Source organism: Ischnura elegans, chromosome 6, assembly GCF_921293095.1.
Source record: "Ischnura elegans chromosome 6, ioIscEleg1.1, whole genome shotgun sequence".
NCBI classification, from domain to species: Eukaryota; Metazoa; Arthropoda; class Insecta; order Odonata; family Coenagrionidae; genus Ischnura; species Ischnura elegans.
The window spans coordinates 32,345,064-32,417,152 of record NC_060251.1 but is presented as its reverse complement, the minus strand read 5'-3'; the positions used below and the strand labels follow the sequence as shown (position 1 = coordinate 32,417,152).

The window sequence follows — 72,089 nt, the reverse complement described above, 5'->3', positions numbered from 1 at the left end:
GCTTTGTGCTACGCTTTTTGTCACTCAATCATAGAGGCAAAAGGCTTTGGCTTGAAAGGAAAATGACGGCAAAGGTAGAAGCTGTGGTCCAGTTAATGATCTAAAGCGTGCTCGTTCGTGCTATCCAGGGGATTAATTTCGCCCACGCTAGCCTTCCCCTTTGTCACAATGAAAACCTTGATTACTGAGTGTCACTTTCTTTCCCTCGAGTAATCATTGCTAATTCGCATCCACTGGATAATTTTATCTAGGATTGCAATTTTTTATGATTATTACGGAGAAAGTACCGCGAGGACACGGCTTTAAAAATATTCTTGAACTCATTTCTTATAGTGATAATGCCATGTTATAGTAATAATGCCGAATACGATCTTTAGCACGCTTAATACCTTTATGTTTTATGTGGGAATGAAATTTATATTTATTTTAATACCATACTGTGGGAAGAAGCATTTAGATGCTATGACACGAATTATTCAGAGTAAATATTGTTTCAAGCACAAAAATTGCCATTTGAAAAAATTCTAACGCTACGTTTCAAATTTGATTAGCTGGGAAATGTAAAATATCGTCTATTCTATTTGCTCTTGAAATTTACAAGATGATACGATGAGTATTTAGCCTGCAATACGTTATGAAAAAACCGGTCGAGCGTTCGGAATGGGTTCTCTTAAGTGAAATAAATTACATGTAATATCTATTAGTCCTATTAAGCCGATATTAACTCATATGCATAGAGTATGAAATTTGTCTGTCACACAAAAGGCTCCTACACGGTTCGTGAATAACGTCTGATTGACGGTGAAAACCTCTGTTGTTTTAGAAGTTGGGGGAATTTTATACTAACACGCATTGTTTCATAGTTAAAATATTGTATTTTAGCGTTTGAATAGAGCTTGATTTTACGATGTATCTTGTCACTTGGACTAGTTGTATTCATCAGATAGAAAATGTATTTGAGTCATTATAAAATTCCAAATGAAGTTGGATGTTGAGATCAAAGAAGAACGTAAAAATTTGAATTCCGAAAATGTTGGTGGGAAAGGGAAATTTAGACCAAAAATATTTGTATAAAACTATATATATATTTAACTCCAGAAAGAAAGTGATTTGAATGAAGGCAGTGGTATAAGCATATTTTTTATTGTCTTTCGTAAAATCTTTGGCTCATCCTAAATATTCATCTCAGTATTCACAGCACTCTTCACTCTTCAATGCAAGAACTTGTTACCGTACTTAAATATATCCTTTTGTGTAAACGTGAGTTATTTTTATCACTGAGAGGAATTACCTATAAAAATATTACATGCCTTGGTACAACGCCGTGATTTGGAGGAAATGAAGGATCTACTTCCTATGGCACAGGAAAGGACAAATAAAATTGGAGGTCAATACACTTTTCTCACCAAATCTCAGGTAACACATTCACCTTTTTCTTAGTTTTATCGGTCAAAAGTGATATTAAAATTATTTTCATTAATTATGTACAGTGATGAGTTCAATAATGTGCAGAGCACACCCATTATGAACAAATTTAGTATTTAATGAGGCCAACTTTTGTGCTTCTGTTTATGTTAGCATTAAATTTAGGTACTTTACGTAATAATTGAGCATTTGTATTAATCCACTCAACTTGAGATACTATTGCAGGTAAATACCAGTCATTACAACGAGTTCGTTGTGAATTGAAGAAGTTTAAGTTTTTTGTTCACTTCTATCCATTATATCATCCGAATTTGAACACACATAAGTAGTCGAGCCTCGTATAAATAGATCCTCCATTTCTGTCTGCATCTCACAATCTCCTCATACTTAAAAATTTCCAGTGTACCCTTGCGCCAGGGATGATAATTTGGTAGAAATTTAGAAAATATTCCCAAAGTTATAAAAAGTACCTATATTCCTCAAGTGTTTTACGAAACTATAAGTACGGTTCACCTTATTGAATGTCTACCATGTGCATTAAATCCAATTCGTAGCTACAAGTACAGTCATTGGAAATTATATTTCATAAAAATTTCCGACCATGGTGAGCGTGGAAGGATAGCACGAGGACCGGTATCCAGTGTACATTCATACCCCACTCGCAATTCAGCACGTGTGTCGTGGTTTTAATAAACGAACTTAAAAAAATCTCTCGACGGATCAGCCTCGCGGGAGATAATGAACTCTTGAGGCTCGTTATAAATTTCGAGAGGAATGTGGTTCTTTTATATAACGAGTGATACTCCTGAATACGAAATGTATCTCTTTCCTTGTATTAATGCACGCACGCGTGGGTATTGCTTATTGCCCCTCTTTGTGATGAAATGTACGAACGATAGCGCCATTGCGGAAGAGATCTGCCTGCTCTCGTCGAGTCGAGAGAAGTTATTCCCGTGTTTGAAGATCGTTAGAGTGAAGGCAAAGGGGAAGACTCGAGGGGGAATAGCGAGGAATTGAAGCAATGAGTGTGTACCTTACCCCTGTGAGCGCACTCAGAGGAAAGACGGAACGCGTGCATCTCGGAGGAAATATGATAATTTTTTGATGAGGAATTTTTCGTCGGAACAATGTGGAGATTGTCTCGAAAGGGTTAGCTCTTTCCTTAGATCGGCATGAGCTAATACAGGGTTGAAGCAGAGATTTTTTACATATTGTGTTGTTATTTTAATGTTAGCATACATCAATTTATATCTCTACCAAAGTTATAGTGATCCGATTTCAGCCGATATCCTACCCCGATTCTCCTCGTGCTTTGTTTCATCTGTTTCAATGAGACTAACTTTGCTGCTGTTTTTAGGCGTAAAATTTTAACGGGCTCCCTCACCAATTTTCTGTTTATTTTGATAGTGGAAGTGTTTAAAAATAATGACACCCGTATTTTTCGTATTTCGATCTGTCGTCTACCTATCGAACTATTTATAAAGGAAAATTGATGGCCTTAGCCCTTTCGTAGTAAAGTTGTTGACGTCACGATATCCTGCCGATTGGACTACAGGTACTCCTCTAAATTTTGCACCTCATCAGGATTGCTGAATTAGGAATATTTGTTTAACTGACGTAAACAGTTCTCGGGTTTCCATCCCGCTTAGATCCTCCATCTCCATCTTCCATCGACCCATCTCGATGCTTTTTTCTAGGACTAACATTTTAATGGGCTCGCTCACCAATTTTCTTTCAATTTTGATAGTGACAGTGTTTGAAAAATACGGATGATCGTATTTTCCGTGTTTAGATCAGTCGATAACCTATTGAGCTATTTGCAGCGAAAAATCGACGACCTCAACCCTTCCGTATAAAAGTTGATGACGCCAAAATTCCTGCCCAGTGGGTCACAGTTAATCCTCGGAATATTGCATCGCACTTGAAGGTCATTGTCGTTTTACACTGTTATAATCGATTCCTTCCCTAAATATGTGGTTTTTCTCTGAATGAGCTAATAAACCGTAAGCCTAATGACGTCACAAACTCTTGAAAAGAGGGTTACTTGAGTGGTATATTAATATAAAACTATGACACGATGGCTGAATATGGGAGTTTTCTTTTTTATTTGCTTATCCTTCTTTTCCATTTATGGGATTCTTTTGATGAACTGCGGTCTCGGGTCAGAGAGAACGAAGCCATTATTTGCGTTGTCGAACGGAGCTGTATGAAATGAATTTATGAAATCTTTAAATTCAATGCTATATGTTCATACATACGTTATTTCATTATGAATTCCTATTGTGGCTTGGCCTCCATCAGTGAGACAACATGAAATTTTCATGCGGGAGACAAGTCGGCGGAGGCAGTCATCTGGTTCTGAAAAAGCAACTATGACCTCAGAACAGGAACCAGACAATGAGTAATTTTAGCACATATGGGGTTTTCAGGAGCACATGAAGCATTTCCTCATCTTTACCAGGTAATATTGCCATTCTCAGTAATAACTTCCGAATAATTTCAGAAAAGATTATTGAATTCCAACTTTCTACTTTCCGAGTGCAATAACCATTATTCTTCCTTCATTTTTCTCGAAATTTTACCTCTGGTTATTTTCTGACTCTTGCACTCATGTCTTTCTATTGTTACATTATACTAAAAAATATAATCTTGCCACGATCCTCATCCTAACGTTGTGTTTTTATCCTCCTACTCGATTTATATTTGAGTCTATTCCTTGGAAATGGGGAAAACTAAATTCTAAGAAAGAGATTGTATAAGAGTCACGGCACTCACTCACTGCATGAAAACAACGACTGAATTCATCAATTTTAATTCTCTGTTTCTTACAACACTTCTCCTTTTTATACCATATCTATTTAAAATTTCATGTAAGCTATCGTCGCTGATTGCCTCTAAAACATTTCCAACGTGCATAAAGTGCAAACAGGTAAGAGCCATCACATTCGTTATATTTTTCTATAATTCAGATTAATTCCGAAAATTCATAAAATAGAAGCTTCATTTTAGCCTTGTAAGATATGAGCCTCATTTATTAAAAGGCTATGGCTCAAAGGCTCATGTGAGTTTCAGGTTATCTTTTGTTGTATATTGTCATATTAAATACCTCGTATGCTTTTACTGGGTTGTGATCACCAGAGGTTCCAGTTTGCTTTCTTAGCAAACTTCAGAGATCCCTTAGTAAATTCCTTGTGTCATCAGCGAGGTTAGAAATGCTTGAGCTGAGTGAATATAAGAACGAACCTCGAGACGATAGCAACTGTAGAAAATCCCCCTCGTGAAAGGAGGAGCTGTAGCGAAACAAAAGCTTAACTGATCCCCCTGTCACCGGATATCCATTTTCCTGGGGGATCTAGGTTATCGAAACAATGCATCGAAACATCTCAAGTCTAACAATGCGGAAAATAAATCGTGGCTAGAAGGTTTGTTGGGTAAAAAAGAAGGCGGAGAGTATTATTGAGACGACGTCATCATCCGTCGTATCCGGTGAGACGCAAGGGAATTCCGGCGCGTTGAAAAAAGCATTGACAGCAGCATAGCGTTTAAACGTCAAGTTAAGCCCTCTTCTTCCGCGGACAAAAAGGAATCCCTCGTTTTTTTTGCCTCAGCTCCTTTGGAAAAAGAAATAAGGTCGAAAACCTTATTTCCAGTTTCTCAGGCGAAGCTTGGTTCCCAGTCCTTTATCCTCTCTCTCAACTCACAAACCACCTCCCTCCGAACTCTTCGCTTATCGGTTTCAAATATCGATTACTTCTCCGGGGAGTCCTTTCGTCTTTACTTCCCTTTTTCTCTGTTTGGATAACGATTTCCTCTTTTGTTCCCAGTATATCGACTATCTATAGGGCAAACGAGAAACCCTATCATCTCCCACGGCGCTGACAAATAGCTCAGATTTTTCCTGTAGCCCTCAATTAAACTTTGGCATCGGCGAAAGAAGATGTGTGAGAAATCTCGTGAAATGTGAGACGGACTCCCAGTAAGATGAAAGAGAGCAGTAGGTTTTTCTCAGTAAATATATTTAATTACAAAGTAATATGCCACCATTGGGGCACAGAGGTAGAGGTGGTATATAGGGCTTCAGCATCTTCAAGAATAAGTTACACAGCTTAGAGATAAAGGAAAATGTAGCTATGTACCTCAAAACCACATTTATTTCCAAAACTGCAGTTTGATTTGAATAAATTTATACCATAGAAATAACTTCCGTGCATTCAAAGTGACACAAGAATAGTCGATAGTGCTTATGGCTGTTTTACTTTGTGAATATTATGATGAGAGCTCGTAATATGAAAGCAACGTTTTCTCAAGAAACATAATGAATAAAAGTACAATTCTCACGCCAGTCAAATTAAACAGCTTATCGTCTTGTTATCAAGAGCGTTTTATAAAAAGTGGGAAGAGCTTTTATGGGCCGATATTAGTTGACAACATATAGATGCGTAAATCATCACGCGACCAGATACGTAAATTATCCGCAAAATTTATTTGGGATGAAAATAGACCACGCAATTAGGGTATTCCAAGTCCATTTTTGAGAAAAAAGATTTAATTGGAATTTGCTTCATTTTTCAATGCTGTTCATATTTTCTTATGGTAAAATAATTTTCCTCTTGTGTTATTTTATAAAAACTTTTCATTTTTTGTGCGCTAGAGAGATATTCATACATTTGGAAACAAATATTTTTTTGGAAATTTAAAAAAATGGAAAATTGGAAATTTTATACAAATTACTCTATTAGCAGTCCATTTCAGAAAAGTAAGTTTCTGTTAATATGGGTTCTTCCATCATTAAATGAACCATTTTCCAATGTATCCAAACTGTAAATCGTGGCTCTAATTGAAGAGTCATAAGTCACTTCTGGGTCAGAAAAGACTTCTTCTTGGCCTGAATCCGACTGATTTCGATCTTGAAGTTTTGTTGGCGTGACATAGCAGCACGCAAAAGTAAAAGGGTACATCAATGGAAATGAAAACGGCCGTGAAGTTGCATTTCCTACTAATTTATGAGAGAAATATAAATAGTTCTGATATTTTTCAGTCATTTATACATTTTCCGTTGCATTCCGCTAATAGAGGTCATTAATTCATATACAGGGAAACTCATACGTGTTAATCTATCGTGTGACCAGAGCTTTACATTATCGTCAGTGTTATAATGAAGAGGAAGCGCCTTTTTATCGGCAAAGTACTATGATTCATGGCTTCTAGACAAAGTGCTATGATGCATTGCTTCTAGACAAAGTGCTATGATGCGAGCTTTGACATCTTCGGGAAGTGATAAATGAAAACTGCAATTTATGTCTAGCTTTGTTTAACGTCTAGCTTTTAAATCACGTTTCCCTTCACCCGTAAATTCGAGGCATATGGACATGGTCTCACGAAATAAAATCACTGTCTTCAGTTGGGTCTTATTACGTATTACGTTTGTCTTCATGGTCTTGCCAGAGATTTGGTATAACTTGGTCGTTGTAGTCTTCGTCTTCCGAAATGAAGGTTCCGGGTTCCATTCACGCATAGGTGAATTCTTCCTATCCAGAGTATGGCTGGACCTTTACGATTATTGTTAGTCAAGTACAAAATGAAACCAAAACGTATGAGTAGAAGTTAATGTGTCTATTAATACATAATTACTCAGGTAACACCTACCACAAAAATGGTTTTGTGGTTTGAAAGTAGCTATTTTCGTTTAACATTAAGAGCTTTGACATCTTCAGGTCAGTTCAGAAAAGGCAAATACTTAAAAAAATATTTTTTCAGTTGGAGGAAAACTTCAAGTCAAATTTAATCACTCAGCGCTCTCTAAATAAAACTATAAAAAATAAAGTGTTAAAATAATCTCGCTCTGAACTGGTTTACTATGAAATTTGTTAAAATGAATTCCGGAAAATTAAATTAAGAGCTCACAGGAATCGGGAAGTGATAAATGAAAACTGCAATTTCTGTCGAGATTTATTTGGCATCTAGCTTGTAAATCCTGTTTCCTTTCACCCGTAAATTCGAGGCATATGGAGATGATCTCGCGAAATAAAAGCACTGTCTTCAGTCGGGTCTCATCATTACGTATTAATTCAAAGGATGCTATGTAGGGCAGAGAATTTTCCTGCAATGCTGATATAAATACTTTTCCTCCGCTTTCATTCCCCAGGCTACATCCCATCCTACTGGCTAGCTACGCCATCCTCACGACACAAGATGTCAAAAAAAGAAAGAGGCTCTTGCAATGTTATTTTTGACCCCATTTGTGTTTGGGTAAGGCCGAGGCTCGCCGGGCAGTGCTCTCTTTTGTGAAAAATAACTCCCAGGACTACATTGCCGCTTCATTATTGTGGACTTCATTTCTTCGGTACACCTCAAGGTATGCTTTCCTTCCTCTACCTTTATTCTCTGTCTCTAACATCGTAGTCTTCCGAAAAGACCCCGTTCCGTTCCATCCTTGCATGCTCCTATTCCCCGACTCATAATCCTATGTTTGGTAAGTAGATATTATGGAGACTGGGTAGCGTGTTGTTAAGCTAATTAATGGAAATGTGCTTTCTTCCTTGCGGTGGTTATTACGTATTTATTATAAAGAATCCTTTTGAGACCATATTATACACGAAGAGTTACTTAATCAGCTAAGCGTTGAAGGTTTTATAAGGTCATATTTCAGCGAAATGAGTTCATGTCTTCAAATTAAGCTGGGTGTTATCGTTTTGATATAATTATGGGAGCTCATTTGCAAAAGGAATTTAGTACTCAATAAAGTACCAACAATTTAGTGCAGTTACTAGTGCAGCCGGGATAAAGGTCTAGGCTAGGGGAAAAATTACTGCTCCTAATAATTTCATTCATTCTAAATTAAATATGAGACGGTTTATTTTCTAAAGAACCTTAGCCAGAAAATTTTTCGGGATGGTTCACTTGAAGGAAGTAAAGCATTTCCAGGGATTTTGTTCAAAGGGATTATATGTATTGTATCTATCATACCTTTCGGGAGATGTGCAGCCTATGACCCTATCCAGCTCACCACTTCCCTGTACATTAAGTTCTGCGTATGGGATGATATGTATCGATTTTATTATAAGTCACACGCGCCTCTGAGGCTATTTTTGAAACTTGAAGCATGTGATGGAAGCTAAAGAATGGCGTTGTTTGATAGTAACCATTGTACATAAAAAAATTCGTACATTCATACGTAACAATTGGCGGAATGAATCATTCTAACTGAGAAATTAAACTCCCAGCTTAACGGATTCGTCTCATGACCATTTAAAATATTATGTTTTATTACACATATTGACATGGAATTATGAAATCATTACAGGTACCAATATGACGTAAAGTGGGTTATGCCCAAATAAAAAAGTCGTGGCAGAAGATAAATAACAGCATGATTTTAAGAAACTTTTAAGTATTGATGCTTTTTTTAATGTATTCGAAGAATGACTATTAGAGCCTTCACTTTTGTTTAGTTAATGTATGCTAATTGAACATATTGGAGGTAGACCATTATCACTAATTTTAATAAGTCAATTTAATTGCCAATAACCCGTAATTGCATTTTATCAGTATCAGGGTTAGAAAATCAATTTAAATTAATGCTATGTCCAAAAAAAGGACAATGCTTCGGACAACTTCTGCTTAGTTCACTTGAGAATTGGTTTAAACGGACGTTCTTTACTGCGACACGAGGCAGTTTTACTAGTGTTACACAAGATAAAGGAAGGAAACCCTTTCTTCATCTGACCCTTGTCTTTTCACTTGTACGTTGTAGCCTAATGTCAATGTTTTCGATTAAAGCTACTGCTCTCGTAAAGCAAACCAGAATTTAAGTTGGAACAAGTACTGCCCTCCAGTGTCATTATACCGAACCATCCCCCATAACTCACTTCCATCAACCCCATTTACTCTGGAAACATCCGAAAAATTCCTCCTCTTCCTTGTTGTGATGTCGTAAGGAGTCTCCGTAATGTATTCCGCCCTCATCACCCAACTTTCCATGCTTCCTAATCGTGTTGCACGGAGGACCTGGATTAGACTGTACAATTTGCTACCCATCCATTTTCACTCTCATTTACTGAATATAAATGTTCGCGTTTCACACTCAATTAATATTTGGAATGGGCGTATGTGTCTTTCTTGTTTCTTCCATGAAAATTACTTGCACCTCCAGTTGTCACCGCATCTTTTTTACTAACTAACTGCGGACGGGAAACAATGGTTAATTATCGAAACTATGAGTATAATATGAATTTCAATATACCCTAATATTTTAATATAACATTATTGTTTTTGAATGTATTTACGAGATTCAATTTTTAAATTTAATGGTTGCAATATGCCTCTATGTAATATAAATGGAAGCTTTTGGCAAGCCTTGTGGCTTAGAAGGACCAAGTTGTATATTATGCAAATGAAGGAAACAATTCTTATCAAAAAATTAAGCGTTTTAAATGGAATTGTATAGTGGGAAATGCAATTTTTTGCTACGTAATACATGTAGCTCGTTGGTCTTTTTCGCCATTTTTTCCTCATATTTAAAGAGCCTTATTGAAATGGAACTCACTCTCCTTTGATATTCATCACCTTATATACACTACCCTCCAAGCCACCTCATAAGGCGTGTGGCGAAGGATCTTAGGACAACAGGCTTTTTCAAAAAAGAAATAAAGAAAAGATGCTTCTGATTCCCACCTAACATTCATTGAAGTCTTTATTACTCAGGGGATAAGGGAATTGCTTTCCCTTTTTGTTTGGTAAAATATATCTCTAATTTTATTGCTTCTGTCGTACCTAGAAACATATTGAAGCTCCAAGGTGATGTTTTCTGATTAGCTCTGAAAGGTATCTGTTCTTTTTATATCAAGAAATTAATACCTAGCACCTATCCCCTAGTCTCTTGCGAATTTTAGTCAATGTTTGCTCAATTTAAATCCACAGAAAACAGTATCGACAGTGATGAATTCAGCGGAAATTTATTACCATGGATATTTTCAGGATAGTATCAAGAATCAAAAAATGCAAAAAATTGTAATGACGAATTGGATGTTAACCTTTTTTCAATAAAAATTATCCCAGGTAAATAAATTGATGCGGTAAAGCAGATAATCATCAGAGACTACTTTAAAATGTAAAAAAATACTCATTAAATGGCAATACAATTATATATGCATACTTTAATGCCTATTACCACATACCATTCTATTTTGCTGCCCGCCTTCTCCTAATCACCAGTGCCCTTTCCCACATCATACCAAACAATTCTTCATCTGTAAAACTTTTACTCCACGAAAATAACTCGACTATGAGTCAACCTTCCACATTTCATCTTTGAAGCTCCTATTCACCCTAATTATTCCCCTCAACCTCCATTTCTATCTTCCATATCTATTCACCCTTTTATTCATTCTCGTACTTCCTCCTTTTGCGCTATCATCCCTGCCTCCACAGTTCCTTGTGACTAGGGAATAGCATTGAGGTTAGAAACATTGGTCGGTTTTAATTAAGTTAGCATTTTTTTAAACGTGAAAGTATCCAACTATGTCGCGCAGGCTTTTGAATGTAATCAGTATATGTCAGTTTCAGACGCCATATTATGGGATAATAGGCCAATAGGATATATACTTGAATGAGGACGGTCGGATTTCAATTCTTCTTTTATTGGATATCGCGAATGCCACTTTTTCTATGCTGATATCGTATTAAGGGGCTTGATTTAAATGTTAGTTATTTTGGTTAATTTCCACTTCACAGCGGACACTTATGACCTTTTCTGTCTTCTTTTACTCAAATTGGCGTAACCTTTTCATGCTACGATGAAAAATCTACAAATTAAAAAGTAATCCCGTTTCCGAGTGTGAAAACCGTGGTAGTTGATGGAGCAAAATGTGAACAAACTTAATCTATCTTATTAAACATGTATAAATCCAGTCAATCATATATACTACTTGATTTTCCTGAGTCATCCTTCTCCTGAATCTTCCATGATATTTGCATTTCTGCGTCTCATGGGATTTCTAAAATAAACAGTTGCCTCAGTAACTCAGTTTCTTCCGCTTGATGAGTTTCAGGAGCCGAAGGAGCGAATTCCATGCTTACCGTTTCTGAATTCCCACATGCTCATCTGTTGAGGTGCTTGCCGAAATCGTGTACATTCGGATAAACATTTAGCTTACAAATACATTTTATTTGTCATGAAAGCGTGAAGTGCGTACATATTTCGGAGGGATTCTCTGTAATGTATTCTGGGATATTTTGGGGAGGCGAAGGAATTGTCTAATTGTGGAAGAAGAATTATGTCTGAACGAAGGCTGAAGGTGAACAGGTAACAAGGATTGAAATCAAAATGCGAGATATAATTAACAATATAATTCCGAGTCGTGCAACCTTCTTTAAGATCAGCATAATTTTTGAACGCGTTTCTATGATTTAGTTTTCTATTTAACACTATTTTGTCCTTTTCTGACTGTTACTGTATATTACTCTCACACTTTCAGTTTCCATCTGTAAATAGCTGTATTTACGTTATGATAAATATAGAATACCTATGTTGAACTACTTGGAAAGACTGTTCTTAACCGGTCACTACGATAATTGCAGTTCAGGCTTCCCTCTTTTCACCAATATTCGTACGAATATTCTGTGGATAAGGGTGTATTATTTAGGTCTTATTTATACGATGAAATTTTTTTAAGGGTTCCATTTAAACATTTATAATTTTATATTACGTTTGTTTAACTGCACTATGAGAGATGCGCCACATGACTTTCCATGATCCTTTGAAAACTGTTTGAGAGATGCATAAAATAACGATAGCTATGCATTAAAATTTAAACTGCATGCTTTTGACTTAGAGTATCCCGATAAATGTCAACTCTGTTGTCCATGACTGTTGTGTTTATTGGTTCAAAATCCGTCTCTCTAAGACTTATTATCGCTGGTGACATATTATCGCTTCGTTATGGTATGATTCTCATTGATAAAGCACATATCTCTCTATGGTGCTAAACGCTTACGCATGACTGCAGTATATCTTCGCCTTTTTAGATTAGAGCTTAACGTTGACTTACTGTTCAGAATTCAAGCCTGCATGTTGTCACGCCTTCCCTCGGCCTATGATCCGATGGGACCGCCTACCATAGCTAATACCCGGCAGCTCTCGGCAGGCTCCGATCTCTTGAGTCGTGGGCTGACCTCATAGGAATTTCAATTTTATGGGCGCCAGGCAACCAGAGTTGCCTTCCTATGGACAGCACTGAAGGGAGGCTTCACACAATTGTCACACTTAACATGGCAATTAATTTATTGCAGAATTTAACAAACATAAAGATTTCCTTTTAAACAAATACCAATAAATTACAGTGCGACATACATACAAGATACCATGAGAATATTGTCTTTTCTTCTGGTACCAAATTTGAAGATTCGAGACAGGAGAATGCTGGATCTCGTCTCATATCTGCCAAAAGGCAGCCGGATCTCTGAGACAGGAGAATGCTGGATCTCGGCTCATATCTGCCAAAAGGCAGCCGAATCTCAGCTACGTATATCCAGGAAATCACCTGAGTGGTGTCCACAGCCCCAGAGTACTTGCCCTGGAGAGAACAAGAGATAGGATCGACCCATGTCTTAGCAACCGGCCAGAAACCAGTTGATTGCACCCAATGCTGTGCACATGCAGAAATGAGGCTGATCCACTTACCGAAGAGCGTCGGGAGATACGGCTTAATATCCTTCGGGCGCTATCTCTATGCGTAGGCTGGACACTCTCTGAGTCGACCACTGTCGACCGGACTCCTGTCTACTCTCTCTCTGTCTGTCCTCCGTCTCCCCGTCCTCACACACGCATATTCGCTCGCCTCTCTCACCTAGACTCGCCTCCTGGCTGACGCATCGTTACCTGGGCTCTCCCGGCCAGCCCACCGACCTATCCAGGAGGGGAGGGGGGTTTGGTGGGAGGTGGGTGTGTGGGTAGGGGAAGGATTATTTGGGAAGGGGAGGGGTGGTTGCCTGAACCATGACTCCGCACGCCCAGCGAAGGGAAAACGGGGAAATGGGGGAGTGAGTCACCGTGGAACCGGCCGGTTAAGGCAAGCCCAGTGGAGTTTTCAGGGTGAACGTTACACTTCCCCCCCTTCCTAAATAAAAAATTTTTCCCTGGAAAAATTTTTGTATTACACCAGCTTTAAGTCTTTTATATGCCAGGGACCATCTGTTAGTCCCTGTTCATCCTGGAGAAGGTAAGCCTTATTTCCTACTTTAGAGTGGACTAGATAAGGACCTAAATATTTTGGTGCTAATTTGGAAGAAAAGTAATTAGCAGCATTGGATTGTACAAAGTTTCTCCTTAAAACTTTCTGTCCGGGCTCTATATTCACATCTCTCCTCCGCAGGTTATAGTAATGGGAATTCTTTTTATAAGCTTGCTGTAATCGCTCGACAACTTCTTTTCTTATTTCCTTGACCTTCTCTAGGTGTTCTAAATGTTTTCTACGATTTTGAAAATCTGGAATCTCTCTTCCATTAATTTGTATTTTCCTTAATGTCCCATTTAAGAAAATCTCTTCCCCAAATACTAGTTTATGAGGACTACATCCTGTCACCTCATGATCGGCGGAATTTATGGCATAATTAATTTTAGATAAATTTTTATCCCAATGGCGATGATTGTTGCCAACATATGCAGCTATCATGGTTTTTATTACCCTATTAACTCGCTCTGTGGGATTGCTCTGGGGATGGTAATAAAAATTATACATAATTTTTACACCATACTTCTCACATAAATCTTTAACCTTATTACTCTTATATTGCACACCATTGTCACAAAGTAAAGTATGGGGAGCCCCAAATTTCAAGAACACATCAACCTCTAAATGGTTTCTAACATTGTCGGCGGTTGCCTTTCTCATCGGTTTCATTATCACATATTTTGAAAACATACAACAGGTCACTACTAAATACATGAATCCATTAATTGACTTAGGCAAAGGCCCGATAATGTCAGATGATACTATCTGAAAAGGTTTTGTAACAAGTCTTTGATCTCCCATGAATCCCAATGGTGCATTCTGAGTAGCCTTGTATTGATTACAAATATCACAACTTTTAATATATTTGACAACATCTGCCTTCATCTTAGGCCAATAATATAATTTTCTTAGTCTACTAACTGTTTTCAGACACCCATAATGCCCTGCTGCCGGATCATCATGGCATTCTATCATTACTTCTTTCCGCAAATCCTTAGGGATGATTCTAACCCACTGATGAGATTGGTTCCAACCTGGATCAATATATTTATAGATCTGATAATCTTGGACCTTAAATTTTGGATATGACTCAGGTTTATCTATTATTCCTTTTCTCAGACTCTCATACCAAATATCTTGGCTCTCTCCCATGACTGTAATTAAGTTTAAACTTATCCCATCATTCGGTAATGGGTTTCTAGATAAAGCGTCTGGAACAGTATGTTCCTTCCCTTTTCTATGCACAATCTTAAATCTGTATTGCTGCATTCTGACAGCCCAACGACCCAATCTCCCTCTGGGGTCTTTTAAATTATTTAACCAAACTAAACTAGCATGGTCTGTTACCACAGTGAACTCATAGCCCTCAAGATATCCTCTCAGCTTTTCAATAGCCCACAATACAGCTAAGCATTCAAGTTCAGTAGTACAATATTTCTTTTCTGCCTTAGAGGTGCCCCTACTAATAAAAGTTATCACCTTATCTTCTTGGTACAAGACTGCCCCTAGACCTTGATTGCTAGCATCACAGTGTAATTCAAATTCTTTTGAAAAATCAGGACATGTTAAAATAGGAGCAGATATTAATATCTCCTTAATAACTTTAAAAGAATGCTCACATTCCTCTGTCCAAACATACTTATTCTTTTTGGAAGTTAAAGCATTCAAAGGCTGCATGATGCTAGAGAAATTCTGAATAAATTTTCGATACCAAGAAGCGAGCCCTATAAACCTCTTAAGCTCAGTGACATTGGTTGGACGAAGAAATCCAGCTATTGCCTTAACTTTATCTGGATCTACTTGAAATCCCTTTTCGTTTACCAAGTAACCTAAATATTTTAACTCATTTCTACAAAAACAACACTTATTTAAATTCAGTGTCAATTTAGCTTTATCTAAACGATCGAGTATCTTATAGAGGAGTTCTAAATGGTGTTCAAATGAATTGGACACTACTATTATATCATCTAAGTAACAAAACACAAAGGGTTTTAAATCTTCCCCTATCACCTTGTCTATGAGACGCTGCCAAGTAGCAGGACTTGTATTCAAACCTTGAGGCATTCTTTTAAATTGAAACAGGCCTTTCCCTGGAATTACAAATGCAGTCTTTTCTCGACTTTTTTTTTCTAAGGGAATTTGAAAAAATGCGGACTTTATATCCAATGAACTCAAGTACCTAGTGTTTCGCAACTGAACAAGAATATCCTCTACCTTTGGCAGAGGGTAAGCATCTGGTTTAGATACTTTGTTCACCTCTCTTAGGTCTACAACCCATCTATAGGAGTCATCTGGTTTCTTAATCAATAGCACAGGAGATGCCCATGCACTATTTGAAACTTCTACTATGTCTTGGTCTAATAATTCTTCTATGCCCTTATGCAATATTTCCAATAATTTGGGAGAGTATGAGTAATAACGCCGTTTAATTGGAGGCGAATCACCTGTATCAATTACATGTTCCACTAAATTGGTACAACCTATCCCCCTTCTACCTATAGTTTCTCGATAATCTCTCATCAATTTCTCTAATTGACTCTTTTGATTTTCATTTAGCTTGCGCATAGAGATTACTGACTCCACAGAATTAACACTGATTGGTGTTTCCAGTTTACAAGTACCCTTTAATAAATTTGGTTGTAAGCCCATAATCCACCAAAAATCAACACCAAGAATGAAATCATAAGTGATATCTGGTACCACTAAAAACTCGCATATTCTGGTAATATCCTCTACTTCTACAGGTAAGCTCACTATTCCTTTTACCTGACATTTATTCCCATTTGCAACTTGAATACTAGAGTATGTGGGTTTTTCAAGAGACAGCTTAAGTTTGGACAAAGATTTCCAACCTGATTTACCAATAACTGAATGAGTGGCTCCTGAGTCTAACAATCCATAAAATTTCAGACCATAAACTGAAATTGGCAGATAAATCCTACTATCTCTTTCCATTTCCAACTTCACCAAGTCTAGATTCACATAGGGGGGAACTAAATAATTTAGAGAGTACGAGTGCCCCTTGTCGGACTCTCTCCTTAGTTTTCCTGTCTCTGTGGCTTATAAGTTCTATCAGTTCTATTACCCCTTTTACAATTTGGACAATTTCTGGTTATTTCATTTTTGTACCCACAGCGATGACAAAATATTTTAGAGGATAATTTGCATTCTGAGAATCTATGCCCATTTTGGTCACAATTCCAACATTTAATACCCTCTCTTTTTATCCCTATAGACTGCACCAATGGTTTTTGAGATGCCCTAAATTGGAAAGTTTTATTAAAGGCCAAGTCGGGTTCTAAAGATCTAACCTTGTTCATTTTTGATGCCTCATATTGTTCAATACGGAATTTATTCAAATCTAGTTCCTTGCCAATCGATTTCAATTGCTTAATGGACAACACTGGTTGCAAAGCTAACTTTTCCAGATAATAGGGAGCTAAATTTCTTTTAATCTGACTTAACTTTTCTTCCTCTCCGACTTCTTTACTTAGTCTATCATATAGTCCTAACATACAGGCTATGAATGTCCCCACTGACTCAGTCATCCCTTGCTTCCTGTTTCTAATTTCTTGGAGTAAATTCTCCTCAAAGTCCAAAGGAAGAAACTCTGAGCGAAGCATAACCTTGAGTTCCTCCCAACTAGAGATATCATTCCTCACCGACCGAAACCAAAGTAGAGCTTGCCCCTCAAATAATTCCACTGCCCCAAGAAGCAATCCAGCTTCTGACACTCCACGGGCTATTGCAAGTTCCTCTATCCTGACAATAAATGCATTTACACTTTCTGAGGGACTACCACTAAATGTAATGTTCCACTTATGTAATTGTGGTCTACCCTCATAATTTCGGTCTGTTCTCATATTCCCACGAGTCTCTCTATGAAATGTATTAACATCCTGACAATTTTCATACTGATCTGTTGCAACATTAACTTCAGGTCTCCTATGACCCTGTAAGCTTTGTCTTTCAACTTCTGGTCCTGAAGAAGAGGACATGGAACATATATCTGGACTTTGGTACTCTACTCCTTCTCCTAAGTTACTAAATAATGTACTCAATTGTTTTAAATTGCGATAAATCTCTTTACCCTTTTTTCTGTCTCCCCCTTGACACCTGGGAAAGATATAACTAATCCTGTTATTTAAGTGATACAACAGAGTTTTAATTCTCCTGGGCGAGGTTTCCTTCCCACCCTTCTTAATATCCTGGATGGCCAATTGTACTAAAGTGAGTTTCGATTCAATTACTAAAAGTTCTGACTCTATTTCAACGCTTTCTTCCTCCTTAAAGCCACCCATAGGTTGGTCACTACGCAATAATTCTCTGAGAGCCCCTCTTAAAACATCTATTCCTTCATCTGTACCAGCTGAGCCCCCGCGCACTCCGACTTCGTAGATCAGCTCATCCTTAGTTAAACGGTTAACCTCCATTCTGGCCAATCACAGAAAAAATAGGGTCTCACCAATCTCGAGTGCTCTCCTCCGGCTGGAAAAATTTCCTTTCTTTCCCCGGAAGTCCAAATCGTTCAAGGCGAAGATCGAGCACTCTCCAGTCTGGTCCATCCACTGAATACCTCTGCCTTTCTGGCTTAATTTTATACCCTGTTACTTGAAAGAAAATTTAAACAAATTTTAGAATCAATTCCACAAGATATTTCTTAACCTATACATTGACATACACTACATAATAATCAATAAATGATTGTATCAACTCAGAAAATTGAAATTAAATCTTAAGTGTCTACAACTTGAAATCGCAACATTATTCAAGCCTCTAAGCACAATTCAAGAGCAGGCACTTCACAATTTTCACTTAAACAGTTCAACACAAATTATAAGACACGTAATAATGAGTCAATTAAACAATCCTTGATCTTGTAAGGAACTAATAAATGCTTTAAACTAAGTTTGCCTCTCCAGTAAAATGAATCAAAGTTCAAACTGCCGTCAAGCAAGTCGCCGTTGCCACGCCCCACGTTGGGCGCCATTTTGTCACGCCTTCCCTCGGCCTATGATCCGATGGGACCGCCTACCATAGCTAATACCCGGCAGCTCTCGGCAGGCTCCGATCTCTTGAGTCGTGGGCTGACCTCATAGGAATTTCAATTTTATGGGCGCCAGGCAACCAGAGTTGCCTTCCTATGGACAGCACTGAAGGGAGGCTTCACACAATTGTCACACTTAACATGGCAATTAATTTATTGCAGAATTTAACAAACATAAAGATTTCCTTTTAAACAAATACCAATAAATTACAGTGCGACATACATACAAGATACCATGAGAATATTGTCTTTTCTTCTGGTACCAAATTTGAAGATTCGAGACAGGAGAATGCTGGATCTCGTCTCATATCTGCCAAAAGGCAGCCGGATCTCTGAGACAGGAGAATGCTGGATCTCGGCTCATATCTGCCAAAAGGCAGCCGAATCTCAGCTACGTATATCCAGGAAATCACCTGAGTGGTGTCCACAGCCCCAGAGTACTTGCCCTGGAGAGAACAAGAGATAGGATCGACCCATGTCTTAGCAACCGGCCAGAAACCAGTTGATTGCACCCAATGCTGTGCACATGCAGAAATGAGGCTGATCCACTTACCGAAGAGCGTCGGGAGATACGGCTTAATATCCTTCGGGCGCTATCTCTATGCGTAGGCTGGACACTCTCTGAGTCGACCACTGTCGACCGGACTCCTGTCTACTCTCTCTCTGTCTGTCCTCCGTCTCCCCGTCCTCACACACGCATATTCGCTCGCCTCTCTCACCTAGACTCGCCTCCTGGCTGACGCATCGTTACCTGGGCTCTCCCGGCCAGCCCACCGACCTATCCAGGAGGGGAGGGGGGTTTGGTGGGAGGTGGGTGTGTGGGTAGGGGAAGGATTATTTGGGAAGGGGAGGGGTGGTTGCCTGAACCATGACTCCGCACGCCCAGCGAAGGGAAAACGGGGAAATGGGGGAGTGAGTCACCGTGGAACCGGCCGGTTAAGGCAAGCCCAGTGGAGTTTTCAGGGTGAACGTTACAATGTCTGAGATAGAGTTTGAGTCATCTACCTCGAGGACCTTATTGTAAGGAGTCAGTTTATGTGTGATAATCATCGCTATAAAAAGGCTAGAGCCAAGAAACTTCTTTGTAGTGATTTATTCTCCATAGGCTTTTGTGTACGGTGGCCGTGGTTAATAATATTCAATTTTGAAAAATTTCGCATCTGACACCATGATATGAGTTGGCAACTTTCCAGCATATGGCAAATTTGATCCTGAAATAAGTCATTTTTCGGCCGACCTTATTGAACACATCAAGAATGTTATCACTTCCATGGTGAGCCAGAAATTATACAATACATTTCTATAAGTTTCACAAATTCTTGCCGGGAATAGCACATTTTTTTCACTGACATGTGGTTTCATGATATCTACAACGGAATATTGCGGTACCATCCTCATTCTTCCCTTACATTTATCATATTCTTCGCCTTCGCTGGGAAGGAAGGCTGCATTATTTTTTCTATGGAACGAGCATCTCCCTCATTGCTCGCTCAAGTTATTCTTACCAGCAAGTGCGTATTTCTTTGCTTTCCTGCTCCATTCAAGAATAATACGTCCCATCTTCAGGGAGAAGCACATGGAGACATTTTATCGCTCTGTCGTTACCCTCGCGACTCCCCAGAAATCATGTTCATTCCTACCACACTCCTTGGGGAAACATTGAGCGCCTAAGGTGCATGAAGGCAGGTTGGAATATCAAATTTTATTTTACTGTGAACACTTTTCAATTTAACAGTGTGTAACTTCCGAAGTTTCTCGCTACCGCTGACTTTACCCACTCATTTATAACCTTATTTTCACTGTTATGAGCTCAAGCAATGATGTAAGGGATGTGAATTTAATCCAACTTGCATATGGAATTCCAACTGGTGCGTATTACTTTTACACGTTTTTTTCCTTATTCTTAGCGTGCTCCGTCTGTTTAATCGATGGAATTTCGTATCGTAATTGATTTTAAATCCATTTCCCATTGACAGGATGCCTTGAAGTTTTGCATACTTGGTTGCTTCTGATAATAATACACAATATTCATCAACGAGATGAATTACAATCAGTTCTATGGTGCTCTAATTAACTAAATTTGCACGTGGAAAATATTTTTTAAACTTTCTCAATATATGAATTTAGTTAGTAATTTTTTGGGCAGAAATGTCTTTAAAAGATCTGATTTAATAAATTTCATGATAAACCACTATAAAAGTAGGGACTAAAATTGAAATTAAAAGTTATAAACCACGTTTTTTCCAAAACCAGTTTAAAATTCTCTAAAAAGTAAAAAAATCAGCGTGAGCTCATCACTCGAAAAATAAAGCAAGTGTGCTGATTAGGTTTGGATATTAATTATTGATATACTAATCCTTACTCACGTATCAGGCTCCCCGTCACTCATTTCAAATAAATCTCTTCAGAATACACGTTTATTTTTCCGAGTGGCGAAAAGAATTTTTTTCTTTTACTTTTCAGTTCATTTATTTTCCCTGTAGTAGTATGGATCAGCAGACCTGTAGATCCGAAAACAACTTGTTTAAAATACATCTCTAAGGAGGACACTGATCTTTTAACCAACATTTCGACAAGTAAGCTAAACTTTAATTATCGTGTATGTAAGTGGGCTGAAAACAGTGACAAATTTTCTTATCTTGACCCTTTTAATGTGGAGCATAAGAATATTTATAAATTTCTTAAATCATACCATGACGAATTTAGAAGTAGATTAGGGAATTTAGAAGTAGATTAGGAATTTTTTTTCACTGCAATTGGAAAAGGCTTGTTTTATTTATTTTTTTTTCCTTACCTGCTCTATCCATACAGAATGTTTCCTATTTTTATCTAGAAGCGTATAGAGACAGTTTCTCGCGCGATCGTGTCCCCTCTCGAGTTCCCTCCACTCAAACCACACATCTCCGGAGGGAATAGTAAGTGCAAAAGGTGTACGGCGAATGGCATTCCCGTAGAAATGAGTTTTTCGGATGGCGAGACGGGAGATCGTCTCCGAAGGAAAGTTGCGGACCACCGCCGCTGAGCGCGCTCAACTCTTCCTTTGTCGACGGATCTCTTCTTTCCACCGAGTTTTGTCAGAGTTGCGTTCCCTGTCCTCAGGGAATGTGACGAAGGCGATGTATACCCATTTCGCTGGGGACGCTGTACGAAGCCGACGGAAGCCTACCGCATTGTGCCCGCTCCCTCAAACTGTAAGACGTTAAGAGAACGCATCGCTCCCTTTGGACAAGTCTTTTTTTTCGTGACACAGTACTCGTATTAAACTTGAATTTCCATCTCTTAATTTTCAGAGAGTAAAAAATGAGACCTTTATAATCATCTCAGATATAATTATTTTGCACATGAGGATTTATACTGAGGTATATTTTAAGAATTTTGTATGGTAGCATATATTGAAAAGGGTAACTAAACTCATTATGTCCTAAAAATCTTCATACGTTAGCATTAATTTTAAACAAGTGATACTTTAAGGAAAAAAATATCGGTCTGAATTTTTATTTGTGTAATCATGCTTTTTGACGCGATTTCAGAACTCATTTGCAAACATCATGAGAAATGGAATGGTGATTAGCTATCAGTTTTTTCCATAGCGAATGTTATGATGTAGAAAACTTAATAATGGTATTTATATCGACAGAGTTTGTATTCAATCCGTGCTCTTAATTTTCCTTGCTTATAGAACATGATAGGGAGTATGGAAGCGCAATGGGTTAAGCACTTGATTCTGACGGAAGGTTACTGGATTTTTATGTGGGATGAACTTTTAGGACACCTCGAAGTAAAAATCCTGAGTGAGAGGTAGTCCAAGGAACTGAACTGCCCTCCCAACCCTGAATATGTGAAAATTCACCCACCTTCATCTTATACTGGTATGAAATCTGCTCTTACCCATCTTAGTATACCTTTAAGTTTTAATAACTGATGAATAGGTGACCATGCGTTAGTAGCGCCAAGAGATCCTATACTAAAACGCTGATTTCTTATGGAAAGTGAAATAATAAAATTTGCCAGGTTCACTACTATAATAAAAACAAGCACAACCCGAGTTTCGTGACATAGTTACATCCTCAGGTCTATGTTCTGAAAATGTCTTAAAAATAACTATGTTATGGAACCCGGGTCGAGCATTTTCAAATATAATGGTGAACCTAGCAAAGTTTGTTCCTTGATTTTCCGTAATGGAAAGGTTTTACTCAGTTGAAATCATCAGTTATACTGATTTCTTAAATGTGATTTTCACAAAATGAAGTTCGGAAAGTCCATCTCTTGCTGAACGACAATGATATGCAATTGAAAGAAGATGTTTTGCAATATTCATGAAAAAGACATTTCTTTCATTTCTCGGTAGAACCTCCAGAGGGTAAGAGGTGAGCTTAGGAAAAGCAGAGAGAGAGAGAGAAATATCTTCGGCGTAGCGTTTTCGTCCCTCTGGACCCCTTTCTCTTCAACACCATCACCTCGCTTTCCTCTCCCCTTGCTCCCGTTCTCATGCGGGCCCTCGGGGATTTAAAAGTTCCTCCACGATGCCGTGTCGCGGTTTTAAGTTTCTGCCGGTTTCCAGGCGCGCCGGTGCGGAGTAGGAGGTAAGAAACAAGCGATGATATAGAAGGGGTGGAATCGCACTGGAGGAAGTCTTCCTGCGATGTCAATACTTCGCGTTCATTTTTCGCTAAGCATTAGTTTAAAAGGATGATCTTCTTACAGTTTAAGCTGAATTACCGAGTGAAAAAAGAGTAAGTACATATGTGTGTACATATACACGAATATTATACTTGTAGTAATGCGTGTAAATGCATTTTCACTCCTTATTCAAGCATTATTATCACTAACGGTGATATATCATGTGCATTCTTTTCCATTTGTGTAAAATGGCCTAGTTAAAAACGACTATACAAAACAATGCATGCAAGTACAATTGAATCATGACCTTGCATTATGGTTCAATATCAGCACCAGAGCTTACAATTCTGAATATTGTTTCTCATTTGAAAATTTCTCAGTGGAAATTAACCAGCCATTTTTTTCACGAGGATATTAATCCAAATTTCAATTTTTTACTCCATAGGATGAAGTTCAACATGAAAAAATATTTGACTTTGCCGGGATTCGAACCCGGATCTCCCGATTGCTGGTCAGGTGTGTCAACTTGTTCCACCACCAAGCCATTTTCTCAGAGCGAACTTCGGGATGGGTTTCATTTTGTTCGGTAAAACCCATCGCGAAGTTCGCTCTGAATAAATGGCTTAGTGGTGGAACTGGTTAACACACCTGACCGGAATTGGGAAATACGGGTTCGGATCCCGGCCAAGTCAAATATTTATTTATGGCGAATTTCATCCTTTGGTGTATTTAACTTTGCACCCGTGCGCGTGTCTGCTTACGAATTCATTTGTTCCTACAGTGCTTAAATTTTTAAAATTGCTTTCATAATAAATAAAAGATTATACCTGGCAATGGTCAATTTCAAAAATATATTCTCGCCATAGCATGATTAGTTAGTGTTTTTTAAGTGGAGGAGAGTGGTGAAAATAGAAGAACTCAAAAATAAATACAGAGGAATGGTGAAGGAAGAACACAGAAGGAAATAGTCAAGAGGGAATAAATTGGCTAATATGATATTTAAGCAAAACGCAGAGCGAAAATGATCTCAGCAATGATTTTCATATTTAACTTTTTGGGAAATAGGATAAGTTTAGCTTTAATTGGTGTATGAGAAAAATATTTCCTACATCCAAAAAGCGAATTGATATTTACTATAGATATTTGATCGGTCATCCGGGTTCTCCACCAAAATATTTCTTCATATATACTTGCTGGCTCTTCAGTCTCATTTTTCTGGTCATGACGCGAAGGTATACCTTATGTGATCTAAATATCTGCATTCCCTGGTCATCAGTATTTCCCCTTAATCGGTAGAGATGCCATTTCATTTCCATGATTTTTCATTTCTTTAATACTTATACTGTTCGTACCGGACGAATTAAAAACTGCTGCCGCTGAATTTTGTAGTTCAATAGTTCTGCTTGGGATGAATAGACGCATAGGGTGTGGGTTTTAATGGAATGAAATTCTACTACACTCGTGTAACTAATCACGATGGCTATTTTTTTCGTTCATAATACAAAAAGTCCATGTATAAGACTAAATGCACTACGTTATCTTTCAAAACTAAATTTAATGAACCTAACTTTATCGTATGTATGATTGGTATTTTGATGCTCGTGGTGTGCAAAAAGATGTAATTACCTATAACATTTAGATAGCATTAATAACGTCTAACGAGCTGATATGGATGGGCGGTTATCAGAAAAAACCGGTGTTAGGTTAACCGGTTATTTTGAGTGAGTAGAGTACTTGAGTATTAAAACTGGATGGAAAAAACCGGTTTTTTCAGGTTATATAACCGAAAGCATTGCGTATTGCATATATTCGGTTCTTATGAAAATGCTGCATTTTTGAACTTCGTTCTGCTTTCATCTGTTGCACAAGGAAATAACCGAAAGTCCTGTAGACTGTGCGGAAACAGTATACCAGGTTTCTACTGCAGAAAAGAAGCGAGCACTATGTAGGCTTATGGTCTAAGCGTTTGTAATACCTAGGTTTTATTACCGGTTGTTTTTACATAACCGCCCATACCCAGTTTTATCAAAAATAACCGAGGAAGCTTATCACTGTTGAGCAGAAAAAATTTCTAGGTAGGCATTTGTTGGTTATGTGAGTGGATATGAGTAGGATATCCTCGAGTCCTGCTTGTTTTTTAGAAGACTAGCAGATTTAGCCGAGTCCCTTGCGTAAAAAATCAAATTTGAACGCCATTGGGAACCACGAATAACTTAAAATATTTCGTCACCTGGAGTCAGTGGATCCTGGATAGGGATAAGGGGGGTGCTAAGTAGGGGGTAACCTCCCAGAAATATTGGGGGTGCGAACAAAATTACCATTCTATCTAGTGAAAATTGGATGTTCAAAGGAGGGGCTATAGCTCCCTTATCCCCATAGATCCGCCACTGCCAAGAATCTTATAATTGCCCCTTCTTGAATTTGCAACAGCATTTTATTTCATCTTAAAGAGCGATTCAATATCTCTGGTGATGAAAATTAGGAAAGTTACTAGGTTTTTACTAAAATTTAGAAGGTAATAAAATTGGTTGGGAAGACGGAAATGGCATAGGGGATAAAATGTTTTTCCCAAACTGACAAATTAAATAAAATATAAGTAAACAAAAGAAAAAATAAAACATATCCTTAATCGCTTTTCATATTTTTTATCACCAGTATGTATTTATTTACCCACTACATATTTTGTGCACCTCGATAGTGACATTTTGTGCTAAAAGATCCGCTCGTAGGGATGGGCAAAAATAACAGGTTTTATAAATAACCGTTTTATTATTAGGTTAACCGATTAGAAACCGGTTATTTTTATACGCCGGTTAACCTGAGTATTAGGTTATTTACTGGCATAACCGAAAAATAACCTGAGAAAAATAAACTGACTCCAGATTCCCGCAATCTCTCGGGAACCGTTGGAACTACCAGCACTATTTGCCGCTGCCACACGGCCCACTGGCTGAGGTTTTCCTGCGCCTCTATCGACCACAGCGAGCACATTAAAACCGGTTTTTTTTACATAATAGAAAAACCTTTTGGCCGGTTATAATCTAAGCGACGAGTACTCGTTGAAATAACCGATGGCAAGCGGGAGAGAAATAACCGGATGAGTGAATACTCGCGGGGAAAACCTATCGCTGTGAAAAGGTTTTTTTCAATGGGTCTCAAGTTGAAATGGAACGAGTAGTCGGTTATTTTTGGTTATGTCGGTTATATCTAAACAACCAGCAGAAATAACCGGACATGAATCAATAAACGCACGTTAGGAAACCATGCTGCTCATCGCTGCGGTATAGGTTTTTGTTAATGCATCATAGGGGTTTCGCGGTCCCCTCAGATAGCGGTCACAGCGTCATCAGAAGGATCGTAGCTTACCTGAAAATTCGGGGGGTACCCCCCTAGCTTTTTGTATAAAATCAGGTTATGTTTATCATTTCCATCACATCGGAAAAGATGGAAGATTGCGGGGGGCCCGGGCCACCCAGGAAAATTCTGGAGAGGTGTCGGCCCCCCCTGATTCTTTGTTGCAGATTTTGTTGTTTTCAAGCACGGCAGTACCTGGAGGGGTTCTCCAATCCGAAATGGTCGCAACCCTCATATAATTTCGGGGGGTGGGGTAGGGGTTCACCCTTATGAAAACTAAGGATGTTCTTGAACATAGCTAATGTAAGTTCAAATAGTGTGTTTTGAAGGTAATCCTTAAAAGAATTTTCTTCAATCACGCAAAGTACAATATTTGTATAAGAAAGCCTAAATCTAGCCCGAAAAGACGTGCCGGCACATTCCGATAGCTTTTTTGTTAAAATGGAAGACATTAAGGATTAGAATAAATAAGATAGATAAAAAAGCCGCTGCTGGAGGTGTAACATGATGATCCTAGGCAGAGGCAGAAATAGAAAGAAGCGATTCACTCAAATATGGAATTGGGGTATAAAATAATCATATATCCATGGTGTTAATGATTGTAAAATAATTGGGATGGAGGGAAGTAGATTTGAGCTTAGAAAAGAAGTAATGGGAGGCTATGAGGTTTGATGGAAGAGACTTAACGAAACGTTGGATATAGGCATATACGGATATATTGATACGTTCCATTGGAAAGTTTCGTACGGATACGATTGGACGGATCAGGATACGTTTAGAGGGATTAGGTGTTTTACTTTATGAGTTGTGAGAATGATATTGGTAAATGGCAAAGAGATGTGAGACGGTGAAAGAAGGTAATCTTCGACTGACTTAGACCGCCAAAGGGACCTTATGTTTTCCGAGGGGCGTTCAATTCGCTCTTGAAATCAGAGTTCAGGTCTGACAGTTAAGGTGCGGTAGACCGTTAGTTAAATTTACAAACAAATAAATTATATGACTTTTTAAGATTTTTTAATCGGTTATCATTGGACATTGATACAATGCGGGCCTTTATGGATCATTATGGATTCAGTTACGAACATTGATTACAGTGCGAACTCTTTTACGCTTCCGTGTATTTTGAGCACCTGCGTCCCGTGTACCAACACCTTTTCCATCATCTTCTTCGGCAGCTGGGGCAACTTGATCTGTATCTTCAACGTCTGCGTCCCGCGCACCACGTAGGAAATTGGCGGTGGGATTCGCGTCTGGTGCACCAAGATCTTCGTCTTCACCATCATCATCGGCAACAACGCCACCCTCAGAATTCTTATCGTCATCAGCGTCCAGGGGGCCTATGCTCGAAACCGCTCGACTTATCCGAGCGCTCGGCAACGAAGCGAGTGGTGATGTCGAGTGGTATCCCGAGTCGAGCGGAGATCGGTATGCTTGAGACGAAGTCGGCCGTGCGCGACATAGGTCGCTCGAGTGACACGAAGGGTATGTGGCAACGTCGCAGAAACGAGCGCTCGAGAAGTAAACAACAGCTATTTCAAATAGCAACCGCAAATTTGTGTGACAAATGAGACTCCGAAAACGCCATAGAATACTCGGCAGCCCGGGAAGAAGTTAAAAAGAGTTGATCAAAGTTGTGTAAGATATTTACGATGTTTAATTACACTGCGGACTCAATTTCTTACATCCAGTTGGTGCGATATGGTTCGTGTTTGGAGATTTTTCTGTTTTTCTTTCGGATTTTTTATAGCATAAGTAAATAAGCGATTATATTCAAGGGTTCAACAGTCGTCGATGGAAGACTATCGCTAACTTTTGGTGCTCAATATATCGGTTTTAGAGCATAACTGTCTTGAAAAGGATTTTGTGTGATACGTACTTGTTTACCTACGCCTGTAATGATTATACTTTCGTGATTAGTAGTGACAAAATTATTTTTATTTGTATTGTAACAATTTACGTTCATCTTCAGCCACGGCTTGTTTACATCATTTGCCTCATTGTTCGCCGTAACTCCACGACTTCCAAAAGGGTAATTATTTAATTAGGAAACCTTTTTGTCGCTTAAAATCACATTTTTGGCCATTTAAAATACATTCGTTGACAAAAGCATAGATTACGTGGATGTCATAGAAGGAATCATCGCTAGTGTTGTGATTGTGAACTCGTGTGACATACTTTACGGGTTCTAATATCAATTTCTTGTGCGATGTTCATGGAAGTGTTAATGTTTGCATTTTGTTACCCTTTGCATGATACTTCAAACAACTTAGCTTTGATATGACTCGGACTAAATATACTGGATCGGTGTAAATTTGTGATATGCCGCTGAAGGAATGAAGGTCTACCAGTGTTGAAATTAAATTTATGTAGTTTTATGATGAATAAATCATTAAATATTTCCTTGTTAATTGCAATCATTCCTTTTATTTGCCCCTTTCTTCCGTTGGAATACACGTTACGTACTGAGTGGTCTTATAATTATAAACCTATTTTTAAGTACCGTAAAGTGTTTGGTTAGTATGGTGAAGTAAATTCAGCATTGCTTGAAAACGAAATTCGTGAGCACCGTTACCGGCGTCAATGACTGAGAGGATCTCTGTGATGCCAATTGAATTCTTTTGAAAAATAAAATTCTTTTCAAGCATAAAAGCAAAGCGCCGTAAAAACCTTAGGCGTTAAAATCCCTTGGAATTGTTAGTAATTGAATAATTTAATTAAATAATAATTAATTGAATTAAAGATCTACAAAGTGACACATGCCTCGATAATAGGATTAGTAGGAATGTTTCATTCCGGACGTATATACCAGTGGTGTTATAACGTTTTCGATTCCAGGCACTATTACTTTGTATGAACATTTATTGGATAATTACATTCACGTAAAATCATTCAGCAAAAAATAATCGCCAAAAAACTAAAAAAATGAATGATTGATAACATCCAGATGTAGCGCAGAAAACTTGTGTACTTATCAATACTTATCATAATATAATAATGTCATGTTTTATATTACACAAAATTTTAAAATTATTCTCTAATGGAAATTTTGAGGATAGAAATATATATTTGCTGAATAATATTCGAAGTTGTTTAAACTTCTGAATAAAAAGGATTGGTTTATGACCTAGTAATGATTTTCATTGAATTTATGCCTTGGAAATTCATTGGTACTACCTGTGACCATTCGCTAAATTTTGTGGACATTCATTAGTCTTTTTACGTAGTTTTTATTTCACCGCTGTGCCTTTAATCATTATTCAATTACAAGAAGAAAAAAACATTAATTTCATATTTAAACCATAAAAATTAAAAATAAGTCAATAATAGTGCAGATTGACGACATTTCAATCATCTAAAATCAAAATGATGCGATATATAGAATTTTACTTATGCAATATTCGAAGTACGAACCACTCTGTTCAAACACGAAGGGTAACTCGAGGGGTTTCGACCGCTCCACTGTCCCCGCTCGGCTGGAGTCGTGCACGAGACAGTCGCATACGTCTCCAAGGAGCTCGAGCATAGCCCCCAGCACCAGCATCATTCGCATCATCGTCATTGTCAAGCCCTAATCTTGCATCTCCGATCAGATCAGTGCCCCTTCCTTTACGCTTCTGTGCATAATGAGTACCAGTGTCCCGTGCACCAACACCTTTTTCATCATCTTCTTCTGCGGCTGGGGCAACTTGATCTGTATCTTCAACGTCTGCGTCCCTCGCACCATGTAGGAAAGTGACGATGTGCTGTAAGACGGTAAAAGAAGAATAATGGGATTCTGGCGTAGACCCTCGGAGGACCTCATGTTTTACGAAGAGCATTCAATGCGCTTTTGAATTCAGAGTTGTTGCCTGACTTAAAAAAGGAGTTGGAGAATGGGTATCCTAAGAGCATTCGGTAATCTGCAATGCGGTCATAGGCGTCATCTAAAATGACAGGATGTATTTTGATACTAGATAATCTTTGTATTCCATTCTTTTTGAGAATTTATTGGTGCATTGTAAAGGAATGTATTTAATATGTATTCTATATTAATTATGATTTAAAAATCAAAAAATTAAATTAATTTTGAATTTTTTAAATCAGGTATCATTGGAAATTGATACAATGCGGACCTGTATGGACCATTATTGAATCAGCTACGAACATAGCATTAGTGTGTCACTTGCTTTACGCTTCCCTTTATTACTGGGGCCAGCGTCCGGTGCACCATGGATAGTGTCTTCATCTTATGTGCCCCTGCATCACGACCTTTTTCGTCAACTGCCTCTGGTGCACCAAGATCTTCGTCCTCACCATCATCATCGGCACCACCGTCACCCTTAGCGTTCTCATCGTCATCAGCGTGCAGCGGACAACCGTTATTCATATCTTCATGATTATGCCTTGCTTCTCGTATCGTTTGTGTTCTTATCTCTTAAGAAATGAATAGAGACTTTTTAGTACAGCAAACTTTAATGAGCCGTCAGGAATTCTTTCCAAAAACCATTCAATTTTCCTACCATCTTGCACCATAAAGTAGAGCTGGATGTTATTGAGTTAATTATACCTTATATATGGCGATTGATGATCATAATTGTGACCTATATTTTATATCACTAAACAAAATTGATGGCGTAGAAAATCTAACCCTCTTCAAATTCTTGTTGAGCAGGTGTAAGAGCTGGATATTTTACGTGTGCAGCGTCGAACAGTCCTCGTTCTGTTTAGAAAGAATTTGTTTAGTTTGATTTTATTTTGCTGATATATTCCACAAAATAATGAGAAAAAATTTTACGTTTCAAATTAAACTCAAGAATAAGTTGTGATTGGAACTAACGGAAATGAGCGTAATGAACAGAACGCCAATGAATCACCGAAATCACGTGATCACATTGAGGACAAAAAGTCATCAGCGTGGGCGATATGGGTCTACGGTGATTCTCAGTGCATACAAGCCGAGAGATTTTACAGTGCTCCCCTATCTTCGACATCAAGAGAAAGGCTCTTCCCAGTTGAATCCATCATCGATATTTCTGGCAACGTAAGCGTGAAAAATATTATCTTTTTTTATTATTTTTTACCAATTCGCCGATACTAAAACTTATTTACGACTACTATAGATGGATAATAAAAGAAGGTGTATGTCCACCCAAGAAATCGTGGCCACTTTAGAGGAAACCCTGGATTCTGTGGATGAAGCCACGGATGTTGTCTACATACCACCAGACGTTGACAACTTGACGGATGAAGAGGACATCGATGACATCATTTTAACTGCAGAGCCGATTAACAACGACATCGCGGTTTTGCTGATATATTCCACAACATAATGAGAAAAAATTTTACGTTTCAAATTAAAATCAAGAATAAGTTGTGATTGGAACTTTAAATAGTAAAGTACTCAGATTGTTAACCTTACCGTTTTTTTTCAATAATAAATTTAGTTTTTTCGAAATCTAAATTAATTCCTTTTAGAAATTGTTCGTTTTTTATAAAATTGCACTTTCGAGTAATTTCTTACGAATTGCGTGGGAAACCGGTATTATGCAGTATGGATGTCTCCTCAACCCATGTACTTACGGCCTTGGTTAATATTCGGTTGAAATTTTGAAATTTATCGTCATATTTAGACTTAATAGGTACTAGAAAAGAAATTTTGAAAATTTTGGGGCCCTAAAAAAATTATTTATACCAAAAAAATAATGGTGCGTTTTCGCACCTTTGGCGGAATGTGGGTACTTCGGTTAACATACCTTGAAAAAACAAAATCTTTTCCTTTTCCACTGTTTCATTTATAACCATATAAAAACGCATAAGTTAGTATTTATCATCATTATATAAATATTCATACAATATGTAAACCCTTTTATTTATGAAAATTACTAAAACATTTTGGATGTAAGGGCACATCACATTTTACACGAACATCTACTGTATGGTTTTTACATAGCTTCTCCTTGACACATTTTTCTCGATAATATGGCCTACATTATCTTTTCTGATGTCTTCTGCTAGGGAATTACGAGATAGTCTGCCTTTTTTGGGATTTGATAGTCCCTCTGTATGTATATCTTCACGATTGTCAATTGTAACTCGGTCATCTTTGATCAAAGTTAGCGCAAAATGTGATCTAAAATCAATTTCAGAAATCTTGTGCCCTGTAGCCTTCTTTTAGATTTTCCATGAATTGGTACCCACCTTATCTGTTATATTTGTACATAATGGCCACCACCACTTTTTCCCTCTGATTTTGATTCTATAATTTGCGTTCGAATTCTCGTGAAGATCTACTCCACCCATATGCTTATTGTAATCCCCAATGACAAGAGGTTGGGGAATTGTCACCTCTTTCATTTCCTTACGGCTAAATCTTTTCGCGCTAACTAAAGGGAAAACTGGCAATGTGTTACTAGCCAAAATTACAACAGAGCCATCATTCCATTTAACTACGGACAATTCAGATTCCTTGTCAAAAGCATAATCAAATGAGCCTCGAGTTTTTTTCCCAAGAGTCTTAGAGTCTTCAAGCGGGCATTTTCCAGTCCTATTTTCCCGAATGGCTCCAGTTGCAAAGGAACCCCTTTCTTTTAGTGTTTGGAACAAGGACCAGGAAGAAAAGAAGTTGTCAAAAAATAGCCGATGCTGTGCAATATCAGGAATTATGTTCAAGAAATCCAAAACAACGCTAGCACCTAATCCTACCTTCACTCCATCAGGGTTTGATTTAGCACCTCCATATGGAAAAAATTGGAAGAGAAAGCTATCTGAAGAGCAAAGGCACCATAATTTGAATCCAAATCGAACTGGTTTATTTTTTATAAACATTTTCGCTGAGTGACGTCCAACATATGGAACCATTTGCTCATCAATGGAAAGGTTGTGAGAAAAAATTCCAAATTGCAAAAACTTAGCATTCAATAGAGAATATATTGGTCTCAGCTTAGCAAATTTGTCAGTGTTGTCGAGAGAAGAGTTGTCAGAATGGTGGATATTCTCCTTTATGCTTCTAAATCTCTTTCTACTCATAGTTTTACGATCTAATTCAACGCATTTATCCTCATCTTTAGACCAGTACATGTCCTGCTGAGGGAGCACATGATACCCAGAGAGAATCAAAATACCAAGAAATTTTTTAAGTCTACAATACTGATGTTAAACTCATGCCTGTTGTTATCACTAACATACGTTTTTGTAAAAAATACCACTTTCTCCAAAACCTCATCATCAAGAAACAGGAGAAAAATATCTTATGGAGACATGCCTCCAAATTCAAGGTTTATATTATCATTATATTCCTTCTCTATTGGATGACACGAAAACTTAGCATCAATGCCTTTTTTCCATTTTGGAAATGAGTCTCTTCTTTCTGAGGATTGGAGACCTTTTTTTCGGCACCCTGGCGGCTTTCCTTCTGCTTCTTGCGTACTCAGCCGGTGCTCCACTGTGCCATCGCCTTGATGCACTTCAAATGTTCCCGCGATGTCGTTGTTAATCGGCTCTGCAGTTAAAATGATGTCATCGATGTCCTCTTCATCCGTCAAGTTGTCAACGTCTGGTGGTATGTAGACAACATCCGTGGCTTCATCCACAGAATCCAGGGTTTCCTCTAAAGTGGCCACGATTTCTTGGGTGGACATACACCTTCTTTTATTATCCATCTATAGTAGTCGTAAATAAGTTTTAGTATCGGCGAATTGGTAAAAAATAATAAAAAAAGATAATATTTTTCACGCTTACGTTGCCAGAAATGTCGATGATGGATTCAACTGGGAAGAGCCTTTCTCTTGATGTCGAAGATGGGGAGCACTGTAAAATCTCTCGGCTTGTATGCACTGAGAATCACCGTAGACCCATATCACCCACTGATAAACAAAATAGATGATACAGAAAATCTTACCATCAAATGCTTTACGGATTGCAGTTATTACATCGTAATCTTGGACGGGAGCAGCGTCGGTCAGTCCTCGTTCTGTTTAGAAAGGATATTTTGAATTAGATTTGCTGCGATATTCCACAATAGAAGGAGAAAAAAAATTACGTTTTCAATTCAACACAAGGATCAGTGTTAATGGGATGTCATTATTATTATTATTATTATATTGTACAAGTTACAAGTTGGTTATTTGCCAGGTGGTAACAGTTTATACAAAATAAAAAGAAAAAACAAAAATATTGCAAATGAGAAATACATTACCAAAATGAAACTAGATAGTGATAATTTAAAATTCAATGATATTAATTTTCCAATATAAACCCTCTACACCTCTTCTTAAAAATCCTTACGTTGTTAAGGTAGGGCTTAAACAGTTCTGCAGGCAGGGATTCCATTCCGTAATCGTCCTGTTGAGGTACGAGATTTTCTTTACGTTAGTCCTTTGCGGCCGGCATTTCATCTTGTATTGGTGATCATGCCTACCAATATAGCCGGGGTATTCAATCTTCTTCCGTAGTTCCCCCCATGCCTTTTCCCCTTTCAGTGTGCGGAAGAGTGCGCAAAGCCTATTTATTTTTCTTCTCCGTTCTAGTGTGTCCCATCCCAGTACATTCACCCTTTAACCGACCCTTTCGGCCTTTTTGTGTTTCCCCATGGCGTATCTTGCTGCCTTTCTTTGCACCTTCTCGATGGTTTCTGTTTGTCCCTTTTCATACGGGTTCCACACTAGTGACGCGTACTCTAAAATCGGCCGGATTAGTGTCTTATACGCCTTCTCCTTTGTAGTTCGATCACTTTCCTTAAGATTCCTCATCACCTAATGTTACATTTTGAACGCCTTTTTTGTTAATTGTTCGACATTTGCCTCCCACCCTAAATCTTTCATTAAATACACCCCTAAGTATTTACATCGGTTGCTTTTAGTAAAACACTAAGATTTTCTCACTGAGAGTATGTTTGACTAAAATATTGAAGTGTCGAAAACCCACTTAATTCGTTTGCAGATAGTTCATGATTTGGAAATACCACTTGCGAGATATTTCTTCTGATAATGCGCGGGAAACCGGTATTAAGCGGTGATCAAGACGCCTTAGCCTAGCAGAATATTTCTCCATGCACATCCCACCGTAAATATTATTCTCCCAAATTACAAATTCTAAGTTTACTTCATTCACGATTTTCAGATTTAAAAAATTCAAAAGCAGCAAAATGAAGTATTACTCGATCTCAATTTTTAGGAATATACCGATACAAAAGACTATGCTGTGTTTAGATTTATTTGAGACAAGTTGATATCAGAAAATCATGTTAAGTAAAACATACGGCAAGGAAAAGAAGTTTGCAGTAATTTACGTTAAATCTATTCTTAAAATTTGGAGGAGAACAAGAAATCATGTAGAATTTTAAAGAAGACCACTTGAAACAACTTTACAATGGGAGTACATATAAAATTTTAATAATCTAATTCAGGTTTTACCATGTGTCGTTGACAGATTATAACAACTAAACCAAATATAAAAATATGATTCCTTTGAAAAGAACTAGGAATAACATGGAAGGAAGGATGGAAAAGGATGGATGTTCAATGTTGTAATTTAGGCTCACCTGGGAAAAAGTTGATGCCGATGGCCAAGATTCCTACGAGGAGGATGATTTTTGCGTTAAACACCATGTCGACTGCACCTATTGCTTGCTGCTCTCGAAGACCAAGCAAAAGGTGCAGTCGACATGGTGTCATCAAGCGAAGATGGGGAGCACTGTAAAATCTCTCGGCTTATATGCGTTGAGGATCACCGTAGACCCATGCCGCCCACGCTGATGACTTCATGTTATCAACGTGATAACGTGATTTTGGTGATTCATCGGCGTGAAAATCATTGGTTCATTCAACGGTAGCAATCTAGCGGAAATGAGCGTCATGAACAGCACGCCGATGAATCACCGAAATCACGTGATCACATTAAAGACAGGAAGTCATCAGCGTGGGCGGCATGGGTCTACGGTGACCCTCAGTGCATATAAGGTAAGAGATTTCACAGTGCTCCTCACCTTCGATCTTCGTGATCAAGAGAAAGGCTCTTCCCAGTTGAATCCAGCATGGTCCTTTTAAACACAAAAGTCTTCCTCCTCGTAGGAATAGCGGTCATCGGCATTAATTTCGGAATAGGTGAGTAGCTACCTATGTTAAAATATTTAAGAGCGGAACATTCCTTCGTTTCATTAAAAGTTCCTTAAATAGCATGTTCTAATTTGTTTAATTCCCAATAAAATAATTTTTCAACCATTATGGTCATTCACTATATGAACTATTCCACTCTAAAGCTTTTCCAAAGCATTATATTATACATTCCTCTTAATTCTTTAATTTACCTTCTCAATCTTTTACCAAGTTTCTAGTGTAACCGTCCCAAGCCCTGTTTTCCTAGCAATACTACGAGGAAGGTTTATTTTTCAATCTCCGATCGCTCACATCCGATCAAAAACACCATACAAGCAAGGGCGGGTACTACTCGGGTAGGGCAATTCCCTCATCCTCCGTACCTGACCCTCAAGATATTGAATTTTTTTGTGTATTCTATTCTGTTCTTATATGTATGTGTGTGTCGTCGTATGCTGAGGAATTATCTGCTAGGCTAAGGTGTCTTGCTTATATCATATTACCGGCTTCTCTTGCATTATCAGGAGAAAGTACAATTTTTCAAATCACCTTCAATTAATGAACGAATTAAATGGAATTTCAATATTACAATCGTATTCATAGAATACTATCGGCGAGACAGCTCTGAAACCCTTACTATTTAAGACACCACAACCAAACTGTTAATTGTATTAAACAGAGAATCGTAATTTTTTTCTCTTTTCTTCTCGTGATAAATCAACAACTCTAAATAACAATATCTTTCAGAAACAAAAAGAGGACTGACCGACGCAGCTCCTTGCCTAAGATAAACCCAGAAACAAAATAGTTATTAGTATTAGTAAATAACTGTTGACGGAGATTGGTTAGTTGAATACTCTCCATTTTGTTTTTCATTTTTTTAATTTGAAAATCATCAAGGAAGTCAATCACGAATTTGAGATTTAGGTGAATAATTTTTATGGTGGAATAGTTATGGAGGAATTATATGCTAGGTTAAGGCGTCTTGCTTACTGAATATTACCCGTTTCCCGCGCATTATCAAAAGAAATATCTCGCTGGTGCTATTGGAATTCACGAGTAATCAGCATTAGAAATAATAGGACTTCGATATTTCAATTTGTTTATTGAAATGTAATTATAAGTGAGACACTCTGATTGCTTTACTATTTTACACAATCTATCAAGAATGATTCCTGTGTTAAATTCAAAACGCAAAACTATTTCATTATTTTGTGGATTAATCCACAAAATAATGAAAAAATTTTGAGTTTATAAAAAATTATATCAGCAAAACTAATTCACAACATCTTTTTTAAACAGAACGAGGACTGACCGACGCTGCTCTCGTCAAAGATCCAGTCATCAAACCTGCTCAAATTGATGCTATTCGGTGTAAGATTTTCTATGTCATCCATTTTGTTTAGCAATGTTAAATAAATGTCAAAATAATGATCATCAATATCGCAACAAACGAGGAATAATTAACACTTTGAATGGAAATTCTAAAAAATTCTCACGGATTATCAATGTTTAGTGTACTAATAACTCTTTCATTCATTTATTAAGTGATGAAAGCAGATCTGATCGGAGATGCAAGATTAGGGCTTGACAATGACGATGATGCGAATGATACTGGTGCCCTGGACGCTGATGACGATAAGAATGCTGAGGGTGACGATGTTGCCGATGATGATGGTGAAGACGAAGATCTTGGTGCACCAGACGCCAATCCCACCGCCGATTCCTACGTGGTGCGCGGGACGCAGGTGCTCAAAATACACGGAAGCGAAAAAGAGTTCGCACTGTAATCAATGTTCGTAACGTAATCCATAATGATCCATAAAGGCCCGCATTGTATCAATGTCCAATGACAACCGATTAAAAATCTCAAAAAGTAATTTAATTTTTTTGTTTATAAATTTAAGTAACGGTCTACCGCACCTTAACTGTCAGACCTGAACTCTGATTTCAAGAGCTAATTGAACGCCCCTCGGAAAACATAAGGTCCCTTTGGCGGTCTAAATCAGTCGAAGATTACCTTCTTTCACCGTCTCACATCTCTTTGCCATTTACCAATATCATTCTCACAACTCATAAAGAAAAAAACCTAATCCCTCTAAACGTATCCAGGTTTCAGAGTCTCGTAGGATTGGCGGCGTCTGAAACGGATTCATTCCGAGTCGATCGGGAACCTATCCTACGTTCGTCTTCAGTGCGTTTCACACATACTATCGGAAAGCGTTCCGCTTTTGGTATGACGTCAACAGTCATCGTAAACGGGAAACGAGAAAACGTCACCATTTTCAAGAGACAAGTGATCAGCGAAAATAACCTCCCGCAAGATTTGATACTTACTTCACAAGGGAGGCTAAAGGTATACCCAGACGGCACAGGAATTTTGCGTATCTGAATACGAAGGTGGACCATCTGGTACAATAAATTGCGCTTAGGAAGTTAATAAAAAGGTTATATTTCTTTATTTCCTCTAATGACGAAAAAAGATACAAGAGGACTGGCAAATTCATATGCATCGATAAAATTGTATCTCATCGATAAAACTGTATTCGGTCTGGGATTATTTTCTTTCGCGGGTGGTGACATATTCTCCTAGGAAGAAGGCCTAATCCTAGATCACAAGCCTGCACATGCCTTTGGAGATCGCGTTGTTTACGTATAACTTCTCACCACATTTCAGGGATTTTTGTGGTTAAGTTGGTGAAAAATAGTGTTTGGTAACGGTGAAGTTTTCCTTATTCTTTAATTTCATTCACTGGGCTTCAGAAACGTGTTTGTGAGATATTTTTGTTAAAAATGCCTTTCGTGTGTGTATTGCCGGGATATAAAGGCAACTCCGGGACATGGTTCAAGTTTTTAGCTCTCAAAAAGATCCTGAGTTGAAGATGAAGTGCATTTGGGCGATAAGAAGAAAACATTTCACCCCTACGAGAAACAGTAAGGTATGTTCTCTTTCTCGCTGTAATTATTTGGATGTAATTTTAAGTTAGTGGCGTCGGGATGTTGATGCATAACTTCAGTACTGAAAATGGTGATTCAAAATTTTAAAGCAGCAATTCATTCGAAAATTCTTGCATTTTTGTCGTCTTTTTTGCATTAATTCATTCGGTAAACGTGTGGCTAAAGGAGAAAATAGGAATTAGCAGCCAAGTTTATAGAATCGAAAATTGTTTCTTAGTCCAATGGTTTGTTACGTCGGCTTTCATCATTTCAAATTATCTTATGCTATAGTTTGAAAAAAATATTCAGGTATACAACTATTTACTATATTAACGAGCCTAGTAATTTGATTTCTCATGCAGAAATACCAAAAATTGGAAATGATGTTGTTGGAATGTATTTTAGGTTGGCAATAACCTCAGTGGATAATTTTGTATGAGTAGGGTTGGTAGCACTATTCTTGTGTGTGTTTTGTTTTACAATATTTATCACAAGAACCCTACATATATGTGGTAGGTATGAGGGAGCTTCGGTATAATTGTTACTGTGGCTATTCCCGTTATGCTTGAACTAATATTTCATATTAAAATGAATATTTAGAATGTACACCATGGAATCAACTGAATTAGGTACATAACCACGTCTAATTTCGATGTGACTACGATGTGAAGTCACACGCACAATCATTTCAAACTAATCAAATTGTTATACTTCCTAACCCACGGACACGTATTCAATGTATTATCCTACCTGCATATTTGTAAGTCATTACGCCATGTATTCCAACTTGTTTCACGTTCTTTTTGCCAAATTACTCGTCCAAATAACAACGCAAACGAACTTGTACCGTCAGTGATACAGTCTGCCTATTTATCGCCTAATTTACACGAGAATTAAAGTCACTTGCACTTATATTACTCTATCATAATATCCACATATATCAGCACTCATGAAATAAAGTGGTATGATGTTATTATAGCCAAATAGTTAATAAAAAACAGCAATATAACATATCTCCACTCGCCACCGGAATGAGTTTCCGGCACCTCTAGCCCACTCGACTTCTATCCGATAGGAAAGCCGGCCTTGAGTCGATAGGAAGCCAGTCTGAAACGCACGGATTGCCTGGCCGATTGTAAGTGACGTAGAATCCGCGTCAAGTCTCCCGATCCGCTCGGAAAGGGAGACTCTGAAACACCCCCCTGATCCGTCCAATCGTATCCGTACGAAACTCTCCAATGGAACGTATCAATATCAATGCCTATATCCAACATTTTGTTAAGTCTCTTCCATCATACCTCATAGCCTCCCATTACTTCTTTTCTAAGCTCAAATCTACTTCCCTCCATCCCAATTATTTTACCATCGTTAACCCCATGGATATAAGATTATTTTATACCCCAATTCCACATTTGAGTGAATCGCTTCTTTCTATTTTTGCCTCTGCCTAGGATCATCATTTTACACCTCCAGCACCGGCTTTTTTATCTATCCTATTTATTCTCATCCTTAATGCCTTCCCTTTTAACAAAAAGGCTATTGGAATGTCAATATTTAGTGTACTAATAACTCTTTCATTCATTTCTTAAGTGATGAAAGCAGAAATGATCCGAGAAGCAAAATCGGGACTTGACAATGATGATGATGCGAGTGATGCTGGTGCCCTGGACGCTGATGACGATAAGAATGCTGAGGGTGACGTTGTTGCCGACGATGATGCTAAAGACGAATATCTTGGTGCACCAGACGCAGATGATGAAAAAGGTCGTGGTGGACGGGGCACAGAAGATGAAGATGAAAACACTATTCATGGTGCACTGGACGCTGGTGCCAATAATTAAGCGAAGCGTAAAGCAAGTGGCACTCTAATCTAATGTTCGTAACCGATTCAATAATGGTTTATAAGTAGAGATGCGTGAAAATCGCAAATGCGATATAGATGCGATGAGCGCAAATAAATGCGACATAGATGCGATGACTGGAATTTTATGATATTTCTACGAAAATTTGCCTTTTCGACGGCAAAATTCGTACATTTTGTTCCGAGCGCAGTTTAAATGCTCCGCCGACACTCACCGCTTAAAGCATGTGAGCGACTGGCCAACTGCTAGTTGGCTGGGACTCTACGTGGCCGCGAACTACAAGTGGGCGCGGGCAAGCTACACCTCAGCCTCTATGTGTGTTATTCCGTAATTTATTATTGTTCTACAGCATAATTATTTAAAATATTCTGTATTTTGTCATATAACTGTGTTTGTATAAGGGTCCGCATTGTATCAATGTCCATTGATACCCGATGAAAAATATTCAAAAGTAACTTCATTTTATTTATCATAAAATTATGTGGCTGTAAAAAAAATTAAAATTAACCACCAACAAAATGAGTCAAATATATTGAATATCTAGCCTCAAAATAGCTCTGACCCCAAGCACTGTCATTTAAGCTACCGCCCATGACTACTTCGTGGATTACCGCAGACTTTTAGGAGACCCCTCATCCAAATCCTTTTTTCAGTCAGACCACAACTCAGATTTCAAAAGCGAATGAATGCTCTTCGCAAAATATTACGTCCCCCGAGGGTCTAAACCAGAAGGAAATCATCCTCCTTTTACTGCCTTTAAGCACACCGCCATTTTCCTATATACTTCCCAAAATTCATAAAGTAAATAAAAAAATCCGTTCCATTATATGCTTCCGAAACTTTCCGGCAGAACGCATCACTATATTTGTAGATTTCTAACTCCAACATTTCGTTTAGCCTCATCCATCATAGACTCCAATGACTTCAAGGTGAAGAGGGTGGTTTCCTGTTATTTTTTAATTGCCTAAATTGAAAGATTATTACTCATGGAGTACGTATTTCACGCTTTTAGATGTTTAAATGACGATATCTATTTTTCGCGATTAAATGAAAAGTGAAAAATTTCAAGCGCGCGAAAACGCGACGGCTAAGTATGAATGCCGGGAAATCTCCGTGTAACGTCGTTCTGGTTCCCGCTGCCGCGAGTGAAGTGACCTTGGTGCGAGGCTATGAACGCCGATACGATGTAGGCTGCTAGCAGGTAGCCGAGTACCCTGCTAGCTTGTAGCGCTTGGCTTAAATAAGGATTATTAATACCTTATCAAACGAAGAAAACTTTCCGACCCTAGCCAGTTTTAATAGGTGATTATTAAGAAATATTTCCCTGAGCTCTGTGCCTCATGCATGCATTGGTAATCTCAGACGATGTAAAACTCCTATCTACTCGTATAGAAACTAGGTCCCTATGACGTCACGTGGAGTGGCATCGCATGGGCGCCAATCTGGCCTTTTTCAAATGCGGCTAAAATTGACCATTGCCATTCGTCTAAACCGGTATTTCTAAAACCAAATAATTTGTATACTATGAATACACTAATGGTGGGTAACGAATCGTAATCAATGCCTTTCTTTTTCTTTGATGAAGGAAACTACCCTATTTCATTTCCCTACATGTCAACCATTCCATCATCATGCCAATTATGGATGTGAGTTCGCTGTATATCTCTATTAATCATTCTGAGGGACTCGCTCCTCTTTGCTACTGCCTCTTACTACGATCTTCATCTCAAATCCCAAGCACTGACTTTCTTCTTGATCCCTGCCATCATCATCATCGTCAGCGTCCCGTGCGCTACGGCCTATTTCATCATCAATTTCATCTGGTGCACCTTGATCTTGGCCTTCATCGACACCGTCTGAGTCTTGCGCAGCACGTTCACTATCATCATCTTCATCTTCATCCACGTGCGGTGCACCATTATCACTTTCACAATTATCGCCATCATCAGCGTCCTTTCCACCACAACTCTTTTCAATTTTGTCATTCCCTTCTTTTGCTATTTGGATATTATCTCTTGTTGTTCCTTAAGAAAATAATGAAAGTGTTTTAGTTTATCAAAAACTGACAAGTCGTGGGAATTATTGGAAAATGCCATTCAATGCTATTACCGACAGGTACCTATCTTCAATCAGATGACAATGAGACATGAAGTGGAAGCAAAATACTAACCTCGTATGAAAAGAAATGTCATGCGTCCCTTGCGTAAAAAAAAATTTGAACGCCATAGGGAACCACAAATAGCTTAAATTATTTCAACAACGAAACGCGGCGATAACCCGGAAAATGGAGAAATCCACAAACTAGCGTTTGAAATTTTCAAATCGACGCCATTTCTCCTTATGCGACTGAAAAGTTGTGAAAAATATTGTGCATCTGCTCCATTAAGAAAGCCATCAAATGGTGCAAACTGCATTGAAAAATAAGATTTCTATCCCGAGATATTTAAATGACAGTGGAAATCTAAATTTCGAGCAAGCCGGCCCTGGGTGGCCTCTAGCGGGCTGGAAGTGTGGGGAGGTTAGTCCTTTTTGATCCCAAATCCTATGCTCCAAGTCCGAGAAAAATCCCGGAGAGAGTACTTTTCACCCTGTTATTCGGCTATGCCCTTTATGCTGTTACAAATTCAAGAAGGTGCAATTATAAGATTCCAGGCAGTGGCGGATCTATGGGGATAAGGGGGCTATAGCCCCTCCCTTGAATATCCAATTTTCACTGGATAGAATGGTAATTTTCTTCCCACCCCCAATATTGCTTCTTTCTGCTTCTTATTGGGAGGTTACCTCGTACTTAGCACCTCCCTTATCCTGGATCCACTGACCCTAGGTGACGAAATAATTTAAGCTATTTGTGGTTCCCGATGGCGTTCAAATTTGATTTTTTTACGCTAGGGGCGCATGAAATTTCTTTTCATACGAGGTTAGTATTTTGCTTCCACTTCATGTCTCATTGCCATTTGATAGAATTTCCCACTGTCCCTATCTGGGATTTTTCTTCCTCATAGGAAAATCTCCCCGGGATGGTGGGAGAGAAATTGCGTATGCTTGGTTTCACTATTTAGTGGGCCCTTTTCGCTCTGTAGCGTTAAGGTGTTTTTCCCCGCCCCTCCCTTCCGTTCCTATCCTTTCCCAGAGGCGTCGGCGGGCTCCGATCGCGACGGCGCCTCTATCCTTTTTTTCTTCCTCTCCAGCCCCTCCCCGGGTGATCGGGCGTATAAGCCTCGGGCTTGGTTCCTGGCCCCGGTGTGTTGTACCCTTAAGAGGGTTCGCCTTGAACCCTCATGATTCTTGTCATTTGATAGAAGACAGTCAAGAATGCATCTTGTTTTAACGTATGATGGAAGAGTGCACATCATACCAACCATATCATTTTGTGACAGTTTTCCAGATAGGTAGTTTGAGAGACAGTGTGGGAAAAAGTTTTGCAATTAGTATTTATATTTAAGGCGTTATCAATTCAAAAGTTCGTAAAATTATTGGTGAAAAAAGTGGCTTTCCCTCGACGAACATATCGATTGCTAAGTTCTAACAACACGCACCTCCAAATTTGGCCGGTTTGAGTTAATACTGTTAATCAAAATTATATTCAAGCAAAAAAACTCTTTGTCTGCAGTTGTATGCTTCTTTTTCAGTTTTATGTATTTTTGGTTTTCAATTATTATTATACACAATGTAAAGAATAAATATTTTTTTGCTCTCCTGAAAAGTTTCTATTTTTGAGATACGTAGTACTATACCTTAGCCATCGATATATTAAAGCTTGTTAGTGTATTATGAAAAATAAATAAAAATATTCACTCCAAAGAGTCCATTCTCGACCCCTCCTGGAATGTGGAATCCTCCTGGAAACACTATGAGACAGAGAGCTCAAGTAGAGAAAACACCCGTACCCCCTCAACCTGCCTCCACAATATCCTAACTCCTTTCTTTCTTCCACCCTCAAGTTTGGTTAGCAATGAATCAGTAACTATTGGCAACAAGTATGTATAGCTGTAAACAATTCCGTGTGAAAATATTATATCTTACCCAGTGATGAAGATCTTCGAAAACCAGATCACAGGATAGTTGTGAATTCAACATATATGGATAAACGAAGTTTTTATGATCAGTTTTACATAATTATCAATGCAGTGACGCTTGAAAAAGGCAAAATATTCGCTTATCATTCAAATTAAATTGATAAATATTAATTTTACTGTGAAAATATTAGCATTTTCTTTCTCCCAAATCGTGAATAAAATACTGCTAAAAATTTTGACTTCGGTTACTTATTCTGAAGTGCCTGAAATCCTAGATGTAAATGATTTCTCCCATCATTGAATTGGCAAACTTGAAATGCAGCGGAATTCCGAGGAAAAAGATATATACCATCTGCCTCCGCGTATAAGTATATAGCTTATCCCACCGAAACCCCTGGAGGTCCCAGAAAATTGTATGGATGCTGCCTCTCTTCCCGTCGAGACGTGACAATTTTTAGAAAATGGCTCCCTGGGAGTTTTTATCATTGCCATGCGCCTCGTGTCACCCTTAGCGACCTCTCTCAACCACTCATACTCTTCCGTACCCCCCGCCCTCTTTCCACTCCTGCGGAGGAAAAATGCTGTTTTCCGTCATTGACGTTGACGCCACGGAGTGTGTGTTCGGGGAAGATAGACGGTGAGTTGTATGTGCTCGTTCGTTCCACCGGAGGAAGCTGCGGAGTGCGAATAGCACGCCCGACCCCACTGAGCAAAGCTCCCTTATCTCATTTACGTCTACGTCTGCTTACTAACGTACGAGCAACCTCAGCGTGGTATGCCTAGGGTTGCGGAAATAAAATGCATGCAGAAGGTGAGGTAGCTTAATTGGAAAGGACTTTTCCACCGCGAGAAAACTCTACGCATGAAACATCTTAGTAGAACACCTGTACGTGGTATATCCGGGTTCGAATCTCAGTCAAGGGGAATGGTATTCTTCTGTATAGAATAATTGTTCTTCCAATTTGTTTCATTGCACTTGCGGGTGACTTCGAAGAGGTACGAAATAGGTTTCTAAGAGACGAATATTCTGAACATGAAAACTGCTACTAGCACATCTCCACGCGGTCTACGACTACTTACTAACGTATGAGCAACCTGAAGGTGGTATGGCGATGGTTTTGGAAATAAAATGCTTAATTACGGTGAGGTATCTTAATTGGAAAAGAATTTTCAACGGCGATAAAATGCTACGCACGCGGAAAATGTTAGTAGCACAACTCTGCGTGGTATACCCGGGTTCAAATCCCGGTCGAGGCGAAAGTCTAGAATTCTTGTATTTGCATTTTGCTTTATTGCACTTTCCAGTGACTTGTAGCATTAAAGCTACAAAAAGATGTAGGGTGCGAAAATTTGGCTCATGAAAATGTTAATAGCACGCATGAACGCAGTATATCCGGATTCGTATCCGGTTAATGCGAATGGTATTTTTCTCTCCTGAATTCTCGTATTTGCATTTTACTTTATTGTACTTGCGGGTGTCTTTGTTGAGGTACGCTGGTTAGTCTGCGGTACTTTCATGGAAATAACAACCTTCGTATAATTTAACTTGTACCGACTGGTTCCTCATAGTGCATTTATTGAATATGGAGGTACCCCAGGCTTACCAAAGTGAAAATTGGTTATACTATATCCTTATCAAAATTAAAAAATCAGTCATACTTTACTAGCAAATATAATTACTAGTTCTATTTTCAAGTTTTTATACACTATATCGCTTGCATTGATCTGTTTTGGGGCATAAATTTTCTTCATTCTTTTCTCTTTCATCGCATCGACCAATGCGGGAAGGAGGAGCTCCTCTACGAGATGCTTGTTCGATGACACCTCTTCTTGTTAATAAGGCGTTGAATTTTGGAACTCCGACGCCTTGGGCAGCAAGGGAAACAAATCCAGGGCCAGCTATTTAGTGATAACCTAATTTTTTTATAAATTATATATTTCCTCGCGATATCGAAACTGCGAAATTCATTGATATTCATTTTATTCGTTTTGAGTAAGACTCAGACTACAAGAAGCAAAAATATAAGTCTCTACTACTTTTGTCTACATCTACATGCTACCCCGCAAGCCGCCTAAAAGGCGTGTGGCAGGGGGGTGTTAGGACACCAGCTATTTGCACATAAAAGGAATTGCTCAAACAAAATTAAGACTGGCATTTATTGAAATTATTTATCGTTCGGGGGAAAAAGTAATTCCCATAGCTATACGTTTTGCAAAATATTTCTCTTAATTTATCGCTTCCGTAGGAATATAGTGGTGCTCTAATACTATGTTCTCCGTGTCGCCCTTAAAGATATCCATTCTCAATTGTTTAAGCAATCTAAGCCTATAGCGCAGCCTCAGAGTCTCCGCGTCTTTGTATTCCTTTCTGGTGGATATGAACTCATTTCTGGGGATGTGCGAGTACTCAAATTCAAAACATTCCTAAGGTTCCCAAATCTTGCAACTTTGGTAAGAAAGTACTTTTCCAGCCACACAAGTGTGTCGCAAAATACAATTTTCGGTAGGTATGTAACATGAAGACGTCAAAACCTGATGCCTGAGTATTTAGAACAAATGGTTTTTCTGCGTGGCAATTTGAAAGGATCAAATATGACACTATTCATTTGCGTAAATAATCTTTTTTAAATTGTTCAAATACCTATACTGAGGGCTCCTCTGAGTAGTTTGTATACATATATTAATTAAATTGACGAAATATTATCACAGTTTATTCAAATCAATTGTGCATGTAGAACTTTTTAAGACACATTAATTTTCATTCATCTCCTAATTCTGACACGATTTACATCAACATTCCACGTTATCTTCTCTATTTTGACTCAAGCTAAGCATTCAGAATAGAAAATTGGGTATTGAGAAAATGAGAATATGTTGGAGCATATATTGCTGTATTGCCTGGTTCACAATTGCCATACTCGGGTAGGCTCGATACTCGAATCGAGATCAAATGGTAATACTCGCACCTCCCGACTCATTTCCCTTGAAAGCCGAATTCACATTCAGCTGAGAGAATATCTGATAGAATTTTATGTATGTGAGAAACACAATATTCTCCTCCGTCGTGCACAAAATAAAAACAAACCTGGCTGGCGCACTCCTACTTTGAAAGAAGATACCGAGCGAGCTGCATATCTTCCTGGTGATAGCAGAAAAATTGACATTCTCTGAGATGGGTTATGATGTGACTAGAAGGTTTAGTGCCTCTGCTAAGAGGTTCTTCACTTCCCTTTAACCTTTGACCTTCCTGTAAACTTACTCGTCGCCGCGTTGATGTATCCTTCTTGTTTTATACGTATCTGTGAACTCTCTGGGGCCTAGTACCAATTCTCTGAGAGTACCTTGACATGGGGCGCTCATTTCCAATTCAGTGTGCTTCAAATATATTTCGATGGGTTGGTAATGAAGCGAGACTGATAAGCATATCCTCCAGTGGACGCTTTTTCTTTCCAAAGCTTGTTGGGGCGTGTATTTGTGGTACATTCCTTAAGGCCGCTGCTAAATCTACTTCGCGCCTACGTGCAATATTATCTCCTGCCTGCTTCTCAATAAGTTCATGGCCCATGAACGTGGCCCATGAAGTCAACATTTCTTATTGATTCTAGGAGTCATAAAATTCCATATGCATGAATTAATCTTTCGCGAATGAAAGATATTTTAGCAACGGAGAGGATGTGTTTAGCTTGGAACGTGGGCTTTTGCAGTGAAAGTCACTGATGTCTACGGTTTTCAGGAGCAGCTGCGTATTGTAGGTACTTTGTGACGCAACATGAAGATGTTTATTGTTATATCTACGGTATTATGGAAAGGCGCCAGACATTTAGGCGAACTTATTAAAACATACTACACTGGATAAAGTCACTGAATTTCACCAACTTACTTGATGTACTGCGCCTTAAATATATCAGAGACTCGATTATTTCAATTTCTCGGTTTCAGGAACGATGGAATATATAGTCATAAAATTTTGTCGAAAAAAGGCTTCATCAATAGGCTCTCACTTTAGGGCTTTTTAATACAGATGCTCCATTACCTATGATATGAAAATAAATTCAAATTTATAAATGGTATATTACTATTTTGTTATTATTCCATTCGAGATGCTTCGGATACAATGCTGATACGGAACCTTTGAGAATTTTTTTAAACTAAGGTTACGCAAGAAATGAAACTGACCGCGAAATGTATTTAATAATTTTGCCTATGTATTAGATTGGGGTGAACTCTTACCTCGCCTATCCATACCAGCCATCCATTTGAATCACTGAATCAGGAGGTAAATTAAAGAACAAATATTTGGCGTGAAATATTTCCTGGCCTTAGGAACGTGTTTCTGAACGTACACTGATTTTTAGACTTTTTCTCAAGTATAAAGAAATATGAATTTGCTTACATAAAGCATCGAACTCAGTGTGGTGGAATAGTGGTTGCCCAATATTTTCCGCTTCCTATTATCGTCTATATTAGGCTAGTTGTGGGAATATAATCGCTGAAGAATCGGATTATTAGAACTTTTGCGGTCCATGCATGAAATTATTTCTGTGTTTTCTTGGACGTAACCACATCTTCATCTTAAAAAAAATTGGAATACCTTTTTTCAAAATTAATACGGGAATAACGCAAAAACACGAATGAGCACTCCTAACTTATTCAGCTTCCTAATGCAATATTTCCCGCAAAAACATCGCTTTTCACACATTTATAAAGAACTTTATATCTGAAAAGTAATGATGAAGTGTGTTCATGACAGCATTCAATAGAGAATACCCACGAGAAAGAACCGTAAGCGCACTGCTACATTCTCTTTTAGTTTATATCAAGTAATGACCACACATATTTAGGCGTACTGGTGTGGTGACGTCCGTTAAAGATTGCACAAAATAGGGGATAAAATGTGTTCAGTTGTACCATTGCCAAAATGCGCCGGCAAATCACAGGCGCAGCGGCATAGAAAGCCGCCGTCAGCCTTTTATCTCCTTCCCTCGCATAAAATTACGCCTCGAATCTGCGCGCATATTCATCTTTACGAGTCGCACAGACGGCATCGCCGAGAAACTGCCAATCATCGCGATAAACCAGCCGATCGATCGACGGAAGGAAAAAATGAATGAAAATACCTCGGGAGGGAGGTCGCCTTATGACGGGCAAGACGACGAACCTTCACCACGCTCGTAACACTCCTTCGAGTCGTTCCGAGCCAATATTCCCTTCCCAGCCACTCATATCGCCGGCGCACCGCACCAGCCCCTCAGGCATTTGGCTTCCCGACCCCTAATGGTGGAGTGACGGGGAGAATTATGAACCCTTGAATACACCACCATCGCTTACGTTTCCAGACCACATCCACCTCTTCGTTCACCCTCAAGCGTCATAGCTTCTCTATCATTACATATTTCTGTTGGTTCCTATTCCCTTCCTGTTTCCTCTGTCGGTTTCTTGTTCACTTTAAAGCTTTCCTTGAGTAGTACATATCGAGCCACCCAGAGCAAGGGTTTTCAACCCGCGGCCAACGGATAATTTCTTGCGGCCCCTTGAGGCTTAATAAAATATGGTATCGCGCCGCACAATACAAAATATATATCGACACGCTCATCAAAATTAAACAATCTCAAAATTCGCATTTAGTGATTGAACTTTTTAACCAATAATTATTATTGTAAAATTTTAGGGTTTTTTCGAATTGTAAAGGAGGCGATTGAAATTGCTATGAGGAGAAGAGCATAAATACAAATAATGGCTTCCAAATAAACAGTGCCTGGAATGCCATAATTAATCGCTACATCCGCACACAAGAATAAGGACAACCAAGGATATGAATAAATAAAGTACCATAAAAAGTAAACCCCTGAAAACGATGGCAGACTCAGCCGTTGAAACGTTGGGAGAGTTAACCCAATACCACACCCAGTGGGAAACCCGAGAAATTTTCACCCAATATTATTTCACTATGAAATTATATGTTTTTTTAACTTTATTGATGTGGTCCTTTCCCTTGGGCTACAACCTTGCGGTGGAAAGGCTTGCGCGCTCCTATGACCCCTTGAGCTGCACTGGCGGGATTAATTCTAAATTATTCCCGGTAGGGCCACCCATGCCAGATAGGTCGAAGGGTAGGAGCCAGACGAAAGGTAGTCCACGTGATGGTGTCACGTGAAAAACACTGTTGGAATGGAAGTGGGAAACCCTACCAACTATCTCTTCCCTGAACACATGGAGTACAACCAAATGAGCCTCGGAATCTCATCGCCCGGGACCCGTCCGCAAAGGGCGGGTGTCGGGCACGGCAGCGAGGTCGGCAAGGTCCTCGGGGTCGTCAACATGCGAAATCCTTGCAGAGACTTATCATCATCAACATCAGTGGCAGCAACAATGAAGAAAGAAGAAAAGAAGACCAAGAAGATGGAGAAGAAGAAGTCTGCTATAAATGTGGGGACGTGGAATGTGAGGACTATGATGAGGGCGGGAAAGTTAGAAAATATCAAAAGGGAAATGGATAAAGGGAGGATAGACGTCTTAGGATTATGCGAGGTGAGGTGGAGGGATGGGGGGGACTATTGGAGTGATGGGTATAGGGTTATATATAGTGGAGGGGAAGAAAGCCAGCGAGGGGTAGCTTTAGTATTGAACGGGAAGATGGGTAAGCGTGTGGTAGGTATAGACCAGGTAAGCGATAGGATTCTGGTGGTAGAAATTGAGGCGCGGCCCACCAACCTTGTGGTGGTCCAGGTTTACATGCCCACTAGCAATCATAGGGAGGAAGAAGTAGACGAGGTGTATGAACAGCTCGAGGAAATAATTAGAGACACACCGGGTAAGAAAAATCTGGTAGTGATGGGGGACTGGAACGCCTCAGTCGGGGAAGGGAGGGATGGAAACGAAATAGGAGATTTTGGTCTAGGAATACGAAACGACAGGGGAGAGAAAGCAGCAGAATTTTGTAGGAGAAACAAATTATTCATCACAAACACGTGGTTCAATCATCATAAAGGGCGAAGGTACACGTGGAAAAGTCCAGGGGATGCGGGGAGATATCAAATAGACTACATTATGGTAAGACAGAGGTTTAGGAACAGTGTGAAAAACTCGCGCAGCTTCCCTGCAGCGGATGCGGATTCGGACCACAATCTAGTGCTCATGAAATGCAACGTAAGATTCAAAAGACTTATGAAAGTTAGGAAGGCGAAGAAATGGAACGTAGAAGCCCTGAAGGGGAGTATGAGGAGAGAATATCAGGAGCTAGTGGACATTAGTATACGGGAGATTGAAAGTACCAAGACGGTAGAGGAAAGATGGGATAATTTAAAAACGGGAATAGTCAAAGTGGCGGAGAAGTCAATTGGTTACGTTGACAGTAGAAGGATAAAGAAGCCGTGGATAACTGAGGCAATGGTAAATGAAATGGAGGAGAGGAGGAAGTGGAAGAACGTGGACACAGAACAGGGCAAAAGAATGTATAGGGAATTGAATAATCGATTACGACGTGAAACTAAGAGGGCAAGGGAGGCTTGGTGGAAAAGACAGTGCGAGGAAATGGAAAAGTTCCAGAAGGATGGAGAAGTAGGCGCGTTGTACGCCAAAGTTAAGTCGCTATCGGGCGGCAAAAGAGGACAAGCCATGTCTAAAATTAAGGCTCAAGATGGGAGGATGCTAACCGAGCGAGAAGAGGTACAGGGTAGGTGGAAGGAATACGTGGAGGACCTGTATGACGGAACGAACAGACCAGAGAGATTGACTCTAGAGGAGGAAAGTGCAGTGGAGGAGGATAATCTTGGGCCGGAGATATTAGATTCAGAAATAGAGAGAGCACTCCGTGATATGAAGGCTAGGAAAGCAGTAGGCGTGGACAACATCCCGTGCGAGCTTCTGAAGAGTCTAGGGAAGGAAGGTAAGAAAAGGTTTTTCGAACTAGTGCGCAAGATCTATGAGGAGGGATGTTGGCCGGAGGATTTCGTGAAGACGGTTTTAATTCCGCTTCCGAAAAAGAAGAAAGCTGTGGAATGCGGAGATTATAGGACTATCAGCCTAATATCCCATGCGGCTAAAGTAGTGCTGAGGATATTGAACAGACGAATGGAGGCGAGGGCAAACGAGTATTTGGGCGAAGATCAGTTTGGTTTCAGAAAAGGGAAGTCAACTCGCGATGCAATAGCAATAATGAGGGCCCTCGTGGAGAGGAACCTAGAATATGAGCAGGACGTATATGTGTGTTTCGTGGATTTTGAAAAAGCGTTTGATAGGGTGAACTGGGTAAAGTTAATGGATATTCTCAAGAGAATAGGTGTAGACTGGAGGGATAGACGACTGATTTGTAATCTGTATATGGCCCAGACTGCGCAAGTGAGGATAGCGGACGGAGAATCTGGGTGGGCAAGCATTGGCCGAGGTGTGAGGCAAGGCTGTCCTCTATCGCCACTGCTCTTTAACGTGTATGCTGAAGAGATGGTAAGGGAAGCGTGGGATGAGTTAGAAGCTGGGATAAAAGTGGGAGGAATGATGTTCAAATCAGTGAGATTCGCGGATGACCAGGCGTTGATCAGTCAGTCAGCAAGGGGGCTTCAGGCCCTAGTGGATGCGTTATACGAACGTTGCGAGGAGTTTGGGATGAGGATTAATCACAAGAAAACTAAGGTAATGCGGTTTTGTAAAGCATCACGAGCGAGGAATGTGAGACTCAAGATAAAGGTGGGTGGTGAAAAACTTGAGCAGGTTGAGCAATTCAACTATTTAGGCAGTACGTTAGAGGAAAACGGATACAGTAGTAAGGACATCAGGAAGAGAATAGCATTAGCGAAGGAGGCGTTCATGAGCAGGAAGGAGCTTCTGAGAGGATCGTTGTGTAAGAGTTTAAAGAAAAGGTTAGTGAAGAGTTTGGTTTGGAGTGTAGCTCTCTACGGTGCGGAAACGTGGACTCTGAGGAAAGAAGACAAGAGAAGATTGGAGGCGTTCGAGATGTGGGTATGGAGAAGAATGGAGAGGGTGAAATGGACGGAGAGGAAAAGGAACGACGAAGTGCTGGATATGGTTGGCGAGGAGAGAAAGCTTTTAGATGAGATACGCAGGAGACAGAAGGTTTGGATGGAGTTAGTGCTTAGCGGTGAGGGGATGTTGAAAATGGTGTTTGAGGGTAGAATGTTGGGGAAACGAGGGAGGGGAAGGAAAAGAATAGGATTTTTGGATAGATTGAAAGAGAGTAGGCCTTACAGTGAATTAAAGAAGGCAGTGCTGGAAGGAAAGGGAGGCTCCCAGATCACCTCTTTAGTACTCCATGGAAACCTACCTTAATCGGTAGAATACTATAATAATAATTGATGTGGTGGTAGAGTGACGTGGAGCATTCTAGCCTTCCGGAAATTGATTTTTGGCCCTTGCATTAAAAAATTCTGAAGACCTCTAATCTAAAGGATTCGGCAGAGGGTGAGTTTTCGACAACATACTACATCCATATTCAGTTTCTACGTCTACAGCTCTATGCTGCTCCGTCATGAGCAGTACATATAGCCACCTCTAGGGCTTCGCAGAGGGTGTTTTCAACAGCATACAGCACCCAACGTCCTACGAATGCACTCCAAAGATACCTAGAGAAAATCTGTCAACAAGCATGCATCGCGCCATACATCTTCAGGCTACAATTTTATTCGTGCATGGCTAGTATCAAAGGTTGCCAGGCGCTAAAAGAGAATTTTTAGGGCTAATATCATAGAATAATAAAACATCAATACTTGAAATGTTACTTAAAATGTTTCACAAATACTAAAGTCGTGTCTACATGAGGAAAAATACGAGTCAATTTTAATTTATAGTTATCAAGTAGTGGCCGAGAAATCATTCTCATTTTGCATAAAATTATTACCAGTCTTCATTTTATTTCCAATATCTTTACTTTAGGTGAAATATTTATTATTTGCTCTTAATTAATTATCTATGTATGAATATTACGGCTTTATGATGATTTTTTGGGATAATTCCGCGTCCACTCAATTTTGGTGGGCGACTGTTTCGGGCGTAAAAATCCTCCCGACTTACGGGATGTTTTTGGACCCAAAGACGGGAGCTGTAACGCGCTCGAAACCGTCGACCACCAAAAATGTGTCGACACGGAAACCAACCCCGAGGAATCCTCCGTAACAATAGGGTGGTTTCCTGTTATTTTTTTATTGCCTAAATCGAAAGATTATTACTCCTGGAGTACGTATTTCACGCTTTCAGATTTTTAAATGACGGTATCTATTTTTCGCGATTAAATGAAAAGTGAAAATTTTCTAGCGCGCAAAAACGCGACGCGTAAGTACGAATGTCGGGATATCTCTCCGTGTGGCGTACTTCTGGTTCCCGCTGCCGCCTTGTGAGGTGACCTTGAGGCGAGTTGAGCGCTGATACGACGCAGGCTGCTAGCGGGTAGCTGAGTACCCTACTGGCTGGTAGCGCTTGGCTTAAATAAGGATTATTAATACATTATGAAATGAAGAAAACTTACCGACCTTAGCCAGTTTTAATAAGTGATTATTAAGACATGTTTCCCTGAGCTCTGCGCCTCATGCATGCATTGGTAACCTCAGACGACGTATAACTCCTATCTTCTCGTATAGAAACTAGGTTCCTGTGACGTCACGTGGAGTGGCATCGCATGGGCGCAATCTGGCCCTTTTCAAATGAGGATAAAAATGGACCATTGCCATTCGTCTAAACCGGTATTTCTAAAACGAAATAATTTGTATATTATGAATACAGTAATGGTGGGTAACGAATCGCAATCAATTACTTTCGTTTTCTTTGATGAAGGAAACTACCCTATTACGCCTTCATATTTGATGAGAGTGTAGGATGTGAATGTACAACCACTTATAAGCCAACATAAAACTGAAAGTTATGTCTTTGAAGACTCATTTTCATCCTTTTGTCGTAGTATATTTTTATTGTATATGTTTTTAAATTAAAACGTTTCACGTTACTTATTGATAAAAAATAGACCTTAAAAATTCATCGGAAGTTGTGGGTAGAAATGATGTTAATGGTGTAAAAAAAACCAGTACTGCTCCACAAACTTTTTGTTATTAGCTGTCAACTAGTTCCGACGTCTACACCGTCATTATCAAGACTAACCTAATTATAAAAAGTTTGTGGAACTGTACTGGGGTTTGTTTCACCATGTACATTTCATCGTTCCACCAAGTAACGCACAAATCAGCTGATTTTATTAGAAATGATGTTATGCTGCAACGGCTTTCCTGTTTCAGTTTCACGCTGTGCTGAAGCTTTGTAAGCAGGAAACTAAGCCAAGATCGTACTCCATGTCCCTGTGCCTATATGGATATCATTAGAGTATGTTTCGTGCACGAGCACCTTCATCCACAATAAACAAGCAGGTGCTTGTGCCGTCACTGCGACCTGCACGAGCCATGGAAACGATTGGAGCGAGGAAAACTGTTAGGGAGAGAATACAATATCTCGCGCTAACCGTCGAAGGCGGTGCTTGGAAAATTCATGCTGCCGGAGTACGCAAAGCTGCCGACCGAAAGACCAGGATTTGCGAGCGAAAATCCGTGGAAGGGCATAGGGCGGCTGAAGATGCCTGGAGCAGTCCAGGGTGGTGGGAAGAGGGTCGGATAAAGACACGGTGAATAAACGGCTTCGGAGTCACTGGAACGACGAACGGTTGGATAATGCAGAGCGGCGTATCGGAATGGCTGGCCTCTCTCTCCTTGAAGCGCGGCAGCTATGAAGACTTACCGCGGCGAGAGTGCAGGAGATAACGTCCGGAGCGAACGATGGCTTCGGCCTGAGAATGAAGACGCTTAGAGGAAAAACCAACACGAGGGTGTTCGGTTGGGCGAAAGGAACCTACAGATATCACCATGGCAACAAATGGTATTTTCCACGAATTAATTTATCACTCCTCTACTGACCTCAGTTTCGACAGTCCATATCATTTTGAAGGTCCTTGAATGGTTGATAGTGTGCTTAGATTCATAGTCAATAGAGATGGTGATAAACTGTTTCTTGTGCAGGTGAAATTAACATAGAATACACTAGACAAACCTTTTATTACATTTTTATCCCCTCTGTGTCTGTGCCTAGAAAACTTACACTTACGACTGTGTGGGGTATCTCAGGTTTATAATTCATAGATTTTATTTTATATTTTAGTCTTTCCTGTAATTCAACACCATGGCTCTTTTTAAATGATATTTTATCTTGTTTTGTATAATTTATAAATACACTGTAGGCTACATTTAGGGTTTTAGATTGATTTCGTGCGAAATGGCAGGACTCTTTCATACTTTACTTTTATTGCTGTACATTGACGAAAACGCGATGAAAAAACAAGTACAAAAAGTACCATCATGTAGAAAATTGGCGTTATTGAAGTTGTAATGTTATAAAATTTATTGCATTCAACCTTTATCCCTGCACTCATATAACAAACAAGTTTTTTTTCCTACCCGCCAACAGCTGTGTGGGGTATTTCAGTTACCCCACCGATTAAAATTGAAGTTTTCGAAACAAGTAAAAATAAATCATTCGTAACCTAAATAAAGACGAAGTGATTGAGCTCAAATACAAAAAATGTCAAAGAGACAAAATAAAAAAAATATGCAACATCATCATAATTTGGGATAACTGAGTTACCCCGCACAGTCACGGAAGAGTTGTAAGAACAAAAACACAACCTCAAATAGTCTCTCCTCATTTTGAGGGGCTGGCTCAAGAAGATCCTTGAAAATGACAAAGAGTTTCAAAACCGTGGCCGATACTGGAGTTATATACTGAAGTCGGGAAAGTACTATTTTTTGTTTTCATTTTGTCATGGATATATCGCATTTCCACCACGTCAAGCCTGAAACGATTTTATGCGTTCACAGATGTAATTTCTCTGTTGTCAAGCCACAGCGTGCACAAATAGACGCGGTAGACGAATAGTGATAGGGAAAAGGACATCCGAAGTTTCAGTAGAAAAGAGTAGCCCAAAATGTTCAGAGCACTCTCACACATTTACCCACATTTTTTTGTTCATGAGAATATATAAAGTGACAAACACGATCCTGAATTGTTCTTATCCGTTGGAATGGGCCTCATCGTCACCAGCATCATTGGTTAAAAATTAGAATTTTGGCTTGACTTATCTCTCAAGTCCCCTTTTTTCAATTGGCATTGGCATATTTACTTTTTTCTTCTAATTAACGTCCTTAATTGCGTGTCCCAGGTTGGAGGAAAATGGTGCCATCTGACCTCACCCATCCCGGGTAAAATAAACTTCAGTCAGTCAGAAGGATGACGTGCCACGGTGAAACCTAGTATTAAATTTATTTGGAACTATAAAGTTTTTCATTTGCATTTCATTACATAGATGAGAGATTTGTCACCGTGATTTTTCTCATTTTATCGGGAAATATATATACCGCTCTTCTTCCAGTAAGAGGGAATCTACATACTAACCCATCCATGACGTCTCACTCTTTGCATACGAGTTTCTACATGCTTCGCTGAAGCCCCGGTGTACCTATATACATCCATTCCGAAGACGTCGTTCCGTCCCGTCTTTATCGCGCGACGTTTTCACGTAAAGGCAAGTCGCGCACGACTAAACTTCAGCCGGGGAAGGGATACAGGTCTTGAGGGAAAACGGATAGGGTTAGGAGGAAGAGTAGTAAGGACACATAAATCGGACGTCCCATCTCGCGGGCGTTCAAGTGCACTTGCTTGCACGCACCAACGTCGGACTTCACGCTCTAATTCCGCCGGTTTGATGTGCGGCCACTCGCCGGGAGACGCCGCCGGAGTCGATCGTAATTCAGGAGGAGGGCGGACCGTAAAGGGTTGAGAATAAATAAAATGAAGACCGCGTAGTTTAGAAGGGATTCATCTGACGTCTGACGGTGTCATTTTCTGTAGACCGTCGTCTTGAAGGCAGCTATTCTGTGTTTTGTTACACGTAATCATTTGTAAATGTCAATGCTGGAGTGATTTCGGCAATGTAAGGGGATTATGACCTTAGGTTACTTGAACAATTCAGAACAGATATAAATTTTTGACATTTATTACTCCTTATGTAGAATAGTCATCAGTCTTTGTGATTCATCTGTTTACAAACATTCCTCAGCTAGTATATAGATAATTATAATACAGATAGATACAGACCTGTTCATAATTCAGGTGGAGTTTTGAGGCATTCATCTGACGTCCGACGACGTAATTTTTTAACTGTCGTTTTGAAGGTACCTACGCTGTGTTTTGTGATGCGTAATCATTTATAATGGTCAATGCTGGCGTGATCTGGGCAGTGTAAGGGAAATATGACCTCACGTGATAATGGACAACAATACTGGTCGACGACGCAAAGCAATCAAAAAGGGGAGTATTGAAATAAAAATAGAGGCGCTTGGTTGTGAGCGCCGTCACTCCCGATGTTTCGCTAAAAGTATTTAAAAAGGAACGACGAAGTGCTGTACATGGTGGATGAGGAGAGGCATCTTTTACATGAGATACGGAGGAGACAGAAGGTATGGATGGAGTTAGTGCTTAGCGGGGAGGGGATTTTGAAAATGGTGTTAGAGGGTAGAATGTTAGAGAACGAGGGAGGGGAAGGGAAAGAATAGGATTTTTAGATAGATTGAAAGGGATTAGGTCTTACTGTGAATTAAAGAAGGCAGTACTGGAAGGAAAGGGAGGCTTCCAGATCACTTCTTGAACACTCCATGGAAACCTACCTTAATCGGTAGAATACTATAATAATAATAATTTATTAATAATGTTCGCAATGTGCGTATAATTTGATTTGTGGAGTAAGATACGTGTCGCCGCTCCTGATTTTCCTTGTGAGTAATAGCCTTGGACAATTGTGTCTATCATTTTTGTTTGATTAGTGAAGTAAAAGTACGTGCCGTCGCTCACGATTTTCTTCGGGAATACTTTTCCTGGACAAGTGTGATCATTAATTAGATTTGTTGCCTTATAATGTACGTTACGATGTTGAACAGATAAAACTTCTTGTCTAGAATAGCCACCATTCATCGCGATTAATCTGTTCACCAATATTCCTCACACAGCATAGTATAACATTTATAAAACTTCGTTTTGAAGACCGTTTAACTGCGCTTTGCGATACGTAAACATTTGTGCAGGCCACGGCTAATTATATCTGTGCAGTAATTTTCAAAAACACGATTTAAATCTTTTAATCCCCTTACGAGGAATGTATCGCACACCCGATTTATTGTAACTCAATGAATAGAAAAGTCTTTGCAAATGGGTCAGTACTTCTTGGTCTGACCAATACGTAATCGCTATTACTTTGCCAATTGCTCTAATATGCAAAATTATTAATTAAATAATGACAACTTCATGTATGAAGTGACAATGAATTAAAAATTAACATTGAGATATTCAAAAATTTATCACTGACGTAGCAATCATGGGATGGTTGTAGTACATCCCTTTGTTTCTTCCTACCCTATCCCGATCCCTTTTCTCTGTATTGCTTATGTCCTCTATGACTCCTTGTAATGTCAGAACTTCATGTCTTTGATCCTTGTTGCGATAACTATCCTATTCTAACGTCCAATTATGCTTCCCGAGTGATAAAGCTTACTCAATATGTGGCAAAATCCCTATTTACCTTTCTGTAATACAGAGAGTTGATAGATGAATGGTATCCAATTCTGCAAAGTGCATGGATCATGGGTAAAATTTCGATTTCGTAATGTATTTTTAGTACAACCCTTAAAAAAGTCCTCTAATTGTGAGGTGGCATTAAAAAAGATACCCCTATGCTCTGAATGTGTGAAATTTTCACAAATACAGCTTCCACAGAAGTGAGCTCCATCTTAAATGTATTAATTTCACACTCACACACACCTGTAATTTAAGGACACCGTTACCGAATAAAATCAACCTTTGCGTTGAATTGCATTCAAGTGAGTTTTATTTAACTTGTCTTGTTCTACTTGATGCCTTAGTAATTTAATATTGAAGTATTCTACCGATTAAGGTAGGTTTTCATTGAGTGTTAAATAAGAATTCCGGGACCCTCCCCTTCCGTCATACACTTTCCTCTTCAATTCACAACAAGAACTTCTACCTTTCATTCTCTTTAAAAATCCTATTCTTTTCCTTCCTCTCCCTCGTTTACCAAACATTATACCCTTACACAGTTTTCAACGTCCCCTCCCCGCTAAGGAGGAACTCTCTCCATCCATACCTTCTGTCTCCTCCACATCTTATCTAAAAGCTGACTCTCCTCATCCACCATATCCAGCACTTCGTCGTTCCTCTTCCCCTCTATCCACTTCACCTTCTCCATCCCTCGCTACACCCATATCTCTAATGCGTCCAGTCTTCTCTCGCCCTCCTTCCTCAGTATCCACGTTTACGCACCGTTAAGAGCTCCAGATCACACTCTTCACTAACCTTTACCTTAAATTCTTACATAATGATCCTCTCATAAGCTTCTTTGTGTTCATGAACGTCCCAAGTAATAAGATCTTAAAATGTTTTCCATACTAATAGCTTTTCATTTTTTGAAGTCAACAAAAATTTACTTCAAAATTACCTAAAAGCTCATTCCTGATTATTTATTCAAATTAGAACACTATATTTGAACGCTACCTGTTTGGATCGTAGTAAGAAACAGGGTAACATTCGCGATCAAGATACCAGTTTGGCTGGAATGGGAGAGGATGAGCGCTAGTAGAGCATTAATTAGTATCGTATACTTACACAAATTATAATAAATTGTAGAAAAATCGAAACCCTTTTTGATCCTTTTCAGCCATATAATTACAGATTTGTGACCATATATTGTTAAATGGAAACATCAATTGATCTACAATTTTTTAAAAGTTCTGTTAAGGAAGGAGCTTCTGAGAGGATCGTTATGTAAGAGTTTAAAGAAAAGGTTAGTGAAGAGTTTGATCTGGAGTGTAGCACTCTACGGTGCGGAAACGTGGATATTGAGGAAAGAAGACGAGAGAAGATTGGAGACATTCGAGATGTGGGTATGGAAAAGAATGGAGACGGTGAAATGGACAGAGAGGAAAAGGAACGACGAAGTGCTGGATATGGTTGGCGAGGAGAGGCAGCTTTTAGATGAGGTACGGAGGAGACAGAATGTATGAATGGAGTGAATCCTTAGCGGGGAGGGGATGTTGAAAATGGTGTTAGAGGGTAGAATTTTAGGGACACGAGGGAGGGGAAGGAAAAGAATAGGATTTTTAGATATTTTGAAAGGGAGTAAGCCTTACAGTGAATTGAAGCAGGTAGCGCTGGAAGGAAAGGGAGGCTCCCATATCACTTCTTTAGCACTCCATGGAAACCTACCTTGATCGGTAGAATACTGTAATATATTATTAATGAATTACTAAAAAATTCGTCTCTTAAATTGCATTGTTTGTAAGAATTGTTTAAATGCCGAGGATTTCAATAAAATTCCCATCATAGGTTACGAATCATTTTTCAAATATCTCTGGTCAATTTAATTATGTGAACCACTAGAATGCAATTATTCGCTGGATAATAATTACGGTTAACAGATGGGTCTGGGGTGTTTTCCTCGTTTCAATTTTAATTATAATTGGGCTTAATAAAATAAAGAGTTGGTAAAGTTCTGCCCAATGCAAATATTTGAAACGGAACCAATTCTGACCACATATTAATTACTGGTGCTTCGATCCCAAAATGCAATTTCTATTATACAATTTATAAGGAATTGAATTTATACAGATTTTAGCCTTTACAAATATTTCCCTTCGTTTCGAAGTTTTGAAACCTTTTTTAAATGCAGGTAATGCGGAACTTCAGTTGAAAGGGCTGATAGTATTTAAGCCAATATGGTAGTTTCCTTCATCAAAGAAAATTAACGGCATTGAATGAGATGTGTTGCCCACCATTAGTGTATTCATAATATACAAATTATTTGGTTTTAGAAATCCCAGTTTAGACACATGTTAATGGTCAATTTGAACCTCTTTGAAAAAGGCCACATTGGCGCCTTTTGCGTTGCCACTCCACGTACGTCATAGGGGCCTAGATGCAATACGAGTAGTCAGGAGTTTTACATCGTCTGAGATTACCAATACATGCACGAGGCACAGAGCTCAGAGAAACATCTCTTAATAATCACCTATTAAAATTGCCTATGGTCGGAATGTTTCCTTCGTTTGATAGAGTATTAATAAGCCTTATTTACGCCAAGCACTACCTGCTAGCAGCCTGCATCGTAGCAACGCTCATAGCTTCGCACCAAGGTGGCCTCTCACAGCGGCAGCCGGGACCAGAATGACGTCACATGGACTTCTCCCAGCATTCATATTTAGCCATTGCGTTTTCGCGCGCTTGAAAATTTCAATTTTTCATTTAATCGCGAAAAATAGATATCGTCATTCAAAAATCTAAAAGAGAGAAATACATACTCCAGGAGCAGTAGTCTTTCGATTTAGGCAAAAAAATAGGAATCCAGCCTATTATTTTCTCTATGTAATTCTATTAGGAAAACGTGCCTCACCTACAAATATATTTTATCCTTTTCAAACGCCAAAAAAGGTTATTTTTATGATATTTCGATCTTTATAAATTGTATTTGAGAGTGTGCACGTATAAAGTTTCAATTCAATGAAGTAACGTTGGTCGTAAACGACATCTAGCTCAGATCTTTAAATTCTAGATAAAGAGTACTGCTATGTCTATGCCGATATTTCTTGTAGCAATGAATTCAATTGAGTCATAAGTTGAAACGAAAGGACTATGTATTCATTTGTCGTCTGAAATGTTTCCTAGAAATTTTGCATGAATGACGATCAGACGGTTAATGAGGTTGGCTTGGCGGAGGTGTTATTTGGTCTGAGGAGTCCTTTAAACTTGCAAAATGGGATCTTTTCAGTCAAAGGTTGGTAAGTTATTCTGTTACAATTTCGCTGAGACAGATACCTATAAAATATGTCAAGCATAAATAACAAAGGACTGAAGTTTCGATAGCGCTTGTGCCAAATGACGACTCCATATGATAAAGGAGATCTCTGTGGATCTTTCGCACGATTATATTCACGATGAATAAGTCGTTACGTTTGCATAGATATGTTAAAGCATTAGTAATACGTTACAGGAAACTTTAGGTGGGTGTCTTAAATATCATCAATGTGACTCTACATTCTATGATTCATCCATAAACAAAATGTACGAATGAAATTCTTCCATAATGCATGTTAATTTTTTTAATGAGTCGACTAAAAGTCTTTAAAATTCAGGTAATGTTAGTTGTCAACATACGTAAGTCCACATTTGTTTTCAGCACGACATAGTTAGGTGTGATACTTATATCCCTAGAAAATGTGATCGACCCCAGGGGAGATTAATAGATTTGAATTTGTGCGGTCTGAAACGACAATTAACCTTCAGTAGGAATGTAAGATTTCACTTTTTCCCGGCGTATGATGGCGGTGAATTCTTCTCGGGTTTCCATCCGGGTGAGCTCCATCTCCATCGCTGCCGACGTTTCGATAGAATCCTTTTCTATCGTCATCAGGGCCGAAAATCGTCATTGGCCCTGATGGCGATAGAAAAGGATTCTATCGAAACGTCGGCAGCGATGGAGATGGAGCTCACCCGGATGGAAACCCGAGAAGAATTCACCGCCTTCAGTAGGAATGTTTGAAAAATGCATAACATATGATAAGTATTGAGCAAATAGGTATAATAATAATAATGTAGTCTTTATTTCATAATTGAATTTTAGGCCTAAATAGTCCACTCTTAACTTGTTTGACAATCACACACATCCATGCCCTGGATGGTTGTCAAACCACCCAGACGGGATGCGAACCCGCGACCTCTAGGATAGCAGCATGGGACTTTACCCCGGGCGGCGCCACCGAGGCAATGAATAGGAGTGTGAACTTATTTATTATGATTTTTGGAACGTCGGTAAATTTTGCATTCTAATACTGCAAATGAAGATTCTAGGCGATCAAGAACAAAACGAGGCAAAATAAAGGGAGACATAATATAGCGATCAGTATGCAATTCGAGTACCTATGATGTTCGTATCCCATGAAGGACCGCATGTACTTTCCTATAGGCCAATAATGCCCGTACCAATCCATCATATTTTCTGTTACATTATTCCCATTGACAGCGTGTTAATTTATGAAATCAACCTGTAATTTTAATTTAAACCATTGGTTATTCAATTTGCTCACTGTTATATAGTTAGGAAGTTTCATTTTTCCTGAAACCCAAAGAAAAAAGTGATAACATTCAATGAGCAAATGTCTTTTATTCCCATTCCTCTCCATATCCAAACTGATCTTAAGTGATAAAGACCATCGCCATGTATATATTCATTTTTAACCAGGAAAATCAGATTCAAATTATTTTGCGTTTTATAGGTCTTCTTATATCATCATGAACAGTCATCAATCCTAAAGTTAGTTTGATGTAGCTCTCCACTCAATTCTCCCATTGGTCAATCTTTAACACCTAAATAAAGTCTTCTGCTTTCCATCCTTCATCACAAGCTGTATGTATCTTTTCCGCGGACTAACTCTGGAATTCTGCCTCCTGCCCTTCGACGATTATCATCATTAGACCTTCACGCCTCACAATGTAGCCAATTAAAGTGTACCGTCTTTCACCCAGGATATTGAAAATATTCCTCTCTAACTCTTCTTAGAACTTATGCATCACTCGCATAATCTATCCATTTTTTCTACGTCCTCCTTCTACAACACCACTTTTCGAAAGATTCCAACCTTGATTTATCCGATGCTGTCATTTTCCATGGCACATAACCTTAAAGAAGCCAAATGTAGGTCCTGACAAATTGCTTTTTAACAATAATGCTTACATTTTCAGCTCCAATAAAAATCCTCGTTTTGGCGAATTCCCTCTTCACTTGGGCTATTTTAGTGACTACATCTTTCTTTCTTCGTTCATCGTTTGTCACCCGGCTGCCTAAATAGGAGAACATCTTCACCTCGTCATGTTTATAGCTTCCTGGTTTCAGATTGGTCACCGTCTCTTTTCTTCTGCTGCTGTCCAATACTTCCGTTTTTTGCGTTGGTTTTCAGGTTAAATCTATTATGTTTCCAGAGTTACTTGATTTTTCTATAAATTGTGGGTAGTTCTCAGTTCATTTTAAATCCCTCCAGTTTCTTTTAGGATTGTGAGCATTGCAATTCAATTAACATTATCAAAGTTTCTAAGCCACAAACCTAGGGCAACAAAGGTGATGAAAGTAGGTTTGCTCTTCTCCATTCTCATCTCCACCAGCTGCCTAACCGCCAATATGGCTTCATTTGTACCCTTATGTCCAAAATCTGAATTGGTCTTTATCCAGGAACACCTTTCTTTTCCGTTCTATTCTCCCTTACTTTTCGTTAATATTTTCGAAACTTCTGTCGTTAGGCTAATGTCCTAAAATATTCACTTTTCTGTACTCATTTCTATTTGAAAATGATCTCCTTATAAGGTTGATGCGTAGTTTTCCGCGGCGTTGTCTAGATGATGTCTCCATGTTTCTGGGTTTCACCGCGTGGATTTTCTTTGTGGCGACAGTTTCTCCGGAGAAACCGTCGTTACAAAGAAAATCCACGCGGTGAAACCCCGAAAAATGGAGACATCGTCCTTATAAGGTTACCTATATTGAGATTTTCTTCGAGAGTTTCCACTCCAAAATAATGGTTAACATGTCTTTAATATACCTGAAAACGTTTGCACAACTAGAAAAATAAGCTTCAGGTATAAATAGTACTTTTATTGGAACATTCGTGGCGATGAGTTGTCACAACCGTTGCGTTGACTCCAACCGTTCTCCCCTTCCGGGCGGGCGGTCCGCGTTCGTTTCCGGGCTCCGGAAAATATTTTCACGATTCTTGCATGAAAATTCTAGATTCTTCTCCAGAATTCTTGTGAGACGTTCGAGAGAATTCTAGGAAGCGACAAAATAATTCGCCTCTCCTGCCATTCACGGCAGTCTTTTACTAAGTAGAGCCAGAATAAATATCTGTGTACAGCCTGGAAGTCTTTCATTCGGCGCTGCCGACGCTACACGCTTACTGTTGTGGATCTTGTATTTCTTTATGCGGCAGAAAGTCAAGGTTTTGCTTTTCAAGGAGCCACTTTCTTAAGGCTCTCACCCGGGACCTTTTGCATGGTCCCATTAACCCATCCTTTATCTCTCTTAAGAATTTTTTTCGTCATTCCTCTTTCAAAAGGCCTCCTTTGCCGATTTTTTCCTCTTTCAACCCATTTACATATTCATTTCTCATAGGTTTCCCAGATCTTAACTTTCCCCCGGAGAAATATGCTGCTCGCGTGCGTCGTTACGTCCATTATCGTTTTAAACTTAGTTTAGCATTCAATTTGGTTTTTTTATCCATCCGCACGTAAATGAGTTTAAGAAGGAACGTGGGCTGCATTCAATTTTTAAATTTCTCCCAGGTATCTCCTGGTGATATTCTTTCTTTTTCTTATCGTTTTTCTCTTGTTCCACGCTAGCGATGCATGATTAATATATGCGATCAAGAGGCGTGCTGGGCTGGATATCATCCACTTTTTCAAGCATGTTGCAGTCACTGGAGCAGTTTATGCCGATGGGCCGTATTTTTTTACATTCCATAGGTTTGAATACTAAGCGATTATTATAATGAAGATCTTTCGGGGCTTCTTCCAGTTTAGATGTATTCAGTTCACAACACTTTCCCCTTAATACCATGAATCATATTCAAATCACCTCAAACCCTTTGGAATCAAACCATAACTTTGGTTAAAGTACAATCCAGCTAGATGATCGGAAGTGATAGAAATATCTTCAACACCTTCATAAAAACTATCCGTAAACCGTATCTTTAAATTTAGTTCGCGTTTTCTATCATAATGCTCTCAAATTGTAAAATTCCAGCCTCGATAGGGGTGGGAGGTGGTTCGTTCGTGGTTCGTGGGCGTTCGCAGTCTTCAGCTGCAAAAAAGAAGTCTATGGGTTCTAATCTCATCTGGATAGTTTTCTCCTGAGAAGGGCATGAGCTTTTGCGGTTGTTCCATCGTTATTTGTTTAATTACACTGGTGTGAAATGCCCTATTGTGCCTTTTCGTGTTGATGCCAGCATAAGCGCCTAAATCTATACGATGGAAAGAAATAGAATTTTATCACCAGTTTGGCTTGAAATATTCCTCCTATTTTTGCTAATAATTTAAATTGAATTTTGCTTTTTAAAATAGAATCTATTCTTAAATCTATCTCCCTTTAAAATAGAAAAGTATGTTTTTCTTTTCAATCGGGTGGAAATACATGATAATTCTTATTTTTCTCCTTACTTGATACTTTAACCTTAATGTGGTGTAACATTCACTGGTCTTAATACCAGTGAGAGTACAGATGAAGAAATAGGTTTACGTTTCGATTTTAAACAAACATTTATGGGTTAGTATGCATCAATTATCACGAAACTTGCTTCACTACGAAAGGCCAACAGTTCTGAAAAAAATTGAATCAAATAAATATTACAGCTAAATTAATTCAAATTTTCTTCCTTTATCACGTGCATTTCAGGTCAAGCTTCCATGGCAGCCTTGTCGAAAAAAATATTTGGAATTATTTATACTACAGCCTAGGAAATGTTCCGTGTGGGTTCTGTTGGGTAACGTGGGTTGGGTTAAAATGTTCTGGGTGGGTATTTGTTTTCATCCGTCGGTTTTGCCTGCAAAAATTCGACGAAAATGCTTCCCAATATTTTTGCGTAATTGGCATTTAATCACGTAACCTACGGGTATCAAAATAGCAAGCCATTAAGGCATAAAAGATTCCTCGCGTCACCAGTCATTAGAGGCAATCAATAAAAACTTGTGACTTGCGATTCTCTGATTGTTTTATTTTCTGCTATGAGATTTTTAATCTCTGATTTGAGCGTATTTATAGCCTTGGGCAGCATGGTGGCCTAAAGAGTACCTCTCATCTTGCTGCTGATGGAGGGCCCTTTCTTCAAATCCCGGGTGAAGCCTTGGACGACCCCAAACAGAATCGCCGAAGTGCGAGGCGCCTCAGACATCAGGCCCCGCTACCCTGAAAGTGCGAATTTCGCACAAATTATTTCGGCTTATTTCGGGGCGATCTCTACCCTCACCTATTCAAACCAAACTTCGGATTGAATCACTGAATGAGAGATTTATAGTTTATTGTTACTCGCTCCCTTCCTCCATGCTTCAATGCAAAGTCACCGTGATAGGCCGAATTTTGGAGAGAAATTAGTTGCTAGATTCGTGGAAAACCACTCGTTATCATAATCATCGACCGATAATCCTGCGGTAGGTTTTTCCGTGTAAATCTATTTTTTTCCTCATGTCATTCAATCTCATCGCCTATGTTTTCTACCTGTCTGTTATAAAATTGTTAACTTTATAAGTTTTCCAGAGGACCTCTTTACTACCCTACCCAAATTAAGAATACCCATTTCCTAGCTGTGTTAGTCCATTTGATCGTCATTTTTTTCCGTAATCCAATATCATATTCTTCCATACTTGACTCCTTTGCTGTGCACACTGCCCATTCCTCTTTGTCATTTACATGCTCCCACAAGATGTGGTAAATGATTAACTGATTACTTTTGTTTTCAAATATAATTTATACAGAGATCATTGATTGGAAAATGAATTATCCTCCATGTACCGCATAATTATCACAAATTTCCTTACAGTGCAACTACGTGTTCTTTGGTATTTAAAGTTAATGGTTGAGCTAAACGAAAAAAGTAGTGACATACTATTTTTTCTATCCCTTTGGCTAGATAAGATAGTGATTGGTTTTTTATTGTAGAGTTATTTTAGTTTCTCAAACAAGACGTTATGTGACCTGAGTGATAACAGCAGCAGATGGAAAACCTAATAATAATTCTTTGGTGGGTATGCGGATAAATAGTGCGGTCTAGCGATTCTTTTCGTTCCTCGGGGAACGCTTTTTTAACTAAAGATATGGTGTGCATTTTCTAGGGGAATAGTCCTCCCTCCGCCTTTATTCTTGAGTCTCCTGTCAGAAGACTAGAAAATTCCCCATCCTATCTTTCTTGCACATCTGCGTAGATGGTGTTTCTTCGAACTCTTGAATTTTTATTATGCTTCCTCTATTTACCATATCCGCAGCATCTTTTTCAAGCGTCATTATCTTCCTCTATTACAAAACTTTTTATAGGTAAGTTCTTTGGGCGGCTGGGATGTTTCTAAAACATTTTCTCTGGCGTAATATCACGTGTTATTCCTCTATTCTGTACGTATGCCCTCACGTAATGGGATGCAGGTCCTTGCCACGAGTTTCTGGTAACCAGCTAACTTCATGTTTTCAGTTCTTTCATCCTGATTTCTTGATAATCCGATCCTTCATGGATGAGCTGGCTGATTTTGAAGCTCCATTTAATAGAATGACCTTTCCCATTTAAATGTATTTGTTTTTAAATATCAATAAACGAAATAATCTTCTGTGTTTGCTATCGTTGTATATTTTCTATGTAACTAAAATTTGTATAGTTTTGGAAACTTTCTTCAAATGAAAGCGTTTACTTGACATTAACCGTTAGTGTTTACGGTACCGTCAAAAACGTTTATTTTAGTTAGGCCAATGTTACCCAAAAGGAAGAACTCCATTGACCTAATATAAAATATTTATATCTCATAAGAATGAAAAGTCATCTGTTGTGAAAAAATGTTTTACCGGGTTGATGATGATAAAACTATCAAAAATGAAGACAGAGATTTAACTTAAATGCTGTAACAATTCTTCCAAAGTGACCCGTATTTAATACACACGAATCGCTTACTTTGGATCGCACATTCACGGATAGACCTCCCCTCGAAAATATACACGCTTTTGTCTTCGCAAAAGATACAAACATGATACGATATATATGTTAGATAGTGGTGTTTACATCATCTCCAAGAGGTAACTCTATGTGGCCTGAAATTGTTTTCTGTCTCTTCGTGTAGGGTGTAGTGCATTACGAGCCTCTGTCCGCCGTGGTCGTGCTGGATCTCTGGAAATGTCAAACGTGTCCACACGACCGACGAATCCAGCGACAAGTCGGTCGAGTAATCTTGTTATCCACTCGGGCCCCGCCGTGAGTGGTGAACGAGGGGTGTGGCAAGGAGGCTGAATAAGGATGAAAGGGTTTTTGAAGGTTGGAAAAAGGGCACGGCTAGCAATCCTTTAGCTCACGAGGGTCTTCCCTGGACGACCCCTGGTAAGAAAGGATGGGGCGAGGAGTAGCCACTAGATTTAACCCTTTTAGAAGAGGGAGAAAGTGGGAGAATTAAGATGCTCTTTGTCTCTCTCAGCTGTTTCTTTCATTTGTTCCCTCCCTTTCTGCCGATTGAGGGCCTCTGAAAAGGCGGCCACTCGTATGAGAAACCAATAAAAATAGAGTTGGGATAAGAAGTTTCATGCAATATAAGGATATATATTTTTGTTATGTTCTAGGAATCAGCCTTGGAGCTAACTCCGTTACAAAAAAGAACTTGGCCAAGGATAGCAGAGAGCAATACCTGAAAACTAGCGATGA

At 39.0% G+C, this 72,089-nt stretch overlaps 3 protein-coding genes across 3 annotated transcripts; 1 reads left to right on the top strand and 2 right to left on the bottom strand.

Moving 5' to 3' along the window:
- Nucleotides 1-30,213: 30,213 nt before the first annotated feature.
- LOC124161155 lies at nt 30,214-36,463 on the bottom strand. Its single transcript, XM_046537390.1, has 4 exons — nt 36,194-36,463; nt 34,553-34,624; nt 31,304-31,375; nt 30,214-30,419 (listed from the first exon to the last, which is right to left on the bottom strand). Exons 1-4 carry the CDS (start codon nt 36,324-36,326, stop codon nt 30,376-30,378), a joined length of 321 nt encoding a protein of 106 aa, XP_046393346.1. The 5' UTR covers nt 36,327-36,463; the 3' UTR covers nt 30,214-30,375.
- Nucleotides 36,464-36,629: 166 nt separating this feature from the next.
- On the top strand, nt 36,630-38,626 carry LOC124161154. Its single transcript, XM_046537389.1, has 3 exons — nt 36,630-36,755; nt 38,049-38,120; nt 38,295-38,626. The coding sequence occupies exons 1-3, from the start codon at nt 36,686-36,688 to the stop codon at nt 38,534-38,536; spliced, it is 384 nt and encodes a 127-aa protein (XP_046393345.1). The 5' UTR covers nt 36,630-36,685; the 3' UTR covers nt 38,537-38,626.
- Nucleotides 38,627-43,213: 4,587 nt separating this feature from the next.
- Nucleotides 43,214-49,150, bottom strand: LOC124161327 (phosphopantothenoylcysteine decarboxylase subunit VHS3-like). Its single transcript, XM_046537640.1, has 2 exons — nt 49,081-49,150; nt 43,214-43,569 (listed from the first exon to the last, which is right to left on the bottom strand). Exons 1-2 carry the CDS (start codon nt 49,148-49,150, stop codon nt 43,214-43,216), a joined length of 426 nt encoding a protein of 141 aa, XP_046393596.1.
- Nucleotides 49,151-72,089: the final 22,939 nt, after the last annotated feature.

What these genes read in the sequence shown, in the direction of transcription:
- LOC124161155 (XM_046537390.1), bottom strand. Translation starts at nt 36,326, where the DNA reads ATGACACCATGTCGACTGCACCTTTTGCTTGGTCTTCGAGAGCAGCAA. An exon ending in CGGCATCAACTTTTTCCCAG is followed by an intron (nt 34,625 to 36,193) that starts GTGAGCCTAAAT and finishes CTTTCTAAACAG; the next exon opens with AACGAGGACTGACCGACGCT. An exon ending in AATCCGTAAAGCATTTGATG is followed by an intron (nt 31,376 to 34,552) that starts GTAAGATTTTCT and finishes CTTTCTAAACAG; the next exon opens with AACGAGGACTGTTCGACGCT.
- LOC124161154 (XM_046537389.1), top strand. Translation starts at nt 36,686, where the DNA reads ATGGTCCTTTTAAACACAAAAGTCTTCCTCCTCGTAGGAATAGCGGTC. An exon ending in CGGCATTAATTTCGGAATAG is followed by an intron (nt 36,756 to 38,048) that starts GTGAGTAGCTAC and finishes TTTTTTAAACAG; the next exon opens with AACGAGGACTGACCGACGCT. An exon ending in TCAAATTGATGCTATTCGGT is followed by an intron (nt 38,121 to 38,294) that starts GTAAGATTTTCT and finishes TCATTTATTAAG; the next exon opens with TGATGAAAGCAGATCTGATC.
- LOC124161327 (XM_046537640.1), bottom strand. Translation starts at nt 49,150, where the DNA reads ATGTTGACTTCATGGGCCACGTTCATGGGCCATGAACTTATTGAGAAG. An exon ending in GGCAGGAGATAATATTGCAC is followed by an intron (nt 43,570 to 49,080) that starts GTAGGCGCGAAG and finishes TATTTTCTTAAG; the next exon opens with GAACAACAAGAGATAATATC.